Raw genomic sequence first — 72,089 nt, 5'->3', positions numbered from 1 at the left:
CACCAGGAATTAATAGATACATGCACATAACATGGCTCAATGATTAAATATACATTTTCATATGCCACGTCATTGCTTAGACAGTTCGTCCTTTAATGTCTTAGTTAGCGGCAAAAGAAACAGTTTCATTCGCCCTCAACATACACTGCTTTATTCCCAATAACCTTTTGAATACCCACGTTTTGTGCTAGCCTAAACTTATTATCATCCTTCTTCTTTCCTTTACCCTTCCACTTAGGGCCTTGAAGAAAATGGTATAGACTAGGTTAGATTGATAGGAATGCCTATTCTTTTGATTATCCCTTTATCTGTTACCAAATTTATAAGAATATCAGTAAGTGTGAACTCAAATTGGTTCCTTATTTAGTTCACTCTAAAAAAGTCAAACAAGTTTGGTAATAAGGCAATAATCATGTCAACTTGAAACTTTCCACCCAAGTCAGCCTTATTGACCTCCAGTTAAATTTTAAATAATAAACAATCATTTTCAAAATATAATCTGATACTAGAGTTCCTTAGGCTATCTTGCTGGTCTTCAAGTTGGACATAGTACTTAGGCATACGCTCTATCTAATCAAACAAAAACATCTCATTGACATTTAACATGATACTTGAAGAAAATAAAATAATACAAATGTTAGCTTTGGAGCATATTCGAGATAAACTCTAAAATATTGCACCAACTCATATCATTTGCCTTATTTCATTTATTAAAAACATTAATGTCAAATTTGGTATCTTAACGTAAAAGGATTAGGTATAGGAGTAATCCATACATTTGTACCCTTACGTTGTGAATAAAATATCTAAATTCCTTTTCCAGTCCGTATAACTGAGGTCCAATTATATTGAATATGTCAGCAAGCAGGAAAAATAGACTAGACATAATAAATCTGAATATAAATGCATTAATACAATATGCAAGGTGAATTATTAATACTATCATGTATATTAAAAATTAAAATGAGTTTGTTAACTACATAATATAATGAATCTCAAATAGAATAAGAGATCATTATCATTATTGGTAAACAATCCCTTTTAATTAATGTGGGTCCCTCAACTTCGTAGCAAAATAAATCATACAATCAATACGTCAATAACTTATCGTGATGAAGGAGTTCATTATTACTATTGTTGGGATTTATTTGCTATTAGGTGAGCACTTCCATTAAAATAGTATGTAAGTCCCTTAACCATTGCATGAAAAATCGGATAACCAATACGCCAATAACTTATTCGGTTGACGAAGTTCATTATTGCTATTGGCGGGCAAATCCCATCATTTCCATATCTTTGAAGACAATGCCTTATCTCTCATATGAAATGATTCCTGATTTTGTTTTTCTAAAATCACTTAGTGTACACCACTCCGTTGGGGAGCTAACACTATTGATTTTAGATTGAGTGTATAACGTTATTAATGCTCTAATGAAAAAATAAAATATTAAATATCTTGTCATTACAATCTAGACTCTTTAAATCATGCGTATGGCCTTATATTTAAAGATCTAATTATAATGAACATTTAATATTTTTATTTTCATGAGACAACCATTCTTGTAATATTAAGACTCTTCAAATTATACGTGGGGTCTTATTTTTGAATATTTAATTACAATGGTTTTAATAACGAAGGCCATGGGGCAATGTATAAAAATCCCCGCTCCCACTCAATTTTTAATCATACATAATTAGGGTTTTCAATTTATTCATTTACATCATATAATGCATGCAAAATGCCTTGATCTTAATCCAATTAAATTTAGAAAATATTTGGACTTTTAAATGATTCACTAATATTTAATTTGAAGCACACTTTAAAAATAATTTACAAAAATAATTTTTCGTTTCCCAATAGGTGCCTTCAAATTCATTAGTAATCAAATCCAATTAATATTCATAATTTAATTAATATAAATCAAGTCATTTAATTAAATATCACGGATCTAATGCATGAATAATAATTAATAAACAATTATCTATTCCATGCATTTCATATATCACATAAATAAATAAATAACAGATAAAGCAAAAAAAAATGGCCAATGCAATCAACTTTTAATATTTAAATACTATTCTTGCTATAGTTGGTACACGTTACGAGAAGCAAAACGCCACTTGGAACGCGCCTGGAAGGCCCCACACGCGCTCGCACACGCCTGGGGCATGCAGCAATGCAAGACACGCGCCCCCACGCGCTAGCACGTGCCTGGGGCGCGTGGGACACCATTCCACGCGCCTGCACGGGCGTGAAGGGATTATGCATTTGGCTGGCGCGTGCATTTCACGCGCCAGCATACCACAAATTATTTTCTCCTAGCGTGTGCTCCTCACGCGCCAGGCTTACTCTTGGTGCATTGCACCTGATCACAACTTCCTCCGACTCCTCTTCTCGCTGCCGTCGATGCTCCGGTCGTCGAAAAATTCCCTGAAAATATTATTTGGCCCAAAAAATTCCAAAAAAATTTCAGAAAAATTCTAAAAAATTTCAGAAAATTCCTAAAGCCAAAATAAACCTTTTTGGGCCTTCTTGAAGCTTCATAGCATCCTTTGATAAATATTACATAGCTTTAATAAATATTTACAATTTGAAATATAATGAAAAAAATTAAATTATATCATTAAACTTTCAAACGGTTAAATCAAAGCCTTAATTACATTCATCCAAAGATAAAATTACATTTATTTAACCTATAAGTTTCATCCATGGCCCAACCATACATCATCATTCATTCACAATTATTCATACATCATCATGTATCAATATATATCAACATATTAAATCATACATTAACATACATTAATAAAAATATATATAAATATAATTTTGGATCCATGAATGATGATTTTCATAAAATCATGATCTCTAGTAATGAATCAAACCATGCTCTAATACCACTGTTGGGAAACGTGTTAGGTTTAAAAACTTTTTGAGGGATTATGATTCATATATCTTGATTCATCACATAGAGACAAGTTTTATGCAAAAATAAAATATGATGTATCATTTAATTAATAGATTGAATACGTACATCAAAGTTCTGAGTAAACTTTTAAATCTTTGCTCTAAAGTGAATGTTCTCACTTATTGTAAATCCCTTATCAAGATTCCTTCTCCTTAGATCTCCATCTTCTTGGTAATTATTTTGCCTTTAAGAATAACTTATAAGCCTCCATGTATGACCTTGGAAAACTTGGCTTGTAGGAGCCTCCATTAGATGAGAACACTAACCCTAATTTTCTAGAGAGAGAAAATATATTCCTTTTTCTTTCTTCTAAAAAAAATCACACCTTAAAATATACATAGACCATGTATATATATAGGCAACATAAAGATAAAGAAAAGGAAATAATAAATCATTCTCAATCTCTAATTCACATGTCTCAAATCTAATAGGATTCCAATATTAAGTTAGGCTATGAGTGAGAATCCTTTGGGCTTCTTATTTTATTGCCTACAATGAATTAATAATTGGCCCGGTCTATGGATCCAATTCAATTAATTCATAAATTAATTTCTAATCCACTACAAGAAATTAATTGAACTCCAATTAAATAATAAATACCCTCTAAGTCAATGTTGCACTTTGATCCCTCTATGTATAATTAGTTATCGGATAAATAAAGCCATCAATCTGACTACTTAATTAATATATTTATTTTGGTACCATTGATTATTTCTAGCTTGATCACAATAAAACATTTGTTTGATAAAAATAATAATTTAAATAAATAAATATATAATAAATCGTTTTGTTTAAAAACACACGAAGGCCTTCGAATTTACTTTGTGATCAACCATAATCAACACAAAATAAATACAAGTAACAATGATGTAAATATTGAAAATATAATCCTCTAACTATTGATTACATAATTACCCAAAGTGCCGATCTAAGGATTCCGAAGATTCCGCCGAACAAATCAAAGTAATTACTAATTAATAAAATAGTCTATACTTCTCTAATGCTTAAGAGTCAAATGCCATGACTGTGATAGGGAGCAATTGCATACGACGGCTCTCGCAATATATCTCAACCTAACGCGGATTCGGTTCAAGTCTTAATTAATTATGAGTCCATCCATAATTACCAACTATGAACAATTTATAATTATTATTTATATTCATGTATTGATCGCCATCACATACATATATAAATATCTCTTGTAATCAAGTGGACACTATCAATTCTATAATGAATCAAAACATAATACATTGAATTCACCAATTGTAAAAAAAAACATAAATATTTCAGAAACTTCAGGAACATATGTCATTATAATCCAAATAAGAATTTGTTATGCCAGGGCATATAAATCCCAACAAGAATAAGGTCATGTTTGGTGTGGTGGAATGAATTAAAATGGAATGAAAATGGAGGTAAATATGGAAAAGAATCGGAATGATGATTCTTATTCTACCGTTTGGTTAAAAACATGAAATGTGTAAAAATAGAATCCTCATTCTCAACCTTGTGTTTGGTAAGAAAGTTAGAATATAATGAATTTATGTTGTTTGTTTAAATTACATTTTATTATTAGTAAAAAAAAAATTAACTAAAAAAATTATCTGCAAAAATAAAATGGAAAGAGGTAATAGAGAGAGAAAATAGACAAGATAAAGAGAAAAAATAGACGAGAAAAAAGAAACAGAGAGCTTTCCGACAACTGCAAAAATAAAAGGGAAAGAGATAATAGAGAGAGAAAATAGACGAGATAGAGAGAAAAAATAGATGAGAAAAAAGAAACAGAGGGCTCAACGACGACTGCAAAAATAAAAAGGAAAAGAAAATTTTCCAATCATCTTTTCCGACGAGAAAAAAGTTTCCGGCGAGATAAAAGAAATAGAGGGCTAGACAATAACTGAAAAAGTTGCATAACAGAGTACAGAAGCTCGTAGAAGTTCAATTACACTGTTTTTGTCTCATCCTTGTGTGTGTAATTTGGAGAGAGGGAACAAACTGCATATAGATACATATTATATATATTATATATTATGTAGTGTGTGTATGAGTGAAGAGAGAGATAGTGAGAGAAGGGTTGCATATATCTATGTGAACACAAGGCAAATGGTCTTTTTTGTCTTTAAATTACTTTATTAATTATTGGTAGGAATAGAATGGTCATTTCACCTCTCAAGAAGAGGAATGGACATTCTACATTTTTGATGGAATGGGCATTCCCTGGGAATACCTTGGAATGGTCTTTCCACTTTTGATGTGACACACCAAATAGGAGAATGGAAACAAAAGCATTATATTCCAGCTTCATTTGATTCCATTCACTCACACCAAACAAGGCCTAAGATGTTCTAAAGCTAAACAACATATGCAATACTTTTTTTTCTTTTTACTTTTCTAAACACAATTTTCAACTAGCCAATTGTTACAAAGGGAGATTTATCTTACGATAGAAAGTGATATGAATATAAATGGGTGGATATGCAACACTATCCAATAACTTGAGCTTTTGGGTAAATGAGTAAGCGTCCACCCATTACAGTTGATATCAGAACTAGACTCAATCCTTGATTCGTTGCCACGCCAAGCGCCCGACCCGGATGGCGTCCGGGTGAGCCACCCGGGACAGGTAAGGTGGTCCGATCGCAACGAGGGCATTGCGAGTTCGGGTGTGAGAGAATGTTGCAAGAGGAGACTTATCCCACATCGGATTCGGATGGGAAATGACATGGGTATACATGGGTGGGTATGTAACAACTTTTGAGAAAATGGGCAAGAGCCTACCCGTTACACCAATACTATACGCCAAATTAATCGCGAGGTTCAAGACTGCCATTACCCTCTTCCAGTCTCCCTTAATACGCATAATTTGCACAAGTGACTAGAATTTAAAAAATATGTTTTTACATGAAATAATTTTATTAACTGCATTCTTAAGAAATATGTAGACATACTTTTGTGGTAATTTATCTTAGTCCATGCACTTTTGTGGTTTTATGTACTTCATATGTTTTTATAACCTTTTAGAATTTTTTATAGGGTAAATAATAAATAAATAAAACCTTCAACTATTGGCGTTTAGTAAATACCCCCCCCCCCCGGAACTACAAGAAACCCCTTGAACTATTGATTTGTTGCATTTAAGGACAACAATGACTTTTCCTCATCGAAATTGTTAAATGACATTTATACCCTGAAACAAAATTGTTTCATTGTTATTTCCTTTGTCTAAATATTACCTAATGACATAGCTTATTATGATCTAAAGATCCAATAAAAAATTAACACCTCATCATTCAACCTTATCAACAACCCTAGTATAAAACATGTGAATCACCTGTGTTCATCTTCCCTGTAGCGATAACTCCATGCTCAAGCCAATTGAGCATTCCGGCCACCACGTCACAATACTCTCTCTAACTATAACTGCGCTCGCTTCCAACACCCCACCAATATCCAATCCCATTTCAATCGCTACCCCATATTTGGTTTCAAGACCATCACCGAACCCTAACGCAGCTATGTTTGTCACCTCTTTCCCATTTTTGGGACCATCAACGCCCCTGGTTCTCCACCTACTACTACCGTCCTCACTTCCGCCAAACCCCTCGTCAACCTTTACTGGGCTTTTCATAACCCCCGTCGCCATCGTATTTTTTACCAACCGATTAAAACCCACCATCAATAACAACGGTAAAGTCCCTACAGAGGAATTCAAATTCCCTATCGGTGGTTAAAAGTCAAAAATCGGACAGACGAGTTATACGTGTCAACGACCACGGAGGCCTTGGATGACGGTGATACCAGATTTTTTCAATAACTTCCCTAGTTTGTAGAAATTTCTGTTGTCTTACAACAATATAACTGGTCCATTGCCGGCGTCTTTTGGGTCATCGGAGATTCAGAACCTATTGCTAAACAATCAAGTGATAGGCTTGTCGGGGACGATCGACGTGTTATCAGCAATGACCCAGTTCTCTCAAGTGTGGATACAGCAAAATGGGTTCATGGGTACGATCCCAAATATGTCTGTGTGTGAATCTCTTAGATTTGCAGGTCGGGCTAATATATATATATATATTTATATATGTATGTATGTGTATATGTATTTATAATTGTATATAACACATGCTTATTGAGAAAGGATGAATAAAGCTAGGGGCAATATGGTATTTGGGTATCAAAAGGGTTAAATAGTCATTTAGTTAAAAAAATAGCATGCACGCGCCTAATAACGGTCATAAATTTTCTACCGGGGTAGGTTAATTGAAACCAAGTAACATAGTTCAGGGAGTTAATTGCATTTTTTGTAGTTCAGGGAGTTATTGCATTTGGCTCAGAGTTCAGTTTTTTTTTTTTTTTTGGCTATTTACCCTTTTTTATAATATGAAATGTGTTATTTGTTGTATGTTAATCATATCATGATTATGACTTGTTTCATCATATTATGATCCTCATTGTAAAATCAATATTATATGAAGGCATATATTGATCAACCACCCGGATTTGAAATGCATAAATTTAAACCATGTGTTTAAACTTATCATAAGCCATATTTGAAACAATCTCCAAGGGCTTGATATGAAAGGCTTAATGGTATTTCTCATAAATAATGGTTTTGATATAAACAATGTCACGCCCCAAGACCGGAGTCCGGGTTGTGAACATACAACAGGTTAAGAAAGGCTCGAGCTCTAGGATTTCTGTTCAAACTCTGGGGTAAAAATGCTCAAGCTCTGTGATTTCTGCTCGAGCTCTAATACACTGCAAAAAATTAAATGGATATGTGAAGACCCTGTCTTGGTCTCAAATGAACCCCTTGGGTTCTACAATCTTTCTAACACCACTAACCTGTCCCAACACATAATTCACAATCTATATCCAAGACATCACGTGATACACGTAAATAAATAATTACGGAATGGCAAAGCTAGGAATAACCTACATCCACATTCAAAGTCCTTAAGGTCCCTTATTACATGCCTCGACTACACATTGCTAAAATTACAAACTTACTATACATGTTTGTCCCACAAATATACAATACTCATTTACACAAAAGAAAGGCTACAAAATTTAGTCCAAGATTCGCCTAAGTCTGTGGAGGGAAGTCCTCAATGACTTCCTTTATGTGACCTGAAAAAATGTATATATAATAGGAATAAGCACAACAGCTCAGTAGGAGTTGCCTAAAGCGCACTCCTTAATACCTCCGTGAATCCAAATAAAAAACAGTAATTAGAGAAAGGGATCATACTTGTTCTGGAAGATACACATCAAATAACATAATGAGATGAAATGCAATTTAATGCCACTGTAAACGTCACTCCCCATCTTTATACAATTTCGTTCAAAACCTCAATAGTCAAAATGTTAATGCAACTCGACCCGAGGCTAATCCCCCCCAGTGCTGCGAGAAAATGATTAGCCAACTATCCTTGACATAAGGCTACCCTCTGCCGTCATTTAGAGCCCAGTGACTCAATCACGCATAGGGTGTCTCCCTATGTCCTCTCTATGTCCCACTAACGACACAGACACAAGGCTTCCCCTTACCATCCCGTTTTCATAACCATTCTTTCAAAATCATTCTCAAAATCGTTTAGCGTTCTTTTAAAATTCCTTCCTTTTCATCCCAACCTTTATCCCTATGCCATGCATGACCAACAATGCATTACTCAAATCGCATAATGACATAAGGGAATTATGTGTTGTAAATGAAAGTGTGTGCCATTAATTAGAATATTAAACATGGATGGCCAAGTAAGCATACATTCTCTAGTTAATCTAATGAATAGCACAACATGTCAAATTTAACCATTAATCTTTCCATAAACTCACAATTAATGCACGCTTAAGAATTAGAGAAATATACTACTTGCACTCATTAGCATGGATCATCAAATAATAAGAATAGATTGTCCACCTATCTAGAAAACTAAAGCAATTATACTACAACTATACTAATGACATGAAAATTAAATTAATTAAACTAAAAAGGTAGTACAATCCATCAAGAAATAAGTATGAACCATCAAATAAACCACAAGAGTAATCCATTAAGCTCCATGCATTGACCATCACTAGATTTATAATATTAACACACATAGACATGCATTAATGTCTCAAAATCTAGAAATAAACATATGACTATTCATGCTAACATACATAGACATATGAATAGAAGTAATAGATCAATTGGAAGTATAAAACTACACAAATCATGTAAAAACGAGATTAATATATATTTATGAGGTCAAAACAAGAATTACAACACAAATCCCTATTAATTACAAAACATCAAAGTTTAGGAGGCATGCTTAGGGCTATCTCTAGCCCCAAGAGAGTAGTTTAGCCACTTATTGAGGCTATCTTCATGGTAGAATTCATCATTATCCTTTGGTGTTCTTGGTAGAAACCCTAGATGAGTGGAAGAACTTTCCCAAAATTTATGTTTCTTTCTCTAATCTCTAGCCAATTATCTCTCTAACAAACTAACCTTTTTGCTAAAAATAGTTAAATTCCTTATATAGTAGCTCAAATGTCACACCCAATGGCCAGACCTCGTGCACTAAGACCTCCAAACGATTGCACCACGAGCACACCTTCAATTCGGCTTGAAATATACTTTTCACGCAATTTGAGGCAGTTCGATCGATCACATGGTTACTCTGATCAATCGAAGCATAGCGGCGCACTTTTTGGATAAGGATAAGAATGAGATATTTTTGGGAAACTGAAAAAAGTGGTTGGTGATGATAAGATTAAAAGGTTGGATTGATCGAATGGAAGGTTAGATCGATTGAATAGGATATTTTTCTGAGGATAAGGACAAAGGGCTCCATCCATCATTGCAGAGTTGAAACGATCACAGTGTGATCGATCATAGCTTGGTTTGATCGATCGTAGAGGGTTTTTTCAGCACTTTGCTCCTTTCTTCAACTAGACTTGAGATTACTTCGTTTAATGCTCTAATCAGCTGAATTGACTTATTTTGGGAATAAGTGCCGAAAGAGGGAAATAACATGAAATTAGACTAAAACGGGAAAATAAGATAGATTAAGGGGTTTAAATGTGCATTTTTCAGCGCTTATCATTGATTTTGGAAACTTGGGGATGTCGCTATGATTGATTATGACTAGGGCTCGGCTCTAGTGCGAGGGATATGAGAGCCCTCTATTTTTAGTGCTCACTTAGGGGAAGGTATCCACGGGCTAGTAACCAAAAAGTGGCCTTATGTGTCCGCAAGGGCGGAGCCAGGATCTTAAGATTGGGGGGGCCAAAATTATAAACAACACTATCTAGTTAGAACTTTTGAAAAAAAAAATTTGTTCCGTATGCATAAATATTTTAATATTTATTATATTCATACAAAAATATATCTATCTAAACTTTTCCCAATTTATTTAAATAAAAAAAACTAGTTTTTTAAAGAAATTTTTTATCAAACTTTCTAAACAAACACAAATAAGATTTATGCCAAAATTATAAAAAAAATTCAATTAAATAACTCTCTTTATTTACTGAAAAGAAAAAAAAACAAAAATAATTTTTTGTTAAAAAAAAGTAAAAAATTAAAAATTTAACATAACAATAACAATGATATTCAAAACTTCAAATGAAACAACACAAACAAATTAATAAAATAAAAACACAAACAAATTAATAAAATAAGAATTTGTTGATATTCAAAACTTCAAATGAAAATTTTGTTCTAGATTTTGTAAAAATTAATTTCATATAGAATTCTTATAAAAACATTTCAATAAAAATAAAAATAAAAAGGAAAAAAAAAAAGTGATGAAAAGAATAATGTATGAGATGGAATTTTAGGATAATAAGGTTATGGAAATAATCGTACTTGAGTTGGAAGGATTTTTAAATCGTCGGGCCAAGTATAGATTTTATTCCATATAAGCTATAATATTTTATTTTTACCTATACTAAAAAAAAATTCTAAAAAATTAGGTGGGGCCATGGCCCCCACCAGCCCCCCTTCCTTCCGCCCCTGTGTGTTCGGTTTTATTCCGGCGTGACATCCAAGTATCCATTTTGGTTGATTTCGCATTTTAAATTCCAAGTTGATTACTTTGAGAATTTATATTTTGATGTTTTGTATTGGACGTTCCAATATTGCTTAAATTACATAACTATTGTGGTTTATGATGAGTATGTTCTAATGTAGCTTAGGATTATCCTATAGTCTCACTTTTGACATAGACGTTAGGTGGCATGAATCATGTGGATTGATTTATATCAACTTGTAAAACCTTAGGTTATACGCATGTTCATTTCCCATGAGTAACTTGTTTACTCACACTCATTGTTTGGAACATTTTTTAGGTAAAGAACCATGTTTTAGGGATGCACAACATTCTTGAACTTGCTTTTTGGCTTGATGAGTTTTGGCATTTTTCATTACATGCACTTGTTAGCATAATTTCGCTTTATTTTGGTTAAATATGTCAAAACTTGTAATTTCTATTTGGGATATGTATTAAGTACTTAATTGCATCATTTGAGACCCTTTTGACTTGTATGTAATGAGGCCAAGGGTCAAATACCTTATACTTTACTTTTATGCCATTTGACTATATGCTTAAATATGAACAAAATAGAAAAATGCAAGGTTTTAACATGCCATTTTCAGTTCGGGTGGTGTAAAGTGTGCTTTAATGTAACGTGTGACGAAGGGCCAAACGGTCTTTTGAATGCATCTGTGGTGGTTGGCTTCAAATATTTGCTTTAAAATGTCATTTTTCATATTTTAAGGGTTTAGACATGTCATATTTTGCATTTGAGGTATTTTGAGATCTTAGACCGTTATAGCGCATTTAATTATGTATATTACGTTTGCGAGAATGCCCACTTTGCACAAAATATCACGGTTGCATGATATTGATGTTGTATGCTTCAATATTTCCATTTAAAGCCTATTTTGTTGCATTTTTTAGGTTTAACATGTGAGATTTTGCATTGGACGTATTTAGGGGTCATTGACCATTCCTGCACGCTTTAAAACACTTATTATGTTTACGTACATAATCATTTTAGGATACAACTTCATATTTGATCATTCAAACACTTGAAGCAAACTTACGTTTTGGAATTTTTGTCAAAATTAATCATAAGGGTATTTTGTGGATTTCACGTCAAAACTTCGAATCAAGTGAGTCTTGAGTCTAAGTTCATTATTTTTTTGCCGTCTATCCAATGGTATGTTGGGTTGCATTTGAATCTTTTTAAAAACTACCATTTTCCTCCTAGGGCTAAAATTATCCGTTTTTAAAATGTTGCTTCCGCATTTGTTTTCCTTTTGGTTCCACGACTTCATGGAAAGTCACATTGGTGTCCTAGGGATGTTGTATATCCCTGGAGACCTTGTTTTATTTGTTTTCGCTTCCGCATTCCGGATCTGTTATTGGATCAACTTTCAGGTCACATTGACACATCCGGGTTTGTGAAAATTTGGAACTTCACAAGTTTGTCTACTCATTATCCTAGGGTAGCACCCATAGCATAATCAGATGCGTCACACATGATCTTGAATCGAAAAGCCCAGTTTGGAAGATTCATGATAGGAGCAGAAGAAAAAAAAAAAACGAAGCTCATGGAAAACTTCAAGGCACGATTCATTAAAGACAAAAGGATTGTCCTTTGTAAGTAGATTACACAAATGACGTGAGATTTTGCTTTGATGAACCGTCGATAGAACTAGGTGCGCCCAAAAAAATAATCGCACTCCCCTTTCGGAGATAGGAGGAGGCAAGTTGGAGATCAAATCTACTTTAACTTTATCAAATTCAATACCTCTGTCTGAAACGATATGCCCTAAAACAATACCCTCTTGAACCATAAAATGGGTCTTCTCCCAACTAAGAATAAGATTGGTCTCCTTACAACGTCGAATAACTAGGGACAGATTTTGGAGACAATTTTCGAAAATGGATCCGAAAATAGAAAAGTCATCCATAAAGACCTCAAGAAACTTTTCAACCATGTATAAAAAGATAAACATCGTACACCGCTAAAATGTTGCGGGAGTATTGCATAAACCGAAAGGCATCCGTCTATATGCGAATATACCAAATGGACAGGTGAAAATAGTTTTCTTTTGATCCTTAGGATCTATGGCGACCTGATTATAACCGGAATATCCGTCTAAAAAAGAGTAATAACTCTAGCCAACTAACCGCTCTAGGATCTGATCAATGAATGACAATGAAAAATGATCCTTCCTAGCAACGGAGTTGAATTTCCGGTAATCAATACACACACGCCATCCAGTAGTGATGCGCTGTAGAACTAATTCTCCCTCGGAATTCTCAACTACAGTAATACTTGACTTTTTAGGTACTACTTGTGTAGGGTTCACCACTTGCTATCTGAGATGGGATAGATTATTCCCGCATCTAGTGACTTCGCAACTTCTTTCACAACCACCTCATTCATAGTGGGATTCTATCTTCTTTGGAGCTCCTGAGATGTTCGGGAATTCTCCTCCAAATGAATAGGATACATGTAAATTGTAGGGCTAAATCTTTTCAAATCAGCCACACTCCACCCAATAGCCTCTTTATTTTACTCAAAAACTTTTAAGAGACTGCTTTATTGGGAACTTGTAAGATTGAAAGCAATGATCACCGGTAAGGTGTCATTTAAACATAAGAAAGCATACTTGAGCTTGTCTGGTAGTGGCTTAAGCTCAAGCTTAGGTGGAGACTCTAGAGAATGAATAAGCGGAGTACTAGAGAATGGATGAAGAGACTCAGTTCTAGATTTTCATGGAGAAAAACCTGTCATAGGAGTGGTGTTGAGCATATCATTCACTTCAGCAATTGAGGATTCAATGTTGAAGTCCTCAAAATTGAAGTGATTCAAACAAGCTTTTAAAGGATCCTTGGATAGAATAGTTGGGTGTGATTCCTCAACCAACTCATCAATAACATCAAGGAAAAAACATACACTATCATCGTGATGATGATGAATGGCATTGGAGATGTTTAGTTTGACTTTCATATTTCCAAAAGATAAATCCATGGCGCCAGTCCTACAGTTAATACAATCATTTATTGTGGCAAAGAAATGACACCCAAGAATGACTGGAATATATTTCTTGGAATCGTGGACCGGTTATGTATAAAAAACTAAGAAATCGACCGAAAAATAGAATTTGTCCACTTTTATTAGTACATCTTCAATGATACCTCACAGTTGCCTTACAGAACGATCAGCAAGGTGTACAATAACCGACGTAGCCCAAACCTAAGTTCTCATACACTGAGTAAGGAATGAGATTCACACTCGTTCTAAGATCAAAAAGCGCTCGCTCTATCACATTATTTCCAATGATGTAAGAAATTGTAGGAGCACGAGGATCTTTAACCTTAGGAGGAGTATTGTGCTGAAATATAACATTGACTTGCTCGGTGAGACAAATTTCCTTAAGAACTTGGCTTCTTGATTTTCTCTTTTGAGTGCACAAGTCCTTCAGAAATTTTGAGTAAGTAGGGATTTACTTAATAGCATCAAGGAGAGATAGATTGATTTTGACCTGTTTAAAGACCTTCATCATGTCTTGAATTGTGATGCCCCTCGATTCTAGAGCCACGGGTGATCAAGTCCGAGCACAGATCCGAGGGATATCAGACAATTAATATGTAAACAAGCAGAAATAAAAATTGAATTAAGAATAAAATAACAAAATGCTGAAAGAATTCTAAAATAAAAATCCTCAACTTAAAATAATAAATTAATAACATTTAAATCCTTCAAATCTGTACAACTTGGGAATCCATCTAGTGGACTCCTAATAATTCCAACTGGTAAAACATTTACAGAATTAAAATCGAAAACCAAAATAAGAAAGAAAATCCTATGTAGTCGGAAGAGTGAGTGACTGTATCTGCATCACCACGATCAAACCCTAAGTCTGGTACTCACGAACACCTGAAAAATAAAGGTGGGTCAGGCCCACATGCAAGTTCCATCCTACTACAATCCGTACATAAACCCGATACGCAGATACATCCTAGATAGCTCGGCAATAACTAAAATAGTCCATATATATATATACACATTATAGGATGCTCACTAACCTATAACATAGTTCAACCTAGGTAGAAGGTGACATAACAACACGCTTTCCAGCGGCCAAGTATCTAGACCTACCAGGGAATATCAGCTATATCTAGCTACCCAACCTTTGCGATATACGCACCCTAACCGTAGTCAGGAGACTCAAGCTCGTATCACGGTACCATAAGTATATATATATAAATTCCCATCCAAAACCAATGTTGTGCCGGTCAACAATTCGTCGCCAAGACAATAACATATAATTAGCATTTAAATGTTTTAATCAAGTCCCTATCCTTCCTAGTGCAGAAAAATAACAAACATCCGTTATGTCGTTCAACTTGTTTTAGTTGACAGGACATGCATCCATGTAGGATTTAACTGTTTTAGTTAATCCATTCCGTATGTATGAAGGGGTAGGACTTAGCATTTTGATCTAATCCATCCCTGATATGTCACCGTCCCATAACGGTACATATAATGCATATGATTCATGTACAATGCAGAATCACTCAAACATCCAATCCATCCAAAACCAAACATAATAGAAATCAATTATAAACAAGATCCTATTATGCATCCAGTGTATGATTATATTTATAATGAAAACTCCTTTTGAAATTGTTAAAACAATAAACAATTTAATCCATCAATCTCCATATAATTGACTGAACAAGAATTTATAACAGTTCAACTATTACCATTCATAGCATGATATAATGATTATCAGAATTATAAACTGAGCAACATTATACTAGAAATTCCAACCAATCCTTCCATACTAGTTCACTTGAATTAATACAACAAGACTAGCAATTAAATCCTCCTAAATCCCTGACAGCATGCCAATTCATGTATAGATTTCATGCTGCCGATAACCATAACCTAACCAACATTCCTGAGACTTAAGTATGCCTTAGATATCATTAATATAAAATCCTAAAAATCCCTTTTATATCAATTCATTTAATTTGCTAAAACAAATAGCAACTCAGTCCTTCTTCCTCTCGGACAGCATGCGCATTATATGATTAGATTTCATAACGCCCCTTAGGATTAGCACCCTAGCATAAACCAACTGTTTTAGGGTTTTATCAAGTTAATTTTAAATATTTAAAACCCCACAACATTTTCCAAAAATTCCATTTAAGCCCTTTAACTCATAAACTTACCCGAAAACACCCCGTTGGGGTTTTAATCAAGGGAGCCGGCTCTAACACTTCCAGAGCCGGCTCTCCCCCATGGAGAGCCGGCTCTCTCTTCATGGGAGCCCTCTCCCACACTTAGGGAGCCGGCTCTCCTCCTGAGAGCCCCCTCTGCTTCGTCTCTACTTCATCCGGTGATCTTTTATGCTTCCGGCGAAGTTCAACATCCCTGTCCAAAATATTTTTAACATACCTAAGGTTCAATTTAAGTTCTTATTATCCTAGAAACTCCTCTCCTTCCAGTATGAATTAATCAACAAAAATCTAAACCAAAACCAAAAACAGTTTATGTTGCCTCTGTTCGTCTTCCTTGATTCCGGTAAAGTTCTAACCTCTGTTCCAAAGTTTCTTTAAAGTTATTAAGGTTCAAGATAAGTCCCAATAGTCCTAGAACACCTCAATTTTAATTTTTAATTGATTTACAGAAGTTTAAAACAAACACAGACCAGTTTAAGCAAGAAACCGTTTTCAGTTTAAATAAATATAACACAAGTTACAGTCCGGTGAAACATGCATCAACCATCTGTTTTAAGAATTGAATTAAACCCTGGAGTCTATAAAGAATGCACAGAACACAAGTTTACAGGAAAGAGATAGACTGAAACTTGCCTTTAAGGTTTCGGCTTGAAACCTTTCACATCGTCTCTAAATTCCGGTGAATCCTAAGATCGTTCCTTCCTCCTCTGTTCACTGTTCTTCTTCCTCTGTTGCTTCTTGACTCAACCCACGAGCAACACCCTTAACCAAACTCTCTAGACCCTCTCTGTTTATTTCTCCAGCCTCTCTCTGTTTTTCTCCTCTCAAGACACAAGTACGTGAATAGGGTTTTTCCCAATCCTAGCAACGTATAAGAATATATATAAGCTTCCCAATCTTAAGTCTGATTGTAACCATACATCTATAAGCTTTAATTAAACCTAACGTAAATCGGCTACTCCAACCTCATAAATCAAAATCCTAAATCTAAACTATACGGCACACACAATAATTTAAACACATAAGCACACAAAACTTAATACAAATAATCCATACAAGCTGTAAAATAAAACATGTCATTTGAATCACCAATTAATCAAATAATTAAACCAAATAACAATCTAACAATTTATTTAAAATAAATTCACTAAATACCAATTAAACAATTAATTTTAAAATAAATAAACAAATACAACTTAAATAAATACTCACTTAATCAATTAAGAAATCAAGCACACAATTCAAATAATTAAATAAAAATACAATAAAATCCTCAATCAAAATTCCCAAATTAGCCTTTTGAAAACTAGGGGTATTACATGAATTTTCTCCCCTTGTTTGCCAAATTATGAGGTTTCCTTGAGACGTTCAGGAAAAGGCACTCTTGGCTCATAAGCTATCTTAAGGTTTGGAGCAGATGAAGAAGTGGCTTCACATTCGATTCCTTTGGAACTCGATGGAGCAGTATTTGAGGGAACATCCTTGGGATGTGAAATATGAATGATAGGAATCCTATGCCTTTCTTTTTCTTCCCATTGCTCCTTAACTTGGTTATCAACCACTTTACCACTCCTCAATATAGTGATAGCCTGAACTTACTCATGATGAACACTTGAAGGATTAGTTTCATCAATCATGTAAGTCTGTTTTTTCGGGTTGGTTACTGGATGACTAGGCAGCTTTCCATCCTCTTTTTGGAATATAGTACTTCTATTTGCCCAACTTGTGCTTCTAACTTTGCTATGGCTTGTAGATGAGAATGAATAAGTTGGGTATTTGCTTTAAACTCAGTAAGAGCATTAAGTACTTGTTCCCCAAAAGCGGAACTTCTAGGATGAGGTGAAAGATTAGGAACTTGAGTAGATTGATTCCTAAACTGAGGTGGATGATATATAAAAGATTGATTGAAAGAAGTATTTTGGGGCGAACGATTATATGAATTTTGGTACTGTCCCTGAGATTGTGGAACAGTGGTACCTTGGCTCTGATTCTGCCATAATAGATTGGGATGATCTCTCCAACTATAATTATAAGTAGAAAAATATGGATTATATGCTGGTCTGAAGAATGCGGCATTTACTTGCTCCCGAGGAATCTCAGACGATTGTCCCATCATAGGGCAAGTATCAATAAGATGTGATGGATTAGCACAGATTGAACACACTTCTTTTGGCAAAGAAGCATACTGAGTAGTAACAGGAACATAACCAGATGATAAGACTTGGTTGAACATTCGGTTCAATGCTTCTATTTGAGTGGCTAACTCGCTAGATTTCTCGACTTCAAATAACTTCTTCACCTTGTGGATACCAATAGTAGACATAGACCCATAAGAAGAAGCGTGGTACATTAAATTTTCACTTAGGGCCTCAAACAGTTCCCAAGCGTCAGCTGCACTCTTATAAAGGAAAACTCCATTACTGGACGTATCAACTATGTTCCTATGTGGATCAGATAATCCATTATAGAAGATATGCACCAAATGCGATTTAGCAATATCATGATATGGACATTTCCTCAGCAGATCATTATACATTTCCCACGAATCATGGAGTTATTCACCCGGGATTTGGGAGAACGCCATGATTTCTCTTCTCATTTGTGTGGTTTTACCCACCGTGTAGTCTTTTTCAAGAATTCCTGTTGCAACATGTCCCAAGTAGATATAAAATTGTTTGGTAGGGCATGCAACCAGGTTCTTGCCTTGTCTTTGAGAGAGAACTGAAAAAGTCACATCCTAAATACGTCATCTGAAATAGTGGACAACTTGGTAGTCAAACACAATTCCAAAAACACATTTAAGTGCTTATAAGAATTCTCTATTGCAAACCCATGGAATATAGGAAGCATTTAGATCATAACAGGCTTGATCTCAAAGTGGGTCACATCAAACTGTGGAAATTGAAAGCACGAAGGGGATGTATATGACGTGGGAATATAATGGTCCCTCATTTATGGGGGAGCAGATGCAGGTGGCACACATGCTCCCGGTGCATTAGTTTCATCAGCCATGTCTGTCCTAGAGGATTCTCCTAACAAGTCAGAATTCTTTTTAGGTCTTCTAATCCGCCTAAGAGTTTTTTCTAGTTCAGGATCGTATTCAAATGTTTATTTTGATAAAGAATAGCTACCTAACATGCACTTTGTCCAATTGCACAAGCAGTAACAAAAAGAAAAATTCCAAGTAAATAAACCAACAAGAACTCACGGGAGGTCCTGAAACCGAAACTTCTATTCCTTAAGCGTTTTCGTCTTCGCTGTTAGATTCCTGCACTTAAAAAGAAAAAAAAAAAAGATGAGATATTAGAAAGTCCGAAGATTATAAATCAAAACAGAACTAATTGTAAACTTAATAAACCGTTACACAGTCCCTAGCAACTGCGCTAAAAATTGTTGCTTATTTAAAAATGCCCAATTAAAATTACCACTCGTAATAGAACGAGTCATTTGCATGATTGGACTACTTAGAGGGTGTCGAACCACAAAGACTATGGTGGATTATTGAGCGTTCAATTAATATGATTTTGATTCAGAGGTAAAAGATTTTTTGATTTGGTGTGTGTCACAAACATAAAAATTAAATTAAAATAAATCAAGTAAAGGGATTAAATTAGAGAGAGAATATCTTAGGGATTGACTTCACCACGAACCTCGTACTATAGTCAACTATTCAACCTTCGGATTTCAACAATTTATGTATCATATGGAATTAAGCTTAATAACATTGATTGAATTCAGATTTAAAGAACGATGTTTCGTGAATTTCAACTAACAATAACCTATCTTCGATTAACATGAATTATCTATCTACCTACTTCTAACCAATGTTGTAGTATAACTCATCTTCCCTAGGCATATAATATGAAAACATTCATTCATAAAAAATATTTGAACACCATTGCATGATCTCTATCCTTATTGTCCGATAAACCCTTAGCCGTTAGTCTCGTACATTAAGAATATGTTGAATATAGTTTAAGAATAATTAAATCTAAGACAAGGTATTAATCATTCAAAAACCATTACTTCATTAAAACACCAATTGATCTAAGTCAATTGCTCATAATCACGCAATCAAAATACATAAACAGTCAAATTCCCAAAGTTTAAACAATCAAATCATAATACTCGGATTCGGATTACATTAATGCCCTGAGAGGAGAATTAGTTACTCCTGACGACGCAAGATATCATCTGTGTACGTTGTTGTGGTCTTCGTCATCATGGACTACACTTCTCTTCTGAGGATCTTCACCTTCAATGCTTTAAAACAACTATCAGAAACCCTAAAAACCACCACTAGATCTAGAATAATGAAACAAGAGAAAGTCTGAATCGATAAAGGTTTTCTGTGGCCTTGTGCCTCCTTAATAGAAGCAACTGACTTCTAATAAGGATTGGATGGGCTTTAGGTCTTATGGGGTCATCTGAGCCCGTCTAGGATGAATTATAACTTAATTAGAATAAATCCCGCAACATATAATTCCGACTTAACAGCAAAGGCTCGAGCAAAGAAGTTTCTGTTCGTTTTTTTTCAATTATTTTCCGAAACATCTTTTTCAGTAACACTTAGAATATTTTTGGGATATTTCTTCATAGTGCTCGAGCTTTAGGAGTTCTGCTTCAGATTTTTGGATTCCGCTCGAGCTTTTTGGTTTCTACTAGAGGTCTGGTAACATGGAACTTCCGAAACATCTTTTCATATTTCGAGACAGTTTATGCTCGAGCCCTTTTGCAAAGGCTCGAGCACCTTAAGTCTTTGTTCAAGCAGAAAGATCTCTGCTTAAGCTTTTTGGCCTTGGTTGTTTTTTTTTTTTTGCTTCAGTTGACTTTGTGCTCGAGCTTTGGCACTTGAACTTCTTTAAAATCACCATTTTAACTCGAAGCTTGCTTCAGATGATCGGGATATCAGTCTTTTCATCATAAAATCCCAGTTTTATGCATTTATTTGGGAAAGTACCTACAAAAGTAAAGTAAACTCAAATTAGTCTAAAACTGGATAAAAATACTACTTAAGGTCTTAACATACGCACGTTTAAGGGCTCGAATATGCAATATTTAACGTTCATCATTGCAGAGGCTAGAAAACGAAGAAGACGACTCGCAGCAGCAATTGAGCCGACTTAGTTGCTAAGTGAGTCGACTCAGTTGGAATTGAGCTGACTCGATTGGTAAAGGAGCCTGCTCAGTTGGAACTGAGTCTACTCAGTTGAACTGAAAGTTGGATTTTGACGTCTTAATTCCCATAAATTTTTTGAATCATTTTAATTCATTTGAATGGGTTAATTGGACTTGGGAAATTTACAGAATGCATAAAATACATTATTATGCTAAGGATTTGAACTGTATGGATCATTAAATGAATTATTAGTGGTTTAATGGTTGAATTTAAATGTGTTAATTGTTGTAACAATTGTAAAAGGATAATTTGCTAAGAATTAGATTATTACTTGTGTTGTAAATGGTAATAACCATCATGTAAATACAATCGAGAGATTAATATGGAGTAGGAAAGGTTATGCAATTTAATTGAGATGTAACTTAATTACTTGTTTAGTAAGTTAATTACATGCTACTTAGAATTGCTGTTTATATTACTTCATTAAATGCAATGCACATCTGTATAATCATTATCATGTGTAATTCTGGATTATTTGATGTATATATTTGCTTGCATCATTTATTAGATGGTGCGGGAACCATTGTCGGGATATGGTTTAGGATTAATGCACCATTGTCGGGATATGGGGGCATATTATGGATGGGCTGGCTAATAAGTTTAATCTCATCTCTTCGTGTCAGGTCACGGAACCAGTTGGATGACATGCCATTGAAAGATTATGGCAGATAGTTTACTTTATTGCATTCGGATAAGATACGGATTTATATATATATGTATGTACCATGATATGAGCTCGAAGTTTCAGGATCGATGGTTAGTAAGGCTATATTGCCCTATATGCATAGCTGGATATGGAGGATGTGGTGTACCTTGGTAGATGATGGTGTTCATGACTGCCTATGTGTTTTGCATGATGGTTGGTATCAGGATGAACATGCCCTATAATCCGGTAAGAGTCTTTAGTGTGTATCTATATATATATACAGACTATGTAGCTATTGCATGAGTTGACCAGGATGTATTCGTTTCTTAGGTCTTTGTTAGATGTAGTAGAAAGAACTTGCTCAGGACTAGTTCAATACCACATGTAGATTTTGATCGTACAGAGCAGAGACCTGTCATCATCATTCTTCCGGATATCTACATGGGATTTTACTTTATATTTTAGTATGTAGAGGTTGACAGTTGTTACTGTTATTTCTATCAGTTTGGGATTTTATAGGGGTCCATATAGATGGATTTCCGAGTTGTATTTTTTGAGGATTAGTTGTATCAGAGGAATTTACTATTTAATGAAAATTTATTCTGAGGTTTTAAATATTGGATTATTATTTTAGTTTTCATTTCAGCATTTTGTTTATTTTTATTTATCCTTTTGTATTATGTGTTTGTTTATTGTCAGTTTGTTTTTGATATCTCCGAGTATTCGGGCGTGGGCCTGGCCAACCCGCATTCGAAAATCCGGAGGTATCACGTCTCCCTCATCTTCTTCCATACCTTTAAATACCCAATCTGTAAATCAAACCCAATTATCTATATATATATATCTCCCTCTCTTTCATACACAGTATCTCTCAAACCCCCAATCCCATACACATGAGAAGATGATGCCTAGACCCCAAACCCAACCTCTCCCAAACCCAACTTGTCAATCTTCACCAAACTCGATGACCGGTGGCGCAAAGGTTGAGCTTTGCGCCGCACCGCCGCCGCTGCCGTTTTGAGCTATACGTTGAAGACGTCTCGATCGCCACCGTCGTTGAAGAGAAGAAGTCGTTGCCCTTGATAAGTCTCGAAGGTTGTTTCAACGGATGTGGACTGACAAGGATGAGATCGAGCCATTACAGGAATCGCGAATCGTGAACCAGAAATTGTCGCCAGAATCGCGACTGATTCCTCATTGCCGGCTCGAGGAACGCAATCACCAGACTGAAAGGAGATCGATCTCCACTGTTCATCCATTTCATTCTGTTTGATGGGTTTTATGTAGCTTTGCAGTGGTGGGTGGAGAGACAGAAATAAGGGGTGGGCAGTATTGGTAGCGGCGGTGGCGGTGGCAGTGGCGGTGATACAGTCGAGTTCAATGGCTGACTGGTCCGAGTTGGACTCGGTGGTAGCAAAGGTCTGAGTTGGATTCAGCAATGGCTGCCTTTGCCCCATGTTTTGTATGTATGTATATATGTATATATAGATATATGTGTGTAATTTTTAATTGTTGGGTTTGTATGATGGTGGTAGAACAATAAAGAAAGATGGTGGTTGTGGAGGTTGCGGTGGTGGTGAGTGGTGGTCGTTAAGGTTGCTATATTGGCTGAGGTTACTTTGGTTATTTTACTTAGTCACAGGGAAACATGTACTTTCATATTATTTGGAATGTCACTGTTTAAGTTTGCAGATATTGAGTGCCATTGTCCAAAAATTGCCTAAGTAGACCTGGGGTTGTCATTGCAAATTAGCCAAAGGTTTATTAGTAGAGTTGATCTTCATCTATAAAGAACACAAATACAATTTTCTGGCCCAACTTGTAATACTGTATTTATCTCTCCAACTTTACCTTCCAGGCCCTTCCCTCTGAAACCCTAAATTTCAAAACTCTAGATTGCGCCTTTTCTTTGCTCCTGAAGTTCTGTACACATACCAGAAGGCTTTATATTTTGATTCTTGATTTCTGATCTTTGTACACACACATATTTTGTAGTTCTGTAGCTAGGAAAATGGTGGTTCGGTCACTTCCTTGCATCATTTCTTGCGACGATCCTATCGCCACCAATAGCCACGATAGAGGAGCAGGAATCGCCGCGGTCGACAATCACCATTTAATGGTTTCTGATGATGTCTCAAAGAGGAGGAGCAGCGCTAGAATTCAGAAGCTGAAGAGCAAAAAGGCTCTTCTCCTTCGCTGCCGAGAAGAGTCTTTGAATCACCTAGAAGAAGAGAAAGTTCATCGGAAGAAATGCAGAACGTACCAAAAAAGAAATTTGGATATGTCAAATGCGGCTTCTCAATCTCAGGTGGTTGAAAGCAATGGTTCTGATGTCAAAGAAGAGAAAGTTCATCGGAAGAAATACAGAACGTACCAAAAAAGAAAGTTGGATATGTCAAATGCGGCTTCTCAATCTCAGGTGGTTGAAAGCAATGGTTCTGATGTCAATACTCAGGTTCTGGGATCCAATGGGACGACTATAGACGGTGCCAATGTTGACGGTGGTGCTATGATGGATATGGTTATGACAGAGGTTGCAGAGGGTGGGACTGTGGTTGAGAAAAGTGCATCTGCTAGGGCTACGGATACTTTAAGGGCTTTTAACAAGCACTACCTTCACTTTATTCAGGTTTATTTTCCTTATTCACCCCCAAATACTGTTCTCTCTCTCTCCGTAGGTGTGTACGCATTATGTATACTTCACCCATAAATGCACACTCTGTTTGATTTGGTTTATCTGTCTGACTGATTACATGTAAGGGATGTATAATTTTAGCAATTTCAACCTATTGGTTCGTTACTCCATATCAACGCCATAAGTATGGTATATTGAGTTGCTCAACTTCTTCTGGTTAATCTTGCGTTCCATTTTAACATTATATACTCTATTTATTGTTCTAGTTTTATAATTTTGTGTATATTGTACTTATCTATGCACTAGTTGATTTTATTGTCTGTAGTGTGCTAACAATTGAATTATTGCTCTCATGATTGCTAAATATATATTGCTTGGATTGTATAACACTGGCCTTACTTATAAAAAAAAAAAAAATTGTATAACACTGGCCTGATTGAGTTTTGCAATCACGCATTCTGGTCTGCAGTAGCCACTAGAATTATGAGCAGCACATGGGTAACTTGGTTGGAAGTGTTCATTGAATTGTGACTTTAAGAAAGCCTATGATTCTCTGCGGCGAATCCAAATTTGTGGAGTACATGACACTTACTTTGAGCATGTTGGGGAGGCAATAGATTACTCTTGTCTAGAGATTTTATGGCGTTTGATGGGTTTGTTTATGTGTTGTAAAGGCTTCTTTAGGTCATGATTAAAATTTCATTTCGTTTTGTATGGCTAAAAAATGGAAACATTTCAGAAACATTTTTAGTAAACACTACAAATGGTGAAAAAGAAGTTTAAGCATACGATTCTTAGCCTTAGGAACATACAGTATTATCTATGTAATATTGAGTTATTATTATTTTTTAGTAACAAAAGAAAGCATGCCGTGACATAATAGGCATGAACCATATATTTTGTACATGAAGTAGGTCCAACACACTCTATGCATGCACCAACCCAATCAAATCTATTAGCAAGCTATGCTGCACAATAAACAAACAAATAATATGGATATCTTTTTATAATTTCCCTTGCCATCTTCTTCTACTTATTCCGAACTGCTATTTTTCAGAGAAATTGGAAATCATTTTTATGTTTCAATTCTTCAATGTTCCATTTCTTGTGGAAAAAAGGGTACTGCCTTTCTTTCGTCATTTGGGTTTCTTGTCGACATGGGGTGTTTTGACCTTTCACTATGCTTCAATTTTCCATGCAAATTTTATTCATAATGGAACATAAATATTTTGATCAGTTTAAAGGAAGTAAATAGAATTTCTAATTGTTCATTTTGGTATGTTTTTAGGTTATGATAAGGTTAAATAAGATGACGGCTTTGTACAATTTTCATGTGAGATTGATGCTGTGTTACTGAAGAGGATGTTGAATTGGGTTGCTTCTAGGACTATAACTTACTTTTTATGAATTGGCGTGCTTGAGGAGCCAAAGTATCGCCAAATTACGCGGCTTACTGAAACAATGCCAATCAGGCATGGACCTGATGTGTGGTCAGTGGGGGCAATTGCCCCCGCTTATTTTTTATTTTTAGTATTATATACTAGTAATTTTTCCTTTTTTGAATTATATACTATGAAATTTTAATGTTGCCCACCACCGCGCGCGCGCGTATATAGGCACAATTTCCTGAGTCTGTCCCTGATGCCAATGAATATTTCTCATTACTTTTTAAAATCTTTCTTTACTGTAATTTTTTGTGAATAATGACTTTTTTGAATCCTGATCAAATCAACGTTTGCACTTCTTTTTTTCTGATTAATGTCTTGCAGAACTGTTAGTTGTCATGCTAGTTGATTTTTTTTTTTTAAACTTTATCATATTTAATATACCTCCCTTAAGATAGATTCCTAGTTCTGTTACTTTTTTGTTGAGGCTATCATGCATCGCTTAATCGGTTCAGGCTAATAAATCAATGGAAAACAGAGGGCAGCTGTCCAGGCATAGATAATGAGGCAATCATGCGTTGCTTTCAAAATATGAAGATCTGTTGAGGACAGTTGTTATTTTATTCAATTGAAATATTACCAATTGATATTTGGTTCTTATATTTGTCAATTAACTAATCTTTCTTATATTTGGTTCGTACATTATACCACTTGAAATGAAATCCTGGCTCGTCACTGAATGGCATGATGAATATTTTTTGTATTTTGGATAGCTTACGTGGTTTAAGATTATTAATCACTTTATTATTTTTTTCCCTAGTTGATACTCACCCCTCCGCCAAGGAATTGTTTGCACCCAAGAGGAGTAGAACCTTAGACCTGATGCTTCCTGAGGCACCACAGCCAAGTGACTTACCCACTTGAACCAACCCCTTGGGGTTTATTAATCACTTTATTGATAGAGTGATTTTACTATTTACAATTTATACTCTCTAGTTTAGCTTCGGTTGCTGAAATAAATCCTCGAATCTATTATTCAGTGCAAGACCAATCTCATTATTGTCATCATTCTTTCAATGTTTGTGTTTTCCAGTTAGCTCATGGAAAAAACAATAGTGCTTTTGGACTAACTTATGGCGAAAATTGTTATTATTGTTGTGTCAGTGTTACTATCATTATCAACTGATAATCACGATTTACTCTAAAATTTTAAGCTATTGAAGAGTGTTTAAATTTGACATGAAATACTCTAACACGCCCTTCACATGTGGCCTTGTTTTTGGTCTAACACGTGTTTCAAAATGTAATTATCAAGGTGAAGTTGAGGTTTGAATTCAAGACCTTATCTGCTCTGATACCATGTTAACTAGCATATATTCCAAAAGCTTAAGCTGTTAGAGAGGGTGTGACCTTTTTTTGATAAGTTAGAGAAGCTGTAATGTTAATATTTAAATCTTCTACACATCAACCTAATTGGAAGTGCATAACAAATTCATCGTTGAGTGAGTGTGGTCATAGTGATAAATTTGAACCTCCCAAATGGATCTATGGAAATTTAAAATTTATTTTAGGAGTTGTATTAGGGGGTGACATGTTTCTAGAATTTTAAAAGTAACTTGAGTCAAGGTATCTATGTATATATGAATTTTCTAAATCATTTAAACTTTTTGTTTTAAAATTTTATTCCCTGTTAACACGCCACAAGCGAAGCATCCCCCCCCTCTCTCTCTTCCTTCTCTCTGTCTCTCATTCACACATCCTTTGTATGAGTCACAAATTCTCTCTTTATTTGCCTCTGATGCTTGCGTGGGTATTTTTCTCATTCATGTTGCTACTTTATATATGTCCATAGGAAGAAGAAAAGAGATGTGGAAGAGTGGAAGCTGATAGGAAAACTGCAAAAGGTTCAAAATCCAAGGTTGGCATCTAATTTCTGGTTTCCTTTTTCGTCAGTGGAAGTTATTTTTGACCTTTAAAAACCTGAACTAATTAATTAGTTCTTTTCATCTTTTTATGTACCTTTTTTTTTTGGTTTCATTTCTCTGGGACAAATGCATGGTCTTTTTTAATTCTCCTATTTTATTTCACTAGCGATGATTCACTTTGAATTGTCAAGTCGTGTATATGGTTTAGGTAAGGTATTAAGCCACCTTCTTCATAATCTAATTCTCTTTATTTGCCAAAGCCTTGGCCTTCAACATTTTTGAATGGCTACGGTAATTTAATCTTGTGATTTGGTGCCAATGCAAGCCAAATTTCTATTAAATTGTGCTTATATTTATCTTTCTCAATACCTAATCCAGGGCTTTTTTAACCACGCCACTCCTCATTGGCGCAATTGCTAGTTTTTTGCTATTTTATTTTGCCTTTTGAATTTGCACCTGAAAAGGCTGATATAATCAATATCTGTTTCAGTCCCGCTTTTCTTAGTTTATTAAGGTATACAAAATTGTGCAGAAAAGGGTTGCACCTGAAGATGATGCTAAGCGGGGTTCCAAGCGACCTGATCTGAAGGCGATAACCAAGGCAAGTCACTATATTTTGCATATATAATTCACATATATTTCGTATTTCTTGATTTTAATCTTGTGATGTATCCCCTCTGATGTGGATGTGTTGGATTTCTATTCCAACTCTGTTTCTATATTGACCCCCACTGACTCCAACTCATTACCAGCACCAAATAAAGAAAAATTTCACAGATTACTTTCAGAAGTCCAAACATACAAGGTTTAAACTGCGCCCAAAGGCTCATTCAAGATTCTTGAGTCCATACCATGTCATGCGATTCAGAGGTTGTGACAGATACAAATATAGTTATGCCTCTTTGGCTGTCTAATTTTATATGTTGCTTTCTATTAGTAAGTTTTTGTTTTGCTCTATTGGTGGGTGAATCAAATCCCTCTCCTATATAAATTTATTGCTGTACCCATTGCTGAATTTATTTGCAAGGGGGTGAGTTCTAGCAACTTGGTTTAGAAGTCTAAGTTGAGGTTTCCTGTATTTTAATCATCTGTTGTATTTCATCTGTTGAATATACTTTCCAAATTACTTAATTTTTTTTTTGGAAATAAGTCATCCCTTTTCTGTTCTTATGCTTTAATCAACTCATTTAGTTGTTTGCCTCAAGTTTCATCCCTTGACAGTTTCTATGTAGGCTTATTTGGATTTGTGTTATCATACTATTGTATTCTTTTCTTGGTGTTGTAACTTGCAACTTTATTCTGTATGACTATTTCTTCAACTTTTTTTCTTCTTTTATTAAATGTGAATTATGTTGGCTTTGGCATATTTCTAGAGAGTATGTTGATTTCTAGGCTTCCTGTTGCATTATTCCATTATAGATCTTTTATTTTATTTTATTTTTATTTTTGCAGATGAGGGAGACCAATGCTATACTGTACCCAAATAAAAGATTTGGCTCCATTCCTGGTTGGTGTCATTTACTTGTTTTGTTATTGGTTATTTGCATTATTATTGAGCTTAGTTGGCTGGATTTCCATTACTCCGCCTAAGCTTGTTATATAAATTGTGTAATAAAGACATTCTGTACAATGAAGAGATTTTTTAATGTGTTGAACTTACATTTGATGGCAGGCATTGAGGTTGGGCATCAATTCTTTTCACGGGCCGAGATGGTTGCTGTAGGTTTGCATGGCCACTGGCTTAAAGGAATTGATTATATTGGGCAATTTTCTGGCAAAAAGGTAAATATTAAGAAGGTAATAAATTAGTAATGACTCTTGATTTATATATATTCTTTTTAAAGTTATCCTCCTATGAAGGTTGCAATAAGAACTTTGCTTGAGTTGGCTCTACATAGTTTTTAATGCACTTAATTTGATATTAGCTTTTGTTGTTAATACTGGTGCTTGGAGTTGAAAATTTGTGTGTTATATTACTGGTGGAAGGTTGGAACGAGGCTTTGAAAGCATTTTATCAAATGTTAAACATGTGTGTTGATATTGGATGCTTAATGCGACTTTCCTTCTCCCTCTCTCTGCAAATTTGGATTGAAATAATAAATTCAGTGGCATTTCACAGTTTCATTAAATCAAACAAAAATTTTTGATTTAGTGGCCTCCAAGTGGCGTTTTACCCTTGCATGCATGTTCGTTAAGTCTTGTGCCATAAAGAAATTGTTGGTTTTGCTGGTGATGATTGTAGGGACCAACTGTTGCATGCAGATCTAAATATCTGGTCAATAAGCAGCAGGCCTTGTTGATTCAGTTCGGTTATGTTTTACAATGTTTGATTTCTTGTAAACATACACACACTCAAGTATATATGTAAGGATTAGAACTTGGTGTTGGCAAATTTCACAGCAAATTGGAGTTTGTATTTTTACTTTTAGCTTTTGATTAATTTTCAAAAGTTAGTTTATTTAGTTAGTGTCCAAGGGTAAAATCAGAATTTGAAGATACATCAAAGGGCAAAAAGGTAAATTCATTAATAGCGAACCCACCAATTATGACTCATAATCATGCATTCTTATTTTAGGGCACAATGGATATATGTTTTTTATTCATGAAAAAGATGTTCTGAATGCTTGAAGTTGGTTTTGAAATGAATGTATTTAAACAATATTTTTGCACAGAAACATAATGGCTTGATCAATTTGTTGATAGATTGAAAGTTCCCGACAAAATTATATTAAGCCCATAATAGTTCGACTAAATTCTTGATCAGTGGAATCCTGGACCGTAATTGTCGATTGATAGCTAGATTGATCGACTGGCGTGTGAAAAAATTCTCTAGATCAGAATCCTAGAAGATTTAGGTTTTCTAATCTGATCCCACTCTATTCTTCCTTCTGGTCTGCACTGTTGTAAAGTTTGTCTGGATCAGTTGAATATACAGATGAATGGTTATGTTTAATTTTCTTTTAGATAACACAAGATATCATAGGATTTTGATGGTGTATATATATTTTATATTTTATGTGTATGTCTTAGACTGCTGGAAGATATTATGTTTGGAGAAATTCGTTACAGGAGTGATTTAAATCATTGACAGAATATTGATATGAGCGAATCATAGGTGTGATATTAGGAATCTTTCGTGTATCATATTTATCACATGTTTGTATTCTTTCACCTATAAATAGAGGTGATCATTGTATACGAATATTAAGAGAATGTTATAGAAGTGATGTAGCCCTTTGGGCTCTTTGTGCCTTGTATGTAGGCCCTAGTGGCTGAAGTACGCAATATCTTTGTGTTCTTTTTATTTCATTTCTCTCTTCACGCAATATCAGAGCCTAATTTCTCTCCTCTCTCTTGTTGTGACTACCTAGGTACAAAAATACCCTAGGGCAGTCACCTTGTGTGTGCAGTGTAGGGAGGATCTCTTCTCAGGTTCAGATCCCTATTTTTGGGTATTCCCCTAGCGCCTAAAATGTGCTAAGGGTCTGTCAGTGCTATTTGTGACTTGTTTGGTAGCATTGTTCTTCGCCTTTATGGCTTCACAGTGTCTCCGGCGATTGTATTGTCTTTTTCCAAATCGTTGGAAAAAGATCCGTGTCATGATTTGATTATTTCCACACACACTCCAGCTTGAGGGGGAGTGTTGGAAGATGTTATGTTTGGAGAATATTATTATAGGAGTGTTTAAGCCCTTAAATCACTCGTTGACAGAATATTGATATGAGTGAATCATGGGAGTGATTTTAGGAATCTTTCCTATATCATATTTATCACATGTTTGTATTCTTTCACCTATAAATGGAAGTGATCATTGTATGCAAAGATTAAGAGAGAATATAATAAAAGTGATATAGCCCTTTAGGCTCTTTGTGCCATGGATGTAGGCCTTGGTGGCTGAACCACGTAATATATTTATGTTCTTCTTGTTTCATTTGTCTCTTCATTAACGTTTTATCATTTACAACATAGACAATAACTTTGATGTGATTATTAGTTAATCATGAATTTCTGTTCTTTGGACTAGCAACTTTAGATATCTTGAGCTAATTTTCTTTTTTGCGTTACAGCTTGCTAACCATTTGATGCTCTTAGTGCCTTGAGGTGCTCTATGTTGGGATGTGCTGGCAATTCTTGCCCTAATTTTAATAGAACATTCTTTTGATTGTTTATTAGCTTATCTAAGAAGCACAAACACTTCTATGAGGTGCTGAGTTTGGACGCCATGTCGGACACCGACACTCCATGGACGCTCCTAGACACGTGTCCGACACTTCATGGCCGTGTCCATTATTTAAATGTCAATTTTATTATTTCGGACACATCTTGGACACTTAGTCGACACATCTCGGACACTTGGCGGACCTTAGTCGACACATCTCGGACACTTGGTCAACATATTCCGGACACTCAACTAAAATATCTTACACTCTTCGCCTTATATAAAACAAACACGACACTTCTGGAAACAACATTATGATCATTCATCAGAGTGCTCAACCTCTAAAGAACAAAAACATAATTATAATGGCAAGATAGAATAGTCATATAACACATTCTATTTTATATTCGAATAGTGTCATTTTGTAACTTATGGAACTTTAGTATAGAATTTATATATTAATTAGAGGTCTTTGATTTTAATAGATATATAAATGAAAATTTAGATATATATTACCCGTGTCCATGTCCTACTTTTTGAGTATTTTCCGTGTTGGCGTATCCGTGTCGTATCGTGTCCGTATCCGTGCTTCTTAGCATCTTATAATCTAATAGTTGTTAAATGATTTATGTGGTATTGTTAATGTGGTATTGTTACTGAATTGTAAGTCAAAAACTGAGTTGTGCATGGTAGTTAAACTTGGTGTCAATTTTAAATATTATATTAAGAAAAAAAAAAAAGCAAATTTAGTTTTTCTGTTATGTTGTAGGAGTTCAGCAACTACACGCTGCCACTTGCAGTGGCCATTGTTTTGTCTGGTCAGTACGAGGATGATTTGGATAATTGTGAAGATATTGTGTATACTGGTCAAGGTGGGAATAATTTACTTGGCGACAAGCGTCAAATGCGAGATCAAGTAATGGTGCAAGGTAATTTGGGACTGAAGGTGTGTATCCTTGAATTCTCATTATTTCTTCTGGATGATGATCCTCTTGTTTCTTATCATGTTGGGTCTCTGTCTGTTATGGTGCGGGCATAAATTTTAGTGATTAATAAATTTATATTATGTAAATAAGCAAGAAGTCCTAGGAGAATAAAAAGGAACGGGACCATTATTTAAAGAAACTTGGTGATGGAATGAACAAGGCCAAAAAGTCGTAAAAACAAAAGGGGATGCTATAAAGTTTGGCAAAAAACTAAAAATAGTGAAACCTTTGACAAATATAAAAAAAGTACATAAAGAAGTTAAGAAAGTAGTGGTGAGTGAAAACATAGAGCATATGACGATTTTTATTCTAAACTAGGCACAAAATATGGGAGAAGAATATATATAAACTTGCTTAGCTAAGGGAGAGGAAAATTAGAGATTTTAGCCACATTAAATTTATTAAGACTGGAGATTCACGGGTTTTGGTAAAAGGTGAAATTAGAGAAAGATTGAGAAGTTATTTTGAAAAATTGCTAAATGAAAACCATATAGGATGTCTAAGGTTAGAAGAATATGTTAGAGATAACATATTTTTCAGTGTCAAGGATTGGGAGGTTAGGAATGCCTTAAAGAAGATGAAATTAGGGAGGGCTTTAGGACCCGATGGCATTTCTATTGAGGTGTGGAAGTGTCTAGGAGAAGTTATCTTGTCTTGGTTAACAAAATGACGGGGACGTACAAAAGTTGTAATAATTACTGTGGAATTAAATTAATGAGTCATATTATGAAACTTTGGGAGAGAGTGCTTGAACAATGCCTAAGACGAGAGATGGAAGTGTCGGAGAATCAATTTGGATTCATGTCGGGTAGGTCAACGATGGACTCTATTTACTTATTCGGGAGACTAATGGAAGAAAGAGATCTCCATATGATTTTTATTTTTGATTTGGAGAAGCCTATGAAGGGTACCTAGAGACCTAATATGGAGGGTTTTAGAAAATAAAGGAGTCACAAAGGGATACATTGACAATAAAGGGCTTTTATGATGGTTGTGTAACTATAGTTAGAATGCTTGTAGGGGAAACAAGTGAATTCCCAATTATTGTGGGCTTACACCAAGTGTCAGTATCAAGTCCATACCTTTTTGCCTTGGTTATGGATGAGCTGACAAGACAAATCGAAGATGAGATTCCGTGGTGTATGTTATTTGTCAATGATATTGTTTTAGTTGATGAGATGAGTGAAGGAGTTATTGCCAAATCGGAGGTTTGGAGAGAAGTTGTAGAACTAAAAGGGTTTAAGATAAATCAAAATAAAAAATACATGGAGTGTAACTTTAGTAAATTTAGAAAGACAAATGATGATGTAGTGAGGATTGAGAATCAAGCTATGTAACCCAGACTCGGGTACGGGTGTCTGACATGGGTGTGTGTCTAGAGGTTGGATCCATCTATCTATCAAATTATTGGACACGGGGACACGAATTAAAGTGTCCAAAAACCAGATACGGGTACTTGGTCACGGCAATGTTTAAAATATTGAAAAATAAAAAATATTATCAGCCACATTATATCAGTCTGACCACTAGTCTATAAGGTTAGTAACAGAAAATTTAAACTGAGAAAGAGTTGCATAGAACTGTTTGTTTGGTCAGCTGATATAAGCTTGTTTTAACCCAATCACTTTGGACCTTTTCTTTTCTTCCCAATATAAACCCAGTATGAATATTGCTTTATCCGTTTTCTGTTGATTGTATTATCCTCATTTTGATGAATTTAGTCGTCTATTATATACATATATATATATATATATATATTCATTATATTTGCATTGTATACTTAAAAAAACAGATACCCATTTAATTTAAATGAATTAAATAGGTTATTAAACATGTAGAGTCATGGTACCTGTTTGTGTTCGGATTAACTTATATAATAGATTACAATTAGGTTGTCATGACAAGAATATGACCCGCCTACACAAATAATCACCCTAATTGTGTATGGAAATGCTGATTTTGTTGTGGCATGTTGTATTCAAAAGATTTTAATTGTAAATTTTGCTTATTCTATATCGAAATGCAGAATTGTATAGAGCAAGGTGTGCCTGTTAGAGTTGTTCGTGGCCATAAATCTGCTACTAGTTACGTTGGCAAAGTTTATACATATGATGGTTTGTACAAGGTAACGATCTGAACATACTCCTTATGGCTTTTTCCTGCTTTTGTGTTAATTTTTCTGCTTTTTCTAACTGTATAAAAACCTTATGTAGATCTTGGATCTTTTTGCTTACTCGTACATTCCTTAGCTAATTGTCTGATTAATTATATAGGTTATATTATTATCTCCCTAGCATAAGAGGCGATGAGTTTAAGTACCACCTTGTCAGGTGGGAGCAAGCTTGCAAACCTATGAAGTTAGGGGGTCTTGGTATTAGAAGATTGGTTCCTTTTAATCAAGCTCTATTGGGCAAATGGTTGTGGAGATTTGGAAGAGAAGGACATCGTCCTTGGCGAAGGTTAGTATCCTATCGGTTTGGGGATGAGATTGGTGGCCGGTCTACTAGACCGGTTACCCTTGTGGGAGGAGTTGGTATGTGGAAATCCATTCGGAAGGGCTGGGATGTCTTCTCTTCTCATATCAGATTCAAAGCCCGTGATGGTAGATGTGTTCGTTTTTGGGAAGATCATTGGTGTGGTGATCAACCATTATCTCGTACTTTTCCTAGACTATTTAGTATTGCAGTTGATAGGCATGCTTACGTAGCTGATTGTTATTGACTTGATAGCAGTGGGATTACGTGGAATGTGCACTTTCGACGTTCCTTTTAGGATTGGGAGTTGAATGAGGTTTGTGTCTTCCTGGATCAGTTGTATCGACAGGAACGAGTAGGCAGAGGAAGTGACGATCTGATATGGATCCCCTCTTCCCATGGTGGCTTTGAAGTGCGATCTTTATTCCTTTGCTTATCTAATTTTGATCGCCTTGATTTTCTGTGGAAGACCATTTGGTGCTCTATGGCTCCAACTCGGGTGGCATTTTTTGTATGGACCGTTGTTTCGGGTAAGATTTTGACGATTAATAATTTGAGGAAAAGGGGAAATTGTCTTGTCAATTGGTGCTGCCTATGCAAGTCAGATGGTGAGTCAATTGATCACATCCTCATGCATTGTCCTGTGGCGCATGACTGTTGGTCTCTCATTTTTGGGTTGTTTGGCATGTGTTGGGTAATGCCATCTTCTTCTAAGGAGTTGATTCATGCATGGAGAGGACGTCGTGTGCTGAGAGATGTATGTGATTACTGGAGAGTCGTTCCACATTGCGTGTGGTGGTGCATCTGGAAGGAGAGAAACAACAGAATGTTTGAAGGAAAGGAGTCATCTACGGCGACGTTGAAACTATTTATTATTCGCTGTCTTTTTAATTATGTCAAGAGGAGTTCTTGCTCCTCTTCCGATGATTTAACTACTTTCTTGGATTCTTTTGAGGCTTTAGTTTCGTTTTCAATCTTGTAATTGGGATTCGTTCCCCTTTTGAACGCCTTTTTATTTAACTTTTACTTATCAAAAAAAAAAGAAGAAGTACAAATTGGTTATCAGATACCATAAATTTCGTCCTTAATGTTTGTTCTATCACCCTTTCTCATAATTTCATTGTATGACTCGTTATTTTAGTTAATTTAATTTTTCTATAATTGCTACAATTTTGTGTATCCCTTTTATTTTTGTAAATTGTTATTAATGTGCTTTTTCTTCACTCATTGGGTATCATGACTATTCAAATTTCTCTGAAAATCCCCCACAAACTATTTTTGTGCCAACTTGTCCCTTCATCTTTCAAAAAGCTGCGAAACTACTCCCTCTAGCTGATGGAGATGCAGTTCCGACATTAATTGGGTGATGTGATATGCACGTGACTTTGTAAACCTTTTTAAATGACTAAAATAAACTTTTATTACCTAAAATACCCCTGGGCTGATCTCCATTCATCTACTTTTTCTCTCTATGCACATCCCACGACCATGGTAATTGGTTTGGTTTGGAGGGTGATATGTAGACTTCAATTGTGGTTGGTGGCGAAGCTGATGGTGGCTTGAGCCCACACGTTGGAGGTTCAAGCCCAACAGGTCAAGCCCAAGGCCACAACTACGACCAACAACAAGACCTCTCTAATCTACTGGCGGAACCTGGACAACCCAAAGAAATCGGATATCCAGTACTACCAAAATAACGTTAAGGGGTGTGGTCCCATGGTGCTCGACGCTCTGATCAAGAACAAGACTGATTCGACGGTCACCATCCTTTGATCATGCCGCGAAGGGATCTGCGGGACTTATGCAATGAACATTGACAGCTGTAATGGTTGGGCTTTCCCCACGAAGATTGTGTCGGGAAAGTTGATGATGGTGATGCCGATGCCGATGCCAATGCCGATGCCGCACATGTTTGTGATCAAAGATCTGGTGGTGGACAAGATGGATTTCTACAATTAGTACGAGAGTATTGAGATGTGGTTGAAGAGGAAGAACTCACCGTCTTCCTCTTCAACACGGTGCAATCGTCCTCGTATTAAGTTCAGGTCATTTTTGTCTTTTCAAAGTATTTATCTATTTTCTAATTAAGGGATTGTAATGATAATTTTATAAACACACACTAAAAACTAGTGAAACTGGGCATTATTTGGAGGGAATTAGTTTGACAGCTTTTTAAGTGTGTCTTCCACTTTCTTATTATTGATCTTATTATCATTCATATGTTAAATTTAATTCCATCTACTTCCAGAGAGATGATTAGCATATCTGGGCATATACAGGTGTGCATTTATATATTTCAAGAGGGAGGGGGTTGTCAAAACTCAAAATCATAAGATGTCCCTAAAGGAACATAGACACCTGGTTCAAATAGTAGAGGGAATAGAAGAAGGGGGCGATTTCTTGAAATTCTGAGTGGCCACTACTATGAGTGAAACTCTATATTTTCATTTTATACATGAAATAAATACTATTAGATTGTTAAAGATCGAAAGGTGTTTAGGCTGTATAATGCTTTTACGTAGTAGAGTGTATTATATAGATATATTTATGCATCAGATAAGATATTTATCAAAAGGATCTAACTGAATTAATGTTATATTACTTATTGGAACTCTATATTTTCATTTTATACGTGAAATAAATACTATTAGATTGTTAAAGATCGAAAGGTGTTTAGGCTGCATAATGCTTTTACGTAGTAGAGTGTATTATATAGATATATTTACGCATCAGATAAGATTTTTATCAAAAGGATCTAACTGAATTAATGTTATATTACTTATTGGAACTGTTGTTTTGATCTTAGTTTGATTTCTGATCAAAGCTCTATTACCTGATCAATTTCTATTCTGATCGAAATTCAATCTCTGACAGACTTACTTTCATCCATTGTCGAGCCACTTAATCTTTTTGAACCTTTGTTCAGGATAGTTAAGCTCACGTGGAGATCTGCATGTAGGGGGTTTACTATTCTTTTATAATTTATTTTTGAATAGTTTGAAACTATCTCTGGACGTTTTATTTATTTATTTATTTTTTAATTTTATATATTTTTTATTTTTGGTGCATGCCAGTCCTGTTATTATATAATTTCCTTTTGACATTTAGTAATGTACTATTTGTCATGCATTCGCAGAATTACAGGGATTTTGTTGCATTAATTTTGCAGGTTTCTAATTTTTGGGCAGAGAAAGGCGTTTCAGGATTCACTGTTTTTAAGTTTCGACTGCAGCGGCTTGAGGGGCAGCCTCTATTGACCACTGATCAGGTTATATATATTTTCTTGCAAGCACTTGAAGGCTCATATTTTCTTTTATAATTTCGGCACAGGATTTTGCTGGTGGCCTAATAAGTATTTTCTATGTAAATGCAACTTTGCTTGTAATATCCAAATACTGAAAGTTGAAAATTAGGTCATTGTTATTTGTTATTCATTGGTTAGTAGCCAATACACTAAAATTAATATATATTTGCGACACATGAACTTATGGACAGCTGATATATCTTTTTGAAGGACGAATAATCACTTCAAAAAATTAGTCACTACGAACCATATGCTTAACATATTTCGCTTGTTTCTCCCTGCCTTTACTAATGAGGTTTCCGCCTTTCACAAACCCACTCAGTAAGATAGATTAATTTCTGTTCGAGGACCTATTTCTTTCTTGCTCCTAGATTGTACCATTCTCCACAAGTCATTTTTCTTTCTTTACGTTCACAACCACTTTTCCCTCATAGGATGATAAATGATTTAAGATTCATATTGGCGTAACCTCCGTTGTTGATAGGAGGGTACTCTGGGCCACAACTCACGGGACGATTATATAAACTCATCACATAAACAACATATGTTTAAGCTTAATTATAGTTTATATTAGACAGCTCCCTTAGATTTAGGCTTGATATTAGCTTGTGTATTTGCATATATTCTGCCACATATGTTTAGGCTTAATTATAGGCTTAGCTTATATTTAGCCTTATATTTAGGCTTGCCTTTTATGTAACACACATAAAAGTACCCCTTTTGGGATGAATACAATTGTGTTGAATTTTCCCAATTCTACTCTCATAGATACATACATCAAAATACCTTTATATTGTTATTGTCCTTGTATAATTATAAAGCTTACACTGTCCACCTTTCAACCATAGCTTTGATGCCTTTTAAACCTAATCTTTTTGTCACACGTTCAAAAATCCCTTTCCTTGTGGCTGGTCTAGTGAGTGTATTTCATTAGTGTTTTTTTTTTTTCCTTCATTTGGCAGGTTCAATTTACCCGAGGACGTATTCCAAACTCCGTTTCAGAAATACGTGGGTAATAGAACAACTGTTCCAGTTAGCATATTATCACGTCTTAGTTTCTTTTATTTCTAAGTGTGACCTAATTATTCTGTTTTAATGAATAAGGTTGGTATGTGAGGACATCACTGGGGGCCAAGAGGATATTCCCATCCCGGCTACCAATTTGGTTGATGATCCACCTATTGCACCCACAGGCAAGTTCAGTTAGCTGATTTAATTGTTTTAAAATGTATTGTTGGAGAAAGTTAATGTTAGCTAACTTCCATTTTTGTTGTCTTTGCCTGACTTGTCATAGTCACATTATAGGTTTGAGCTATATATATATATATATATATTAGCTATAGGTTTCCGTCTTTTGTTGGAAAAACTATGCAGTTCTCCATCTCCCTCTCTTAAAAATCCCAATCAAACTTGTTTAAACTTGAAGACACCCCATTTTGCCCCATAATTTTCAAATGTTCAACAAAAAATTCAATCTTGGGACAGTATTGACTGTTGCACAATTAATTGATACATGTCTAATTGACCATTTTGCTCTTGCTCATACTAGGGTTTGAACGACCACATCATTCGAATTTGTGCCGAAGCACACCTTTGGGACAAGTTTAAACCAGGATCAAAATTGAAAAAAAATAATTAACAATAATAATAAAAAAGAAAAACAAAATAAATGCACAACTCTGCCTCGTGAGAGCTGGAGGTGAAAAGCTCGATCACAATAAACATGGGATACGTGCTAGAATTATTTTTTTTTGCCATCACAAATATGTTGGCAGTCAGAGGAACTCTATTCAGTTCCGCGAAAGCATAAGCGGAGGTGAACAAAAGCGTGACTTCTGCCATTAAGGTTACAATTTGTGCTATGTGGAATTCATGGATCTTGCGATTCAGTTGCAAATCCTTTCACAGATAGAAAAGAGGAGCTGTTTAATTAAACACCTTGATTGCATCTTTGGTGGAGGCATTCAAAGTATTAACTCAGCATGCCCTTATGTCCTTAATTATTTAGAATTCCCATTTACTCTTTTATTACTTGGTTAAAATAAAAAGACATGTCACTTCTCTCTCTATGAATACTCCTTGCCATTCCCATATGCATCATTCACCTTAAATTCTACAAGGGAGCTGCCCTCACCAGAAGAATGAAGAGAAGAAAAGAAGCAAAGAAGGGGAAGAAAGTGAAAATTCTCTCTCCTGTTTAAGTTTTTATTTTATAACATTTATTGTTTTTTTTTTTTTTTTTCTATGTATATTATATTTATGGTCTTTTAATTTTTTTTTTTTTTTCATAATTGGTGGTGTTGTGTAAATGAAAAAAAAAAAAAAAAAAATCGAAAGCTTTTGTCTTTCGAATTTAATTACTTCATAACACGTAAGTTTTTTTCGCTTCTTTGTCGCTTATCTTATACGTAAACAACTCTTCCTCTTTTAACAAGTGCTTCATCTGGTTTATGTAATATACCGCCATATCATCTAAGTCTTCTTTCCCTAATTTTTATCATTTAATGGTGGTACGACAAACACAGCGAACCGAAGCAACAATCACGAAACACGACAAAAAAGTAAACACACCGCACACAAAGATTTATACGTGGTTCGGCAAAGCCAACATCCACGGTGGAGATTCAGTGAAAGTCTTCACTATGTGTAAAATTGGAAATTACATGTTTCAGCCCCTCTCTCTGGTAGAGAACAGTGGCAGCAAGTAGAGGACAGTGGCAGCAGCGTTTTAAAATGTATAAACTATGTGGTAAAGAGGATTCCAGAGCTCAATCCTTGATTTGGCACATGTTCGGTGAAGTCGGGTCCACCTACAGTCTTGCATAATTGGGGGGATTGGGTCAAATTGCATAATTTTGGTAAATTGCATCAATTATGGTGAAATTACGTTATTGTGGTAAATTGCATCCATTAGATCAAATTGCATCAATTAAGTTATTTGTTACTTTTATTTTGCTAGAGTCAACTTTTGATTACCTCAATTGCAGGGTAATCCAAGGGTCATTATTTTTTAAAGAAAGGATACTATGTAACTTTGATAATATCTTTTGAGATTTCTTTGCGAGTGATTCACAAATTCTGAGGTTGTGATGCCTAGACCCTATTGGTGTGATTCCAATAGGTTTTTTTAATTTATTTTTATTTTTTTATTTTAAAATCCTTTCTTTCTACAAACACCTCTTGAACCCCAATCCTGTTCATTTGAACTTTCAGCCATTACACTTATTTATTTCAACTATTCGAGGCTGCTCTTTTGTCCTACATCAGTTTTTGGTATCGGAGCCTAAGTAGACATTATGTTTACACAATCCGGAAACAAAAGATTGGATAATCATCAAGAGATTGAGTTGCTGTCACAGATTTTGGAACAACATAAAGTGCTGAATACTCGATGCAGTGAGATAGTAGCTTGAATTTCGCGGCCTTTAAACAAATCAGTAGCCCTTGAACAAGAAAGTGCATTTAGTACTAACGATGGCAAAAAGTGGCAGCAGCAACAACCTTTAAACCCTCAACAATGGTCTAGTTTGAAGGCTGATCCACCACTACATCCCATGTTGGAGTTTTCAAGAAATACTTTAGAGGCGAATCATCATGAGCCACATGATGCAGTTGGAGATATTCCAAAGAAGTCAAGTGATGGAACGTGCAGCACACCGACAACAACAATGCTGCCAAATGGTGGATCAAATGCATCTTTCTATAACATGGCTCATTCTGAAGGAAAGAGTACGATGGTTAGCAACAATCGTGAGAAACTGCTCGATGATGAGACTTGCAACACTGATCATCTGAAGGAAGTTGGAGAGAATGTTTCCTCCATCTCCGTTGTGATTTACATCCTTGAAGACCCTAAAGTTGGTGGCAAAGATGGGCAGCAGACATCTAATTTTCAAATGCAAGTTCGTCGTGGAAATGGCGGAAGTTGCATGAGTGTTTTGTCCGTAGCCACAGTGGAGTGCCTCAAGCCTTCGATCCAACCACGTCCACAACCATTCAAAGTGGCTTGGATAGATATTACTTCTATTCCGAATCTGCCAAAAGATGCGGCTATTGGAGTAGATACTTAGTGTATATTAGTGGGCACTGCAAAGAAATGGGAGCATGCTTGTGCCCAGAAGCAACAAAAGCTGTTCAAACATCCACCAACTTGATAGATGAGGTCTGGAAATACCAACTGCCAGAAGAAGCTAATCCTGCAAGTGATAAGCTAGAGTGGTCTCACGCATCAAAAGAGCATTTTAGAGGGTTAAGTTTTTCTACTATTTCCTTAGTTGGTCCCAATGCAGCAATTATGCATTATAAACTAGAGGAGAAAACATGTTTAGGACTTGATCCAAACAACATTTGTCTATTCGATTCGGGAGTACAGTACCAAGATGGAACCAACTGGGTTGCTCTATATGTTCTTGCTCAAATACATTCGTGGAAGGATAGCCTTGATTTTCGAATTGGTACTGGCCATGGAGTTGGTGTCAGAGGTGATGGGTCAGATGCTGACTTTGTTCTAGGCAATCTTTAACTTAACAATGAAACCATTACACAGTCCCCAACAAGGGTGCCAAAAATCGATGTGTGCTTTCAATGATAGACCACTTGCAATAGAACGTATCCTTATAGGATGGGGCTATTTTGAGGGTGTCGAACCTCAAGGCCATGTTGGTATTGTTATGTGTAAAATTAATCCTAATTTGATTCAAGAGGAAGATTGATTGGTATTTTTCTACTTCTAAATTGCAAAGAAATTAAAGAAAACTGAAATTAAACTAAATTACGGAAGAATAGATATCAAGAGAGATGGGAACTTAGTGGATTGACTTCACCACTAGCCTCATAACATGGTCAATTGTCTCAACTATTGGGAATTCATACCTATGCATATTCAGGAATCAAGTGGCTACAAACACACTTCAATTCAATTAAGAACGTATATGTGAATAAACACCAAGCCATTACTTATCTTCGGTTGGCAGGAATTGTCTACCTAACTACTCTAATCTACCCTGCAATACAACTCCTCTTCCCTTGGCATGAATTGTCAAAAATTCATTCATATATTCGTTAAGCACCATTGCATGATCACTACTCCTATAATCACATAAAATAAGAGAAGTTTGAATTCAATAATAATAAAATCAATTATAAGATGAGATTAATTTCACTAAAACTGATTATTGTGATACCCCCAATTTACAAGCACGGGTTAATCAGGTCCATACCCAAAAATCGGGAAATATCAAAACATTTAGGGACTAGTCAAGCACATAATAAAAAAAGGATAAATACGAAATAAATAATAAACTGAAAAGACATCTAATAAATGAATAATCATCCATCCATGGATGATTAATAAATCTCCAAACTTTAAAAATACAACTCGAGAATCCAGTAAATCAAAGACCCCTAATAAATCCCAAACTCCATTACTGAGAATTAAATAATCCCAAACTCTAAAGAATAAATAAATAAATCAATGTCCTACTCTGAAATGACTAGAAGAGTGATGAAGGATGTCTCTACTCTGCTACAAACTCCACTCTATGGCTGGAGCTGACAAGGACCTGAAAAGTATAAACAAAAGGTAGGTTAAACCCACAAGCAAGTCTTCTTTACTATGACCCAATCAGAGAACCGATAAACAATTCATCTCTAACCAAAATCGTTCCAATAACCACTATCCATAAATATAGAATAACTGACAAATATAATATACTAAACAACTAGATGTATAATATATATATATATATATATATATATATATATATATATATATATGCATATAAGCAACTCATCCATGCCTCGGGAGTAAACCTCCAAAAAAATATATATAGGCAACTAAACCATGCCATAAAATTAACCACATATCTAGACAACTCAACCATCCCAATAACTAATATCCTTAAATATAGAATAATTGACAAATATAATATAATAAACAACTAGATTTATAATATATACATATATAAATGTAGGTAGGGGTGTTCAAAAAATCCGGTAAACCGAAAAACCGGACCGAACTGAACTGGACGGTTTGGGGTAGTTGTATAGCGATTTGGTTCGGTCTTGGGCCCAAAATTATAAAACCGTAATTTTACGGTCCGGTCCTGGCTTGGGGTTTGTTGGACCGGCCCGGCCCGGACCGAACCGTTTTATATATATATATATATATAAATGATATAAATCATATAACTTATAGTTTTGGCTGGACATATTCTTTGAACTTTTCTTAGGCCATGAAGAAAGCTAGCAAAGAGAGAGATATAGAAAACGAAATGATGGGCCATAATAAGAAAAACATCATATGAAAATTACCAAACAATAAAAAACTACACAATCAGAGACCACATGGTGCAAAAATAAAGCATAACCATTAGGGACCAGAGGAGATTATTGGTTCTTTAAGCACTAAAGTGGAAGAGTAGTGTTTGTCAAATTGTATCATTTATATCAGAAAATATATATATAATAAATATATATAATGAATTGTCGGTTCCCTGTTGATGTATTATATAGAGGGAAAAATAAGAAATTCTGTTTTTAAAAAATAAAATAAAAAGGAAATCAACTGAAACCGACAAACCGAACCAAACCAAACCAGTTTTTTGTGGTTTGGTTTGGTTTGGTTCCATGGGCATTATGGTTCGGTCTAGTTTCAAAAATAGTGAAACCGTTATAAATGGTTTGGTCCCAAAAAACTCCCAATCCGGTCCAAACCGGAGTATGCACCCCTAAATGTAGGGTACTCATCCATGCCTTGGGAGTAAATATCCCTCCTAATAAAAAATATATATATACTCATCCATTGCCCTTATTCCTAAGAAGGGCGTTGCCTCTGATGTTAAGGACTTTCGGCTAATCAGCTTAGTGGGATGCATGTACAAGCTTATTGCCTAGGTTCTTGTTCTTAGGATGAGTAATGTTTTGGATGGAATTATTTCGGAGTCGTAGAATGCTTTTGTTAGTGGACGGCATATCTTGTATTCTGTTCTTATTGCGGGTGAATGTGTTGACTCCAGGTTGAAGAGTGGGGTTCCTGGTGTCTTATGCAAACTCGACATCAAGAAAGCTTATGATTATGTTAATTGGAAGTTTCTTTTTTACTTGCTTCGAAGGATGGGTTCGAAGATAGGTGGATAAAATGGATCGAAACTTGTATTTCGTCTGTTATATTTTATGTGCTAGTGAACGGATCTCCTGCTGGTTTCTTTGCGAGCTCTTGAGGTTTGAGACAAGGAGTCCCCTTATCGTCGTTTTTTATTCCTTATAGTCATGGAGGGATTGAGCAGGTTAATGAGGTGAGCGGAGGATTTGGGTTACATCAGGGGATTCAGAGTCGGCAGAGATGTTGCACATCAGATGGAGATCTCCCATTTGTTGTTTGCGGATGATACTTTGGTTTTTTGTGATGCCAATGTCTCCCAACTCAAATATTTGAGGTGCATTCTTGTTTGTTTCCAAGCGGTTTTTGGGCTTAAGATCATTGTTGGAAAGAGTGCTTGTCCCAGTGGGGGATGTTCCAGATATTTCCTCTTTAACTGCAGTTCTTGGGTGTGGAGTTGGTACTTTTCCTCTTCCATATTTGGGATTGCCTTTGGGGGTTTCCTCTAGGAGGGTGGGGAGTTGGGACCCGATGATTAATAGGTATGAGAAGAGATTGGCAGGATGGAAAAAACAGTATCTTTCGAAGAGGGGAAGGTCACTCTTATTAAGAGTACTCTTTTGTCCCTTCCCACTTACTTTTTATCCTTGTTTCAAATCCCATGCTCTGTTGCTGAAAGGATTGAAAAAATTTAAACGGACTTTCTGTGGGTTGGAAGAGGAGAGGAGTTCACGTATCATTTTGTTAATTGGGAGCAAGTGTGCAAACCTTTGAAATTAGACGGTTTAGGCATTCGAAAGTTGGTCCCTTTTAATAGAGCTTTATTGGGAAAGTGGTTATGAAGATTCGGCAAGGAAAGACATCGCCAGTGGAGAAGGGTTGTCTCGTGTCGTTTTGGGGAGGAGAGTGGTGGCTCGTCCTCCTGTCCAGTTTTTGTCACGGGAGGCGTTGGTGTTTGAAAATTCATTCGAAGGGTTGGGATGTTTTTTCCTCACACATTAGATTCAAGGTTCGTGATGGTAGGCGTGTACGATTTTGGGAGGATTTATGGTGTGGAGATCAGTTGTTGTCTCATTCTTTTCCTAGACTTCACAGTATTGCCGAAAATAAGCACGCTTGTGTAGTTAACTGTTATCGGCTTGATAGCAGTGGGGTTATGTGGGATGTGCGTTTTAGGCGTTCTTTTCAGGATTGAGAGATGGAAGAAGCATGCGTTTTTTGGAACTGTTGTATTGACAGAAGGATGTTAGCAGAGGTTGTGATGACATTTTGTGGGTCCCTTCCCCCCATGGTAGATATGGTGTCCAATCCACGTTCTTGTGTTATCCAATTTCGTTGGTCACAACTTCCCATGGAAGACTATATAGCGCTCTAAGGCTCCACTTAGAGTCGCATTCTTTGTTTGGACTGCCACCTGGGGAAAGATTTTGACGTTGGATAATCTGAGAAAGAGAGGTAACACTATTGTTAATTGGTGTTGTCTTTGTAAAACAGATGGTGAGTCTGTGGATCACATTCTTATGCACCGTCCTGTGGCATACGATTATTGGAATCTCATTTTCAGCATTTTTGGCTTTCATTGGGTAATGCCTCATTCCTCCATACAACTGATTAACGCATGGAGAAGATGCCTAGTCAAAGGTCATGTTCGTGACTATTGGATGATTGTTCCACACTGTGTTTGGTGGTGTATATGGAGAGAGAGAAATAACATAAATTTTGAAGGAAATGAATCGTTGTTAGCAAATTTAAAAATCCATATTCTTCATTCTCTTTTCTGTTATGTAAGAGGAAGCGCTTGCTCCTCGACTGATGACTTAATTGATCTATTGGACTCTATTGGTCCTTGGGTTTAATTTTCGTTTTGTGTATTAGGGACGCATTTCCCTTTTGAACGCTTTTCTAATAAATTTTTACTTATCTTTTTTTTTTTTTTTTGATAAATAAAATTTTATTAAAAAATGCTCAAAAGGGGAGCGGATCCCAAGAAAAATACAAAAGACCACAAAGGCCTCAAGCCTTCAATGAGGTTAAAAAGTCAACAATCTCCTCCAACGATCTATGATCTCTCCCTGAAACCTAACAAAAAAGAGTGGAAATAATCGAGAATTTAAGCACCGAAATTGACATTGCCTTTCCTTCAAAATATCTCTTATTCCTTTCAAGCCAAATACACCACCACACACAAAGCGGCGTAGCCCTGCACGCATCTTGACTGTGAGCTCCATTGGGCAACCTCTCCATGCCTCAATCAACCCTTTAGCGGATCCTGGCATAACCCAAGAAAACCCAAATAAGCCAATCATCAAATCCCAACACTCTCTAGCCAAAGAGCAATGAATGAGAAGGTGATCCACTGATTCCTCATCACGAAGACACATATAACAACGATTGACCACCACCTGACTTCTCCTTCTCAAATTAACCAAATACCTAGACAACTCAACTATGTTTTGGAAACTCAACCATGCTTTGGTAATGGTTGGACTGCATTTATTAGTCAACTCACAGTGGTTATCATAACCCAAAATAAAACCGTAATATGATAATTATCATTTATCACCATATATTCATAATATACTTAATAGCATTATAATATCCATATCACATGCATTACTCTTACTAATCCCAACATACCATATACCCTTTATGCAAGTTAGAAAAATACTACTAAAATGTTCTTGTGAAACTCTACTGTTTCAGATAATTATCAGGTTTTAAAAATACTAAGATGATAATCTGAGAACAGGGGGTTTAATCGTGGGATCTTATCAATAATACACCCTTTAATGAGTGTTGCCAGTCTTGAGAAGCGTGGGATCAACTCTGAGGGTCCACAGGCTTAAAATGCATCTTCCAAGGCTTGGCACACGCTCCCACACAAGTCCCACACACTTGTACGCGCCAGGAGCACCACCAGATGCTCAGCACGTGCGTGCACGTGCCAGATTCCATCCTTCGCGTGCATTGGCGCATGCTCGTTGGTTAAGCTCCATGCGCTACCGTGAGCTCGCCCACACTGGATTGGAGCACTGAGCTCATCGCAATAGCATGTGAGCGCCTGCACCATATCTAACGCCCTGATCATCACGCCGCCGCATCAGCCGTCTTGATCCCTGTGCACCATAGCTCCGTACACTGCGCCGCACTGGATCCCATTCCACAAGCCGCCGTCACCGATCACCGGAATCTTGCCGGAACTTCTGGAGAGCATAAAAAAAGAGCCCAGAAAATCCAAAAAAATTCTTAAAAAATCCAAAAAATCTAGAAAATTTTCAGAAAAATCCTAGAAGCCTAGATTAGCCCTCTTGGGTTGTGATTGAAACATATATGTTGATTTTAATCCATTTATAATGATTAATCATGCTAGGGTTCTAATCTAAATTTAAAATTTTCAGAAATCAAATAAACATACAAGAGTATACATGTAGGTGCAAAAATTCGTTCAACTTTGACAAGTCAACGAAAGCTCTACAATTACTACACCCAAAATAATAATAGAGAACAAGAGATATTGTATAGAGATGAGGGGGTATTTTGATGATATGACTGAACCCAGGATTACCTAGATTGCCTACGTATCCCGCTTCATGGAGCGTGGGAATCAGGTCGGAACGTAGTTCTGATGGTGAGAATTGGATCTCTATTTGGGGGCTTTGCCCTTTTTTCTCTATCTCCCCTATTGAGGGTTCTAAGCCCTTTTTATATAGAAAAAACCATAATCGATTTCTTTTAGGACTCGCATTGCTTGTCCCTTAAGAATCTGAAATATGTCATACTATCCTTATAACAAGGATTTATATTATTTGGTTTCCATAGATTATAATCCTTTTTCTAATAGAACTGTTACTTTAGTAACATATTCGTAATTGGGCTTGGGGTCTCATCATCTCGGGCCTTCTTAATTAGTTCAGCCCATTATGCTTAGTTAACCCGGCCCAAGCTTTTTGTAGAGGCCCAGTTTGAATGTTGAATAGTCTCAGTGTTTGTGGTGGTCCCCTTATATGCTTATGTGTTTTGTCTTAATTGGAAGGGGAGATTTTTGCACACTTTGCCCCCAATTCCCTTTAGTTTGATGTGGCAGTCATAACTAGAGGGAATTGATGAATTGTAATGGTAACTATAGTAAACCAAAAGTTATGTTAGTTGAAAATTGGGACAGTATGCCTTGACGACAGTGACTTATATTTGTCTTCTTGGAAAGTACGAAGATTCAAAATCAAGGCTTCTGAGGAGGTTGTAGTTGAGGTGCCCCCATGCTTAAAGGTGGCGTCTTATGTTGAGCCTTCTTCTGTTCAAGCTATTGGTGCTTTTATTTTCTCAGGTTGACAGCGATCACTCTTGGTGATTAGCTTAGGTGACTAGCCTTAATGAATAATGATGGTGACCAACCTTGGTGATCATCTTTGTTGATCATCCTGGAGATCAACACAGTGTTTTTCTTGAGCAATTAGCTTCAACTTTCATGATTAGCATTTTGAGGTAATTTATTTTTATCCTCGGCACTGCTCTGTGCTTTAGAGGATTTTATATGAAAATTTTAACCGTCGACTTTTTTGAGTTCGAGGTAATTTTCATGTCATTTTGTTCCGTGGCACTTTTGTGCCTTAGAGAAATTTTGAGGTCCTCGGACTCTTGAGGTCTGAAGGCGAATGTTTATTCCTCGGCAGCTTTTTGTGCCTTAGAGGAATTTTTTTGATACCTTCGGACTCTTGAGGTCCGAAGATTATTGTTCCTCCGCAGATGTTTATGCCTTAGAAGAACTTTGAGGTCCTCGGATTCTTGAGATCCGGAGACGAATTTTATTCCTCGGCAGCTCTTGGTGCCTTAGAGGAATTTTGCGATACCTTCGGACCCTTGAGATCCGAGGTATGTGTTTGACTGGTATCCTCAGACTTCTGAGGTCTAGAGTGTGTGTCTCCTCGGCCTCTACATGTGCCTTGGAGGAATCTTATTGATGCCTTTGAATTCTCAACTTTTGGAATATGTGCTGCATTCATACCATCATGATCCGAGGATTTTGAAAAGGATAGGCTCAAGAAAGAGGGTCCCTGGATGTGTAGGTTTCTGATTGATCTATTTCGCTTGAAGACCTATTTATCAAGGGGCACTTTTCTTGGCGATCGACAATTGTGGGATTGCACTATATATTGCACTCACGTTTTTCATTTGTTTTTTATGTGGGACAAAACTTTTAATGGGCTGTACACTATTAGGCCAAGTATGGGGCCTGTGAGTGTGGCAGCCATAAAGAATATTTGCCCCCATTTGGGTTCAGACCTATTGATATAACTTCGGAATTTTAGCGTCCGAGGTGGTAAGTTCCTCGGCCCCGGTCCGAGGCATGTAGTTCCTCATCTACGAGCCTGAGAAGAAGTGTATTGTACCGGACTCTTGAGGTCCGAGGCATGTAGTTCCTCGGCTATGACAAGTCAACGAAAACTCTACAATTACTACACCCAAAATAATAATAGAGAACAAGAGAGTGTAGAGATGAGGGGGTATTTTGATGATATGACCGAACCTAGGATTACTTAGATTGCCTACGTATCCCGCTTCATGGAGCGTGGGAATCAGGTCGGAACGTAGTTCTGATGATGAGAATTGGATCTCTATTTGAGGGCTTTGCCCTTTTTTCTCTGTCTCCCCTATTGAGGGTCCTAAGCCCTTTTTATATAGGAAAAACCATAATCGATTCCTTTTAGGACTTGCATTGCTTGTCCCTTAAGAATCTGAATTAAGTCATACTATCCTTATAACAAGGATTTACATTATTTGGTTTCCATAAATTATAATCCTTCTTCTAATAGAACTGTTACTAAAATGGGTTTAGTAACATATTCGTAATTGGGCTTGGGGTCTCATCATCTCGGGCCTTCTTAATGAGTTCAGCCCATTATGCTTAGTTAACCCGGCCCAAGCTTTTTGTAGAGGCCCAGTTTGAAGGTTGAATAGTCTCAGTGTTTGTGGTGGTCTCCTTATGTGCTGATGTGTTTTACCTTAATTGGAAGGGGAGATTTTTGCCCCCACAATACAGAACATAAATACATATATATAAATCCGTAAAAGATCACATACATGCTTTTATATTCCAATTAACAATGATTTAGTCTATAAATATTAACCCTAGGTTTTGATATCCAAGGTGAAAGGTTTAGGGTTCAAAGGGGTAGAGAAGAGTATGGACTTGCCTTAGATTTGCGTATGTAATAGTCGTTGCAAGTCTCACCGGAATTCAGTCGCCTACTCTTTCTCTGTTGTTCTGCCGCCTCTCTCTCCTTCTCTCTCTTTTCTTTTCTTCAACTATATAATTATACATTTACTAGAGATATAACCCCAACATATATATATTATTATTATATAAATTAAAATACATATAATTATATAGTATATGGGCTTAGGGCTTCTAGAGCCGATCAAGGCCTTCCACTCCCATAGTCCAATACTAAGTCCTATGGTCCAATTAATACTAAGACCGGTCCAATGCAAAATTAAATATCATTTAATAAAATAATGAATAATAAATACCTTGACTCACATAACACAATAAATACAATCAGCAATTAAATGCACAACAAAAATTAATTTAATTTACATATCACAATAAATGTAATAAACAATTAAATGCACAACAACAATTAATTTAATTGACATAACACAATAAATAATAAACAATAAAATGCACAACAATAATAAATTTAAAACATAAATAATTTAACCAATCAAATGTAAATAATAATAATAAAATTAAATAAAATTCCTTTTAAAATTACGAGGTATTACAATTATAAGAATTAAAACCCAATTGCTTAGTATAACTAAGTCAATTGCTCACAACCATGCAATCAATATACATAGAAAAATCGTCAAAGTTGAGAACAATCAAACCATGCTACTCGGACTAGGGTTACATTAATTCCTTAAGAAGGAATTTAGCTACTCATGGAGGAGGAAGATATCATCGTTGTTCGTGCAGAAATCTTCTCCATGGACCACCAATTGGAATCTTCAATCTTCAAAACCCTAAAAGCTGTTAAGAGGTCAAGAGTCAAAAAGAAGCTTTCAATGTGTCTTCTCATCTTTTTTTATAGTGGAGAACAAGTCCTAATCCCCCTTAGATGGGCTGTACAACTTTTGGGGACAATTAGGCCTATAAAGAAACAAAGAAGAGGGGTTTTACAGCATTCCCGCAACTATTGAAAACTTCTAGGAGTTTTGTGTTCGAGCACTAAACTTCAGTGTTCAAGCTTTTGGTCCTTGTGCTCGAGCACTTGGTCTCACTACTCGAGCTCTGGCTTTTGGTGCTCGAGCACTAAGCTTTATGCTCGAGCTTTTTGATCTAAAATTTTCGAAGCGTCTTTTCATTGAACACTTAGTCATTTTCTTTATTTCCTTTGATCAGTGCTCGAGCACTGAAGAGCTGTGGTCGAGCACTAGGCAATGCTTGAGCACTAAAGGGTTGTGCTCTACCTCTAAGGCCTGCATTTCTTCTATTGAATCCCAAATTGACCTGAAAGGTTCAAAACATCTCCTTAAGCATCAGGATGCCCATTCCAAGCATAAATCCATGGATTTTTCCATATCTTCGGGTAAAGACCTACAAATAACAAATAAACAAAAAGAAACATATGAACCGAGATAAAGGTATCACCAAGGCATAACATATGCACGTTTAAGGGTTCGAATATGAAATATTCAGCTTATCAAGCGGAGTTTTAAAATGTATAAAAGGCTTGGAAAAGAGTATTCTAGAGCTCAAGCCTTGATTTGGCACATGTTAGGTGAAGTGGGGTCCACTTGCAGTCCTTTATAATTGGGGGGATTGGGTCAAATCGCATCAATTGTGGTGAAATTACCTTATTGTGGTAAATTGCATCAATTAAGTTATTTGTTACTTTTATTATGCTAGAGTCTACTTTTGATTACCTCAATTGTAGGGTAATCCATGGGTCATCTTTTTATATAAAAAGGATACTATGTAACTCTGATTACTCAATGAATAAAAAATATCTTTTAAGATTTCTTTGTGAGTGATTAAAAAATTCTGAGGGTGTGATGCCTTAGGTGTGATGCCTAGACCCTATTGGTGTGATTCCAATAGTTTTTTTTTTTTTTTTCCAATCCTTTCTTTCTTCGAACACCTCTTGAACCCCAATCCTGTTCATTTGAACTTTCAGCCATAATTCTTATTTATTTCAACTATTCAAGCTTTGCTCTATTGTCCTACTTTACTCTTTCTGTACGATTTTTAGTGTCTCTCGATGATGCACTCCAAACCCTAAGCGCCTTTATATATTGGGCTACTAGAGAGGACTAATTAGGGTTCATGACCACAAGCATAAACGGGTCAAGCAATTTCCAACGGGTCGCCTCGTCACAACACGACCCAACTCCAAATTCGGGCCACAACATCACAAATGGCGCTATACCTAATGTTCCCCTCACACTTTCTTTATTTATCTTGTCTCCTCTATCTTTTTGAGTTAGTCTTTGGTCTTTTTTTTGATAAGTAATAATAAAATAAAAGGGCGTTCAAGAGGGAACGCGTCCCTTATACAAAAGTGGAACCGGGGTCTAAGGCCCCAAAGAATCCAAAAAAATGATTAAATCATCGGAAGAGGAACAGGACTTCCTCTTCACGTAACTGAAAAGAGAGCGAATGATGTGAAGTTTCAGCGTCGCCGTGGACGACTTTTTCCCTTCGAACATTCTACTATTCCTCTCCTTCCATATGTGCCATCAAACACAATGTGGTACAATTCTCCAGTAATTGCGAACACCACTTCTCACATGGCATCCTCTCCAAGCATAAATCAAATCCTTAGAATGACGAGGCATAACCCAACGCATGCCAAACAAACCAAAAATAAGATTCCAACAATCGCTCGTTACAAGACAATGCATGAGAATATGATCAACTAACTCACCATCTTGTTTGCATAGGCAACACCAGTTAACAAAACAGTTACCCCTTTTCCTTAAATTATCAAACGTCAGGATCTTACCCCATACAGCAGTCCATACAAAGAATGCCACCCTAGTTGGAGCCATAGAACGCCAAATAGTCTTCCACGGAAAATTAACGATATCAAAATTAGATAGATATACAAATAAGGAACGAACTTCGAAGCGACCATTGGAAGAGGGAATCCATGTCAAATCGTCACTACCTCTGCCAATTGCCTCCTGTCGATACAGCAAATCCAGAAATCCGCATACCCCGTCCAACTCCCAATCCTGAAAAGAACGTCGAAAGTGCACGTCCCACGTAATCCCACTACTATCAAGCCGATAACAGTCAGCTACGTAGGCATGTCTATCAACTGCAATATTGTATAATCTGGGAAATGAACTAGATAAAGGCTGGTCTCCACACCAAAGATCCTCCTAGAATCGAACACATCTGCCATCACGAACTTTGAATCTGATGTGAGAAGAGAAAGCATCCCATCTTACTCTTTGGTCTTGAATTGTAATATTTATATTGTCATCGTTTTCTACTTTATGAAATTTCTTTTCCATATATATTGTTTTACTTTTACTTTTATTTCACTCTCATTTTTTGTTCAGGTCATTTTTAAAAAAAATCCCCTAAAGATTAAATGCAAATGCTTCAAAGTTGTACATCCATTTAAAAAAATTCTAGTAATTCATTTTTTTAAAATCTAAATGCAACATTAGGAAATGAAGGATAAAGATATTAAGGAAATATTGTTTAAGAATGTGGTGACCATGGAATTTCAGAAGTGGCCTAACAAACCTAAATCCGGTCGCCCAACACCTAATTCCGGTGTTGGACGGTGACTCCAACATTTCTGCCAAAGACCCTATTTAATTTAAATTTTTTATTTTTAGCATTTTCTTCTCATACCATTCCGTTTTCCGCTTCAAGCCCGCAACACGGATGTTATATTAGGATTATGTTGTGATTTCATTTATCATTTGTACATGAAGCCAGATATATTTTTTCATGGTGAATGCAGACTTTATCATTTTGTTTCATTATAATTTTGTCAACAAAAAATTGCTGTAGTGGATTAAGAATTTAAGAGGCCTACTGAAACCATGGTTCGAAGTCGCGGACGCTGTGATGTATTGGAACTTGCTAAAGGATGAAAAAAAGAAAATGCACTTCATAAAATTCTCTCCCTGGATGTGTGTGTATTTTCTGAATAATGTATAGAGAAATCTTTTTGAGTTTGAGAGCCCAGGGTGTTTATATAGCGATTTAGTTTTTTTGAGGTGTAATCAGAAGGAAAATAAATTTTTTTAGAAATTGGATTTGAGATATTTCCAATTAAAGTATTTTGCATTAAATTCATTAATCGATCTATCGAGCTTTTAATCAAGAGCAAGTGTCACAAGTTTGATCCATCAACACTTCAATTGATACATGCTTAGCCTCATGCAATGATCAATGTATATATAATAAATTTCCAATTTTTCTAAATGCATTTTTGGTTTTGAATTCTCTAAATATCAGGTTTTACATATTGCAAGTTCATTCAAGTCGCAGAAAGTGTTAAGCTCCCTCAGAATGCTGCTGGATGCGGTTGCAAAGATACTTGTAGAGATCCAAGGAGTTGTTCTTGTGCTAGGCTTAATGGCTCAGACTTTCCATACGTGCATGTGCATCGTGATGGTGGCAGGTATAATGCAAAATTGTATTAAGTTTTTTGAAAGAATTCGCTACATTGATTTACTTTTGGTGAGATCTTTGGAGTAATTCAAGTCTTCAGTATGTTTTAGACCATGAAACCAATTGATTCCAATTGGAAAGTCTATCCTGTTATTACTCAAAAGCTGAGCTCTTTGTTTTTGGTACTAGTAGCCCATTTGGGACTGCTTTTCAACCTCTTGAATGTGTTTGGTCACCATTAAAAGTGCTTTTAATAATTACCAATTTTGGCTCAATAAAGTTTTTGAATGAAGCTAAAATTTGTAGATTTTAAAATTGCATTCTGAGTAGAGGATCTATATTTTGATCAACTTTTTTTCATTAGACAATTTTAGCCTTTTTATTTTTTATAAAGACCACTTCGCCCTTTCTTTTATAAACTTGTTAGTTTAATTGTGAAAATTACTTTATATAATGTATTACCACACACCTAACATGCTTTGTACTAACAAGACTAACAAAAACACTATTTTCATTCTAACAGCAATACCAAACTGGCCCTAGGTAAGGAGGAATGGGTGATATCCTTAGGCAACCCACCTCGTCTCTAGAAAAGGGTTGGCCTCTATTTGTCATCAATGGTTGATCATTTAAAATTAGCTCAAGTCAACACTTTAGAAGGTACATATAGCATGGTAAGCAAATATCACGATAATCAAGAAAATCTGAGTAGAGAGCATCTTGGATGAAAATGTAGGAGCATACCTCAAGCGAAGCTTTAAGCAGAAGCAGTATCAGTAAGGTGAACCAAAAAAATAAATAAAGTTAACAAGAAAAAATTAGAAGATCCTACAAGCAATTGATTGAGAAAAGCCTTAAATCATGCTTCAACAACAGACAGACACGTGCTTATGTCATTAATATTTGTATGGTTTTTTTTACTTAAGTCCCACAATTTCATATAAGTTTTGACATTGGTCCCTTTTAAAAATAACATTAGAGATTGATCCTATTTTTAGACCATTCTGTTAGTCAACAAACAGTCTACTAAACAACGTTACAATTTTTTTTATAAAATTCCAAAACTATTCCTTTGCTCTTAAACTACCCTATTCACTTCCCACCACTCTTGGCACTTTAGCAAAGCATGGACTTGGAGAATGATTGTCATGGGATTGATTCATGACTTCAAAAGATTAAAAACTAAAGTTCTCTCCATTAATTGCTTTAGTTGTAGACTGATGGAGAGAACTTTAGTCTTTTGAAAGAGTTGGTAAAAATAATTCAACTTTTAATACTTTAAAATTTATAGACATGTTTAAAATTAATTCAATTGTCTATTTGAAGGCATAAATCAGTCTACAACTTAAGCATTGATGGAGAAAACTTTAGTCTTTTGAGGTCATAAATCATTCACCAAGTCCAATGGCAGAACTTGCAGAAGATACCATATCCGTTTCTTTCCTTTTTTCATTTTTTATTATTATTTTTCTTGAATCAAGGATCGAAAAGGGGCAATGAGGTGACGGCTATGAATTCGTGGCTATTGTAATTTAAGTAAAGGGGTAGTTTTGAAATTTTATAAAAAAAAACACTCTTAACTGTGGAAAAATACCTCCTTGATTAGTGGTGGGTTAGCACTAGAATTGTGTAAATATTTGTTTCCTAGAGTTTAGGGATTTGTGTAAATATTTGTTTCCTAGAGTTTAGGGATTTGATTGATAGAGAATCAGGGATTCCTGATTATAGGGATTTCAAAATTAAGTTAGTTGCTGATTTTTTTCTTTGTAATTTCTTATATATAGCCCAATAGAGGCTCTTGTAAAATTAATTAACAGATTCAATATAATTGAATTCATTTCTCCACATGGTATCAGAGCTTTAAGGCTTGGATTTCCTGAAGAAAAAAAAATTCAGCGTTTTTATTTTTTCTGTTCAGGCCTTCATAGCCAATTTTCTTTGTGACTTGCCTTTATCGCAGTCATTCTCTAGCAATTTCTTTTGCCAATTTTCGCATAACCCTTCTGTCCGGCCTTCATAGCCGATTGTTGAAGAATGTCAGAAACTACTGTTCAACCATCCCAATCACCCGAGGAAGAGCAGGTTCAGCGCCCCACAAGTGAACTGCAGAATATTCAACCGGCGTACCGACTTAATGGAAGGAACTACTTGAAATGGTCTCAATTGGTTCGAACTTTTCTGAAAGAAAAAGGGAAACTAAGTCACTTGCTGGGAACGGGACCAAAGAAAGGTGATGCAGGTTTCGAAGCGTGGGACGAGGAGGACTCAATGGTCATGTCCTGGTTGTGGATTTCCATGACACCTGAAATCAACGATACATGCATGTTCCTACCAACTGCGAAGGCCATCTGGGACGCTCTCAACCAGACTTACTCCAAGGTTCGTGATGCGGCGCAAGTATACGAGATCAAGACAAAGACAATGTCTACAAAACAGGGGAACAAGTCCGTGACTGAGTATGCCAATTTTCTGCAAAACCAGTGGCAAGAACTGGATTACTACCGAGTGATTGATTTGAAGTGCAGCGAATGCGCTGTAATTATCAAAAATTTCATTGAAAAAGATCGAGTTTATGATTTTCTCGCTGACCTAAACTCTGAATTTGATCAAGTCAGAATTCAAATTTTGGGCAAGGAGGAGGTACCATCTCTTAATGAGGTGATTTCATTGATTCGGGCTGAAGAGAGTCGGAGAGGAATCATGCTTGAACCTCATTCGATTGACAGCTCAGCACTCGTAGTCTCTGGTGACAACAAGCGGGGTTTCACTCTAGAACAACCGCAAAAAGCTGAACATGGAAAGGCGGAATTATCAAAGGGGGCAAACCGAGATAATCTTTGGTGTAGATACTGTAAAAAGTCGCGACATACCAGGGATCGTTGCTGGAAATTACACGGGAAACCACCCACATCCAGCCGAGAATGGGGAAACTAGCAACAACGACAACAAGGACAAGCCTATATGACCTCACAGGTGGGTTTAGAACAGGCAAAAGAATATGGAGGATTCGACAGTGAAGAAATAGAGAAGTTAAGAAAACTGCTGGGAACCCTTGAGAAACCATCTTCTGGTGCTTGTTCTTTAGCCCTCTCAGGTGAGTCTTTATTCTCCCTTGGATTAAATGTTTCTGATAGATTGTTTGTGGATTCATGGATCATAGACTTGGGAGCCACAGACCACATGACACATGCCTCAAACCAGTTCAACACTTATACCCCATGTCCTAGCAATAGGAAAATCATTGTTGCTGATGGAACCACAACCACGGTTGTTGGTGTAGGAGATATCCATATCACCCCTAGTCTTGTTCTTAAAAATGTTTTACATGTTCCTAAATTGTCCACTAACCTTGTGTCCATTCAAAAGCTTACTAGAGACTTACATTGTCATGTTACGTTTTATCCCTCTTACTGTGAATTTCAGGACCAGGATTCGGGGAGGAGGATTGGACGTGCTAAGGAAAAGGAAGGACTCTACTACCTTGAGACACTGAGCCTTCCGAGTATGATAAGGACAAATTTATCCTCTTCGTTTCTCTCATCTTCTAATAAAGATGTCATATGGTTGCATCATTTTCGTCTCGGACATCCTTCTTTTGCAATTCTAAAAATCATGTTTCCTTCTTTGTTTAAGGGATTATATATTGGGACATTTCATTGTGATATTTGTGAGTATGCAAAACACACTCGTGTAGCTTTTTCCCATTAGCAATAAAAGAAGTTCCTCCCCTTTCTATTTAATTCACAGTGATATATGGGGACCCTCCACAGTCCCAAATGTTTCTGGTTCACGGTGGTTTGTGTCCTTTATCGATGATTGCACTAGAGTCTCTTGGATATTTTTACTCAAAAATAAATCAGATGTGAGTAATATCTTTCTCAATTTCCATACAATGATCCACAATCAGTTTGGTACCAAAATAAAGAGGTTTAGGTTTGATAATGCGAGGGATTACTTCAATTAAGTCTTGTCACCCTTCTTTCAAAAGGAAGGAATTATTCATGAGTCATCTTGCATTAATACTCCACAACAAAACGGATTAGCTGAAAGGAAAAACGGTCATCTCCTAAACACTACTAGAGCACTCTTGTTTCATCAAAATGTACCAAAATACTATTGGGGGGAAGCAGTACTTACATCTGCCTACATCATAAACAGACTTCCTTCATGGGTTTTAGGGTCAAGAAGTCCAATGGAAGTCCTTTCTAAATTCTACCCCGACCTTAGTTCCACAAACAACCTTACCCCATGGATATTTGGGTGCACTTCATTTGTTCATGTCCATCGTAACAACTGGGGCAAATTAGATCCTAGAGCCATTAAATGTTTTCACAAAAAGGTTACAAATGTTTTCATCCTCCTACCAGGAAACTTTATATCTCAGCTGATGTCACTTTTGCGGAAGGAAAACCGTATTTTATTGAACCTTATCTTCAGGGGGAGTCATCTATCGTAGAAGATAAGGATTTTTTCCAGCTCGCTTTACCGTCACCATCTCTCTTACCTGTATCAAACACTCCATCCAACTCAGTACCTGAGCCTGAATTTCCTGTTTTGTCACCTATATCTGCTGTTGTGTCTCCTGTGAAGGATAATATGACTCTTGATCACGTACGGTATGGGAAAGGGAAGGTGTACTCGAGGAAGCAAGGTCCAGTTCCTAATCTGATGCAGGCCCAAACCTCTAACCTGACTCCTGAGAATGAGGTAACAGTATCTGAACCTACTCCACTTATAGAACACCAGCTCCCTGGACCTCAAATAACTGACCAGGATTTGCCCATAGCCATGAGGAAAGGAACTCGAGAGTGTACCAAACGACCATTATACCCTCTATCTCATTATGTATCCTTAAAGAAATTCTCACCAGCCCATATGAGTTTTCTCACGAGTCTAAATGAAATCTCTATTCCAAACACTTTATCTGAGGCATTGTCCAATGAAGAATGGAGGAAAGCAATGAGAGTTGAGATAGACGCATTGGAAAAAATGGGACGTGGGAGGTGGTTGATCTACCAAAAGAAAAGAAGGCAGTAGGGTGTAAGTGGGTTTTTACCTTGAAATATAAGGCTGATGGATCGTTAGAGCGCTACAAAGCAAGGCTAGTTGCTAAGGGGTACACTCAGACATATGGAGTTGATTACCAAGAGACCTTCGCTCTAGTTGCAAAAATGAACACTGTGAGGATCTTGTTGTCATTAGTAGCCAATTTTAATTGGGAATTACAGCAGTACGAATACGATGTGAAGAACGCCTTTCTACATGGTGACTTGGAAGAAGAAATCTATATAAGCATCCCGCCATGATTTGGAGGAGTTGAAGGGAACAAGGTATGCAAGTTAAGGAAGGCCTTATACGGTTTAAAACAATCGCCTCGTGCCTGGTTTGGGAGATTTACTAAGGTGATGTTAGCTGCAGGATACAAGCAGAGTCAGGGAGATCACACTCTTTTCATCAAACACTCAGTTTCAGGGAAAGTCACGGCCTTGATAGTTTATGTGGACGACATAATTATGACTGGAAATGATGAGAAGGAGAAGCAAGCCTTGAAACAATGTTTGATCAAAGAATTCGAGATAAAAGATTTGGGGAGATTGAAGTATTTTCTAGGGATAGAAGTGGCTCATTCTAGACAAGGTATCTTCATCTCGCAGCAAAAGTATGTCACCGATCTTCTTAAGGAAACAGGAATGCTCGCAAGCAAACCAGCTGCAACACCTATAGAGCCGAACCATAGACTTGGAGAGGCTATTGGAGATCAAGCAGTAGATAGAGAGATGTACCAGAGATTAGTTGCAAAACTCATTTATCTTGCCCACACCCGGCTGGGCATAGCATATTCTGTTCGCGTCATCAGCCAATTCATGCATGACCCCAAAGAGATTCATCTTCAAGCTGCCTACCGTGTGCTTCATTACTTGAAAGCTAATCCTGGGAAAGGGATAATGTTCAAGAGAAATTCTGAGCTTGTCCTTGAAGCCTACACAGATGCAGATTACGTAGGGTCCCCTATGGATCAGAGGTCTACTTCAGGTTATTGTACATTCCTTGGAGGCAATTTGGTAACATGGCGAAGCAAGAAGCAAAATGTTGTAGCCCGGTCAAGTGCAGAAGCTGAGTTTAGAGCAATGGCACAAGGTGTCTGTGAGTTGTTATGGCTGAAGATTATACTGGACGACTTGAAGATTTGATGGAGTGGGCCAATGAGACTCTACTGTGACAATAAATCAGCAATCAATATTGCACATAATCCAGTGCAACACGACCGAACTAAGCACATTGAGATAGACTGGCATTTTATCAAGGAAAAACTAGAAAGCGGATTAATTTGCACACCATACGTTCCCACGGGAGGTCAATTGGTAGATGTTTTTACAAAGGGGCTCAACCGTGTTATCTTCCAAGAAATTATTTCCAAGCTGGGAATGGTTGACACCTATTCACCAGCTTGAGGGGAGTGTGGAAAAATACCTCTTTGATTAGTGGTAGGTTAGCACTAGAATTGTGTAAATATTTGTTTCCTAGAATTTAGGGATTTGTGTAAATATTTGTTTCCTAAAGTTTAGGGATTTGATTGATAGAGAATCAGGGATTCCTGATTATAGGGATTTCAAAATTAAGTTAGTTGTTGATTTTTCTCTTTGTAATTTCTTATATATAGCCCAACAGAGGCTCTTGTAAAATTAATTAACAGATTCAATATAATTGAATTCATTTATCCACATTAACTAACATTTTTTAGTGGAACGTTTGTTGACTAACAGAAAGGTCTAAACATAGGATCAATCTCTAATGTTTTTTTAAAAAAGGATCAATGTCAAAACTTATACAAAATTATGGGACTTGAGTAAAAAAAGACCCTGTTTGTATTAAAAACAAACAGTGCATCTTCTTTTTCCATGGAGTTTGAGCTGAATTTTAATTGAAGGATCTGAAGGGGATGTGCCGCTGCACAACATCACATAAAAGAATGATGTTTACAGTGAGGTGGATTCTATCGGACTTCCTAAGATGTAGTCTACATGGCAAGTAGGAGATATGTCTTCTCAAGTTTGGACAGTGTAAAATGGGTGTGACAGTACTGACCAGAACGCGAGGTTCTTGTAAAGAGTTGCGCAAGGCCCGTTATCTAGACCTTTTTTTTTTGGCCGCCGGGGGGGGGGGGGGGGGGGGTTGTGTGTTGTTGAGGAGGGAAGGTCTTGTAGAATATATTACTGGATGAATTTAACTACTACTGAATTTTTATAAAACTTCTCAATTCATAGCAGAAAAGTAAAAATCATCTAATCTAAAGCATGCTATTAACAAATAAAGTGGTGAACTCTTTGAATGTAGTACGCAACAATATATGTTGACACACAGAATCAGACTCACCAATTCTATGATTGAAGAATGCAAAAACAAAAGTATTGAAGCACTCTACAACTCACAATTGTGCTCTCTCAATATGTATTCGAAATTTCCAAGTATGTTGTAAGTGCCCTAGAATAACATACTGACGCGCCAAATAGAAGAATAGAGAGAACAGGTTTGGTAGATTTATTATTTAATTTGTAAACTGCTCTCCGCACAATTCGATCAATCGAAAAACACGTCAATTGAAGTCTTGATCTGCTGAAGTCTATTGTAGTTTTATGTTTTGAAATTATTCAAATCAAGAAGTTTTGAAAACATTTTTATGCATATTTTGAAACTTATTTTTTTTTTTTTTTTTCAGAAGCGAAAGGCATATTTTGAAACATTTAGGTAATGAAATCGTGAATAACTTGGAATCCCTAATATGCATGTATGAATTGTAATTTGGTGAGTGCATCAATGTACCATTACACCCTTGTGGAGAAGATTACTTATATACACTTGAATTTAGTTTGAAATTTTTTCGTCAAGCAAGTGTAGGAGGTAACAACTAACACAAACTAAGTTTTCGAAACTTCTAACCTAAGGTAGAAATTAAAACAAAAGTTAAGAGACTCCAGTTTTGTTAACAAAATTTCCCAACCTAAGTCCTATTGACCTAGCAGGGTGCAAAGAAATGAAGGCAACTGAACCAGTGGCGTTTGTTATCTTTGAAGGTGTCAAGGAACTCAAAATTTTCTTGTTAAGATGCGCCGTTATTATGTCTTCTCTTCTCTCTCCTTTTTTTTTTTCATTTTTTTTAACAAAAAAATTCCTGATTTTTTTATGTGATGACAACTACGACCAATCTTTCGCTCTGTGTGTAATATTTATTTCTTAACGAGTAAGCTATATATTGAATATCATGTCAATGAGGTTGGAATAATATTATTATCTCAATTCTTTCACTTATGTGGACTAAATTCTTTAAATGTCCTAAACTGAGTATCATGTCAATAAGGTTGGAATAAATATTAGACCGCTTAGCTTTTGAGATATCAAAAGTTTAAATAGGTCTTGAGGCCAAAGCTTAATCCACTCATTTCAATTGTTGTTAACGTCATGTATGGTGTGCTATACATCTTGGTTTCACCTTGTGTCTTGTGTTCGACTCTAAAGCAATCTTCAGTTTATTCATTTATTTATTTTCCTTGGAATTGTTCAATCATTTTTTCATGTTGATTTGGAGGTTAAACAATTTTGTTTGATTCAACATATATTTGGTTATACTTAATCATCCATTGTAGAGCATTTTGACACGTAATGTGCCAATCACAGTGATGCTAACGACTACATGAAGCCTGTTTTTGTGAAGGGGATGACTTTGGCCGAGTTGACATCGTGTGTGCGTGCGTGCTGGGAGGGGTTGTTTTATTTATACAATATTTCTAACATATCTAAATTTTGAAATCACCAGGGTTTATGGTAATTCCAATAGCTTGATTTTTCTACAAGGTTTTACAGTATTTCCATTCGTTTGATTTTCTCAAATATATTTACTTTGCCTCAATCTAATTATTAACATTACTCAAGTTTTCATGATTTTAAATTTAATTATTTGGCTGAGAATTTGGCTTGATAAGCATGGGGAATCAGTATTCGAAATTGATGAGCGTGCCAAGTACCGTGTTGCTTCTGATTTTTCCAACTATTATTATTTGGTGCTTGATTGGTTTCTTAGTTTTTTATAATAAACTTCTTTATTTGGTTGTACTCTTGCCTTGTACTTTCCAGACTAATTGAACCCAAGGCTGTTGTGTTTGAATGTGGTCCAAATTGTGGCTGTGGACCTAGCTGTGTCAACCGGACATCTCAGAGAGGGCTAAAGTATCGACTTGAGGTTCTGTGACCTTAGCCAATTACCCATGCTCATTGTTTGGCAATGAATGTATCAACTTACTTTGACTTGTATTCCTATTTCTGTCTCCGCTTTACAACAGGTCTTCCGTACTCCAAAGAAAGGGTGGGCTGTTAGATCTTGGGATTATATACCTGCTGGTGCACCGGTTTGTGAATACATTGGAGTTCTCATGAAGACTGATGAAATAGATACTGCTTTTGAAAATAATTATATTTTTGACATTGATTGCTTACAAACAATGAAGGGTCTTGATGGAAGAGAGGTATAGATACAGCAAGTTTATAACTTTTTTCTTTTCCTTTATCCTCTTAATTGGTGGAGTGTCTCTATTTTAATTGTGAAAATAGGGTTTCCAAAGGCAATATTTGGTAATCTGGATTCTGGTAGCTTGTAAGAAGTTATTTTAAGAATGCAAAGATTGAGATGTTATTTAATACCTAACCACGGGTTGAGGTGAAAGTTGTAGAAGTCAAAATCTTTTCCCATGGTTTCAGCAGTAGGTGCAACAATATTTAGGTCAGTTGGTTAACCCTGAACTCAAAATGAGTTATCCACTTCGTAGATTCTTTGCAATCCAAAACCAAACTGATGGTGTTGTGTACTACTGATGGGTTGTGTACCACTCTTTATACAACGTTAACTTGAGATGAGAGAACATTGTCCAGAATCTGCATCTAAAAGAAAAATGTTAGAAAGTGAACAATGATAAATATATAATTGCTAGTAATTCTTTGGAGGTACTTCATATCGTAGGTAAATTAAGTAAAAGAGAGCCAGAATCTGCATCTTATTTACATATTTTATAGTTAAATCCATAAATTAGAGTTTTCAAAGATGACTACAACTTTGAAGCTAAACATCGTGAAGTTACATATATTAATCTTCAAGGTAATAGTGTAGAAGTCAACTCCATTAATGATTGCACATGATTTATTTTGCATGTTTCTGGGCAGAAGAAATCTTTATAGATAAGTCTTTCTATACTCGTCATACATATTGCATGTAGATGGTTTCGTTTGAAGTGTTCTAAAGCGTTAAACTATACTGTCGAAGCCATTTGTCATCTACAATGTTTATCAAAGTAAATCATAAATCAACATGATGGATCACTAGCAAGGTGTTTGACATGATTTGCGAATGCGGATGGCTTTGGTGAATTGGTTTGGTGATCAGCTTCCACAATGTGTGCTGTGAGTCTGGGTCAGATGTAACTGGGTGGTTCCATGTGTTTTGGAAATTGATACCCATGTTGTACACCTCTTTTGTCAAGTGGATTGATTCTAGTTGGCCTAGAGTCTTGCAGCCTTTTCCATAATCTTTTTAAAAGGCAAATTGCTGTATTATTGTCTGTTGTTACTTATTTTATTTTGTTTATTACGTGCCATCTATCATTTAATTGGCACAGTTTTGGAACCTGTGAATTGGATTTTGATCGTTAAAATTTGAATAAGGCCTTTTATCCCTGCTTTAGGTCTACTTTGGCGTGCATTTATTTTACCACATTAAAAATTTTTAAAGGTAAAGTTGAAGTTATATGGCACTGACATTGAGTGCTTTGACATTTCTGAGGCTCGAGTAGTCTTTCAGCTTCATGTGCTGTATGCTGAATGCATAATGTCACTTGTATCACTTAAATTGTTTTAAAATTCTGCCTAATTCTTTGTTTTTGTATTAAATATTGTTTTCTTTTCATTTAATTTCCTGTTGTTTCTTTTAGTTGGTTTGTTTGTTATGGTCCTAGTCTGTATTGACCTCCTTAATTTGTTTTTCCCCCTACAGAGACGATTCCGAGATGTATCTTTACCCACTTCATACTTGGATGATCATAAATCTGATATTGTTCCGGAGTTCTGCATCGATGCAGGTTCCAGAGGGAACATTGCTAGATTTATCAATCATAGTTGTCAACCAAATCTATTTGTTCAGTGTGTTCTAAGCTCACACCATGACGTCAAGCTTGCTAGAGTGGTGCTCTTTGCCGCTGACAATATACCTCCATTGAAGGTTCTTCAAGAAATCTCTCTCCGTTTTTTTGTTAAAAAAAAGTGAAACAGAAAAAAATCTCCCTTACAAACTTTTTAAGGTCATGTTTGCAAGATATTAGTCTGCTACTCGTTGATTTGGATCAAAAATAGTTTTTTCTTTATGAGTTTATTCAAATGTTTAGTCCTGTTGATATATATCTCTGTAATTTTTTTCTATCGTTATCTTATACGTTTAGAGATCATTTAGTCATGCTGAATAAAGAACAGTAAAACACCAGCTATTTGAGTAATTTGATTAAAGTTGATAAAGATACTTTAGCCTTTGATAATTTGATCTAATAAAGGATATGGCGCTAGATGTCATTGACTTGGGGATTTGCCTAGATTCCCTTGCAACTTGGATCCAAGTCTTCTTTTAGTGGAGAATGTTTACAAGATATTAAATTGCACAAATACAATTGTTCTTCATGTAAATCATTTTTACTAGTTTGCATAAATTACTTGTGGAAGTATTTAGCATATGGTTACCTATCATAGAATGCGCAAGTTTTAATGTTTGAATGAGTTGAGTGTACTTTGATGTGATTGTTGTTGTGACGCACAGCTTGAACAGTGGTTGAGATAAAGGTAAATAATATGATTGATCTTTTTACTTTGATGTTCAGTTTGATTTATATTTTTACGCCTTTTTGTTAGAGGGATAACTCATTAGCAAGAATATGGTTTTTAGATTCTTATCAAACAACAATTGCGTTGTTATTTCCTGACTTTCCAGTTACGAGGTATATTGCTGTTTTGCGTTCTAAATCCTAGGAAAATTTCTCTTTGTTTGCTTGGATTAGATTGATTGAATAGCACAACAACTAACTTTGTTCTTCATTATTTGCAGGAACTCACTTACGATTATGGTTATGTTCTTGACAGTGTCACGGGCCCTGATGGCAAGATAAGGAAATTGGCATGCTACTGTGGTGCATCAGATTGTCGGAAGCGCTTGTTCTAGGCTAACAATTAACTGTTTTCTTTATATTGACATTCATTTCCCCATGCTCTTTTTGGCAACCAAACCTTTTGGTATGTTGACGAAGAGAGGGCAAGTTGTCAATCCTCAATCTTTCAATAGAGTGAAAACATGGTTTTGGTAATTCTTTTTTTTTATTTATTATTCTTTTATTTTATTTTATTTTATTTTTTTTATGAAAATTAGGAACTGTGCATTTATGGTTTGTTGGTTGCGAATATTAGAGATCCCTGAACTTGAGAAGACCACCTGTGATAAACAGATCAAGTGATGACCTATTAAAGATGAACGGTGTTCATTAGTAGGATGTAGCATTTTATTATTATTATTATTATTTTGGCGAATTCATTTGCGAATGCCAGTTATTTTTTTTTAAATATAAAAAATAATAATTAATTGTATGCAAGAATTATATATCTTTGTTGTATTGGTAACATTTTCACATTGGATTGCCGCAGTTGTAAAACCTCGGTGCTTTATGGTTTGTGGGTTGCGAATACTGAAGATCCCTGAACTTGAGCAGACAACATGAATGGATCGACTGAAGGGTGATCGTTAGTAGGATCTAGACTCATCTGCGATTTGCGAATGCAACTGTATGCAGGAATCATATATCTCTGTTGTTGTGGTAACTGAGATATACATATATATGTATGTTACGTATGTATCTGTCAACAAACTACACATTTTTTTGGCATTCAATGGTAGGGTTGTTTTATAATGAACCTCTGTTTGTTGCACTTATCGGATTTGTCAGATTATAAGCAGCGGGTGGGTTTTTTAAAAGAGAGGTGATGTGTGTATTATCCATGATAAAATCCTAGAGTTTAAGGGTGTCGAACTTTAAGGACTATGTTGGTATTGTTAAGTATGAAATTAATTCCTATTTGATTCAAAATAAGAGAATTTGTGTTGTTTTTCTATTTCTAAATGTAATGAAAATAAAATCAAGTTAATGGAGAATAGATATCAAGAGATAAGGGACTTAGGGCTTTGACTTCACCACTAATCTCGTAACATAATCAATTGCTTTAGCCGTGGGGAAATTTATACTTATGTATCTTCAGGAACCAAGTGGTTACAAACACAATTTAATTCAATTAAGAAGATGCGCATTAATAAACACTAAGCCATAACTCATCTTCAGCTGGTACGAATTGTCTATCTAATTACTTTAATCTAGGTTGACACGAATTGTCTAGCTATTCTAATATAGGGTGTTATATAACTCGTCTTCCCTAGGCATGAATTATCAAGACATTTCACACATTCGTTAAGCACCATTGAATGATCACTACTTAAACCATTAAGAGAAGCCGCCGCCAATCTCTCACAATAAAAGAAGTTTGAATTCAATTATAATAAAATCAATTCTAAAATAAGAGATTAATTTCATTAAAATTGATTATATTCATTAAAACCCAATTGCTTAATATAACTAAGTTAATTGCTCACAACCATGCAATCAATATACATAATTCAAAAAAATCTCAAAAGTTAAGAACAATCAAATCATGCTACTCGGACTAGGGTTACATCAATTCCCTAAGGAATGTTTTAACTACTCATGGAGAGGAAGGATGTCATCATTGTTGGTGTAGAAGTCATCTCCAAGGACCGCCAATTGGAATCTTTAGTCTTCAAAGCCCTAAAATCCACCAAAACTCTTTCTTTTATCCTCTTCTCTTATGCTAGAAATCTCATATATATATATATGTTGTAGGGTTTCCTCCCAAAGAAAGGAAATAGGAAAAGCCCCGCAAAGAAAGAAGTTCAAACAGTGTTCCATATTTTTGTCAATTTGAAACATTGCTTTGACCTATTTGGAATATGAATCTCGAAACTGCTATTAGATACAAAAATGATGGACTTCAAGTTTTCTTTCCAAGGCCATTGAGTTTGCCTAATTTCGAGTTTTGGGTAAAATGTTATGCCCAAAATACTGAAATGGGTCCAGAATTTCCTATTCAAGTTGTTTCCTTATTAGAGTAGGAAAACTTCATTTCTTCATGTAATGATCTAAAAATGAATTTAGCTTCCTGGAAACTCCTTTAAAAGATTTCTAGAAATATCCTTCAATAATCTTAGCCATTGGATTACTTTGGATACTCTAGCTCTCACGGTTTCCATCCTTTAATTGAACTCAAATACCCTAAAAACAACGGAATTGATTGAATTCCTGAAGAATACCTGAAAATAGCAAAAATTAGTAAAATAACATAAGTAATATGAAATAAACATTACTAAGGTATTAAAATATGCAAATCTAAGGGCTTGAATGTGCAACATTCAGTGCTTATTAAGAAAATAACATGTTACTGTTGCACCAACGTTCCGGTTAGAACAAGAAATGCCATTAAAATATTTCTTTAAATACTTATATCAAGAACATGAAAGTGTTGGGGTACGAATCACTATCCGGGTCTTCGCTCGAACCTGAAGTCAACTAAAGGCAAAATGGTCACTATGCACCTTACTAAGAGTTAAGTCATAATGAAGTCATACTAATCATTTATAACCACATTGGATCATTAAAAAATGGTAAATACAACTTCAGGTTTATGCCGGAACCCAAGCCTAACGAGGGGTAAAATAGTCATTTCAAGTTAAAATTATAAAATGAGATTGATGTCAATGGAAAAGTGGCTTAAAATGCATCATTCTAGATTTAAGAATGGCTTAATTTAAGTTAGAAATAACCAAGTTAAAGTGAATATTTACAACCTCAAAATTTTATAAGTCTGGGAAAATTCGATTGATCGAATCGAGAGCAGATTTTAAAGAGATTTCAAAATATTCTAAGTATGGAAAAATCTGATCGATCGGATTGAAATCCGATCGATTGGACTGAACCCAAAAATTACCGTAATGACCCTTCTTCTTTTTTTGTTCTCTCCTCTAAATCATAAATTGGTCATTTAGACCAAGTCAAACCTATCGCAAAGTATTCATATACATAGATTATATAAGATCCAAACGTCATTGCAAAGACAGTAAATTTACAGTCCCGTGAAAATAATTACAAATTAATACATGTTCATGCCCAAAACTTTACAGATATAACATCGGTTACAAAAGATGTCGGAGATAGACTCTAAATTTATGCCTAATGTCACGAAGTGATTCTTAAGACGCCTGGAGTATGGAAGACACACATGCTGGTTGGTAAAGAGC

General features: G+C 35.9%; 1 protein-coding gene across 3 annotated transcripts; it reads left to right on the top strand.

The window, feature by feature from the left end:
• Window positions 1-23,844: 23,844 nt before the first annotated feature.
• Window positions 23,845-69,636, top strand: LOC132282547 (histone-lysine N-methyltransferase, H3 lysine-9 specific SUVH4-like). 3 transcript variants are annotated; one of them, XR_009471796.1, is made up of 16 exons: window positions 23,845-24,676; window positions 27,920-27,985; window positions 28,525-28,593; window positions 29,445-29,499; window positions 29,665-29,774; window positions 32,921-33,097; window positions 35,164-35,262; window positions 38,781-38,879; window positions 39,878-39,927; window positions 40,020-40,108; window positions 56,498-56,663; window positions 65,783-65,888; window positions 65,989-66,171; window positions 67,689-67,913; window positions 68,784-69,035; window positions 69,374-69,636. XR_009471796.1 is itself a non-coding variant. In XM_059784267.1 (15 exons), the coding sequence occupies exons 1-15, from the start codon at window positions 24,059-24,061 to the stop codon at window positions 68,895-68,897; spliced, it is 2,241 nt and encodes a 746-aa protein (XP_059640250.1). In that variant the 5' UTR covers window positions 23,845-24,058; the 3' UTR covers window positions 68,898-69,276. The 3 variants fall into 3 exon arrangements, 1 of the variants encoding a protein (XP_059640250.1); XR_009471795.1 differs by having other exon boundaries at window positions 29,665-29,789; XM_059784267.1 differs by lacking the exon at window positions 69,374-69,636 and having other exon boundaries at window positions 29,665-29,789; window positions 68,784-69,276.
• Window positions 69,637-72,089: the final 2,453 nt, after the last annotated feature.

This window comes from Cornus florida, unplaced genomic scaffold, assembly GCF_030987335.1.
Source record: "Cornus florida cultivar Cherokee Brave unplaced genomic scaffold, ASM3098733v1 CherokeeBrave_3.0.0_Hap2_Chr11, whole genome shotgun sequence".
NCBI classification, from domain to species: domain Eukaryota; kingdom Viridiplantae; phylum Streptophyta; class Magnoliopsida; order Cornales; family Cornaceae; genus Cornus; species Cornus florida.
The sequence above is the reverse complement of the archived record's forward strand: the minus strand, read 5'-3'. Positions and strand labels throughout refer to the sequence as shown.

Excerpts from the sequence above, each read along its gene's own strand:
- LOC132282547 (XM_059784267.1), top strand. The coding sequence starts at position 24,059 with ATGGTGGTTCGGTCACTTCCTTGCATCATTTCTTGCGACGATCCTATC. Across the intron at positions 24,677-27,919 it reads ACTACCTTCACTTTATTCAG|GAAGAAGAAAAGAGATGTGG; the intron begins GTTTATTTTCCT and ends ATATGTCCATAG. Across the intron at positions 40,109-56,497 it reads TCCACCTATTGCACCCACAG|GTTTTACATATTGCAAGTTC; the intron begins GCAAGTTCAGTT and ends TCTAAATATCAG.